Below are 67858 nucleotides of genomic sequence, written 5' to 3'. Positions count from 1 at the left end.
AAATTGAAGATGTTGCCCCCATCACAGTCCTCTTCGTGTGCTAGTAAAAACTGTCCTCAAAACAGAAGGACCTTTCAGTCGGAGCAATACGGGTAAAATCCTACCAAAAAAAAATCAGTTGGCACCAGACTATCAATGGGACATTTGTTATGTATTGACTGCACTATAGTGATAGCCTCCTCCTGAGGGATTTTAGAAGAAAAGGACTCAGAGACACAAACATCTGTAAAAAAAAAATAAAATAAAAAATTGTCAAATTTTGATGAAGGCTCAAGGTAAAGAGGAAGCACTGTGGGTTAATCTGGAAAGGGGGAGTGGAGCATCTATTTATATTGGTGTAATACACAGGCCTCCATCACAGACAGAGGAGACGGATAGAGATTTAATGGAGGATATTCTCAGGATTGCTGTGAAAGGGGAGCTGCGGTTGCTAGGGGTTTTAATCTTCCAGATGTTGATTGGGACATCCCAACTGCAGTATCTTCTAGAAGCAGGGAGATCCCGGATTCTCTGCAAGGAGAACTGTTCTGTCAACTGGTAACGGAACCCATACAGGAGGGGGCGATACTGGGCCTGGTGCTTACCAGTGGGGACAGTATTTCAGATGGTGTAGTGGATGATCATCTGGGAACCAGTGACTACCAGATGGTGTGGTTCAGTATAAGGTGAGAGTCCTAGAATCCAGGAAAACGACCTTTCTCAAAAGGTGGGAGTACCTCAAGGAGTTGTTAGCTGGATGAGATAATCTAGGGGAAATACAAGTTTCAGAGAATGAATCTGATCTCTTTGCTGTTCATACCTCTGACTGTGTATGTAAAACTGCCCCTTCAAAACCTACCCATCCCATAAAACTCACCCCAGGTTACTAGTACCCCCTCTTACAGTTGTATAAATAGTAAACTTGCATGTTAGCCTCTACAAAGGCTCTCTCTCTCTCGCCAAAAGCTTGAACCAGCATTTGCGAAAAACCCTTTTCGGTCGGTAACACACAGCTAACAGTCACAATGCACAGAAAAAAGGTGTAGTTATTTCCGGCGTTAAAACCCGCATGCTGTTCGTTACTCTATCACATTTGACGTTAGGAGCTGCTCATTACCATTAACTCCACTCAAGCTTTTCCCACTTGCATAGCAAATGTGAAATTTGCATAGTAACACATGTTGCACTATTTAATGCATGTGTTGAGGCCCTAATGCAAAATGATAAATGACCCTCATAGATTGTAAACCCTTTGGGGGACAGGGGAAATACCTACAGTACCTGAATGTAATCCACTTTGACATGTCAAAAAAACAGAATATAAATAAAATAAAAATTGTCTGTCTACAGCTTTGGAGCAGGATACATTTCATCTGGGCTTCCGATATTTTTTTTAAATTGTCCCATGCCTCATGCACATCTTGAACAATCTGGTTGATCTCTTTAGTTTCTTTCTGACCACCTTCCTTATTCTTTCATAGTCCCTCTTGAAATTCAGGCAAACAGCTGCAATTTTGTCCCAGGCATTGTATTCCAGCACATGAACCAGAATATCCGTCTGCAGCATGGCAGAAGTAGTAGCAGTGATGATAGCTTTGGCGATATGTATCCCAGCCATCCACATGGGTAAATTTTGCACATATCTTGACAGGAATGGACCTCATTCATAAGTCAGGGTATACTGAGTGTGAGCTCAGTCTTTCAAATTGACTCCTAGTGACCATCTTAATACTTGCATTATGCCAAAGAGAGCTTATTTCTGGAGTTTATAGGATGTGATATGTATGCACCTGAAAGCTCTTTTTAATCATGGCAGAGGCACTCAATATAATTGGAACACTTTCTGTATCTTTCTGCCACATTTTCTTGGTCTCTAATTGCATCATATGGTACTTAAGGATCTCTTTCTCTTCATATGGTCCACAACCTTCATTTTTGTACTGAAAAGGCGAGTCTTTTTTTTTTTTTTCAGCTGGTGAACAGCAGAGATAACATCACTTGTTCGGGGAAAGAACTTTTGATTTTATTTTTATCTGAAAGAGAATGGCTTCTTTGTGTCTTTCTTTAAATGTGAAAGACACAGCTGCAGTATGGATGCGGTCTTGTTTTTGGATCATGCACGTTGACTGCCTAGCCTTTAAGTCAAGCGTAGCACCGTTTATCTTTTGCAGAAAATATCCGAGTTGAATTCCTTAGAAAATTATTTCCTGCTGGTGAGTACCCTGCAATGACTCGCAATAGTGCATAGCTGCTATAATTTATGTTTGAGTACAGGTAAATCCACACTAAACTGGACTTAGCCTACAATTGTGGAGATTGGGTCATCTCTCTTCTGTGGATCCTGTGGAAGAGTATTACCGAAAGAAGATATGATGACAATGTTAAGACCTTCATGTGACATGCTATTTCCTGGAGCATGTAGTATTTTTTTTGGTGCCTTCTTACAGTGTTTCAGTTATTTTTGTGGTTGAAAGGGGTTTAGGAACCCATGACTTGGAAGAAAAGGAGGACTGGATGAGAGTTTCTGGTGTGAATGTAGGTATGTCAGAATTTTGGGTCCGAGCTGATTATTTATCCGCTTTCATTGTGTATTCGAGATCTGAGCGCCTAAGCTGGGGAATGCTTGGGATTATCCATGCTGTGGAGTTTCCGCAGTGTAGGTTTTGGATAGATCATGGCTGTTATCAGGACTGTCTCTTAATGTAGGAGGTATCCACTCCCCCCATGAAAAGCAAGAAGCTGCTGTCTCCGTGAAATAGAGAGAAGGCTCAAATTGAATTTCTGCAAGAAACTCACCTTAATGACCTGGAACACTTAAAACTCAACTGTGAATGGGTTGGTCGATGTTTCTTTCCATCTTTTTCCAGCAGGCAACGTGGAGTAGCTATACTGCCTCACAAAAACATACCGTTTATACTGGACCAAAAAGTTGGAGGTTCAGAAGGTTGATTTATTTTAATTAGTGGGACTGTCTAGTCAAAGACATTTGTCTTTTGTAATATATATATACATACTCCTAATATGTACAATCATAGGGCCAGATTTTAAAACTTATGCACGGACATAGATTTGTGCGCGCAACCCGGCGCGAACAAATCTATGCCCGATTTTATAACATGCGTGCGCAGCCGATTTCGGAGCCGATTTCGGAGCAGCCTCTGAGGGAACTTTTATTTTCAGTCCCCCCCCACCTTCCCCTATCTAACCCCCCCCCCAACCTTATTTTATTTCTTACGGTTGCCTGAGGCAGGCGTATCTTGTGCGCGCCGGCCGGCCACAATGAAGGAGGCCTCGGGACCGCCCCCTTCCCGCCCCTTTTTCGAAGCCCCGGCACATATGCGCGTCCCGGGGCTTGTGTGCGCCGTCGAGCCTATGCAAAATAGGCTCAGCGCACGCAGGGGCAGATTTTCTCGTACGCGTGCATGTTACGCGCACAGCCTTTGAAAATCTGCCCCATAGTTTCTATGCAAAAAGAGTCACTGAAATGAAACAATTTTCCTCCCATCAGTACGTTTTGGGGGGTGATTTTAACTCAGTAGTAGTTGCACAATGGGATAGTAAATCATCCCACAACTTACGAAGGCATCGCCTTTCTTTTGGATGAGCTTCCACTAGTGGATGCATGGAGAATGCTGCTTACCATGGAATGGGATTGTTCTCTTTTTTTTTCTCATTCTACTCCAGAATTATTTATCTTTTTGTATCTGTCTATTTTATATTCTCAAATTCCCACAGCAGCTAATGGAAACATCATAATCTCTGATCGTGCCCCTGTATCACTTGTGCTTAAAACTAATATCCCTCACTCTCAAGCTTTTCAGCAGCGTTTGCGTCCATCCCTCGATCAGGACAAAGAATTCCCTGTTTATTTGAAACAGAAATGGTGGGATTATGAGCAACTTACTCTGACTACAGATATTACAGCAGACATCTTCTGGGGGGACTGGAAAGGCTGTCATGCGGGGGTCATAGAATTGCTTATGTCACACATAAAAACAAAACGAGAGACAAGGAAATATTGTGCCTAAATGAGCGACTCAAGATACTAAAGGCAAATCACATCAAGAGTCAAAGCAGTGAAGTCTTGCTTCCTAAGAAAGAGGTAAGAACATGTCTTAATTACTTTTTCAGAGAGAAAATCAAAATTTATTTAATTTTAAGAGTCAACTATTTAGATACGGCAGTAAAGCAAGTAAATTGTTGGCGTTTATGGTTAAAAGTATTAAATCCAAAGGTTATATATAAAAATGCAGAATAAACAAGGTCAATCCCTCCATGGCACACCTGAGATTTCCAATATCTTGGTTGAATTCTATAAGCAATTATATTCGGCGTATCCCCCTCCATTGCCTACGTCATCCTCAGACTAATTACAGGGCCTGGCTCAGCCAATTCCTATAACAGAAACAAATTGTTATTGCGCAACTACAACTGGCTAAGGGTCCTGGACTGGATGGCCTAGGATCTGAGTATTATAACATTTTGAAGGCAGCAGTTACCAAATCTTTATTGCAAACATTTAATTTTTGTTCCTCCACTTGCCAACTACCATCATATGCTAACCAGGCACTAATCAATGTATTTCCTAAGATGGGCAAGAATATGGAACTGCCAGAGTCTTACAGGCCTATTTCTCTAATCAACATAGAAGTTAAGATTCTGCCTTCTATAATTGCAAGACGTCTTAAATTTGTGATACATGGGGCCGGATTTTAAGAGTTACGTGCAGGACTTTTAAAATCTGGCCCTTACTTTTTTTTTTTTTTTGGAGACATTTATTGCAGACAAATCTGAGCCCAACAGAGTTAATAACATCTAACAGTAAGGCCAATAGGAATTAAATTGCAATTCTCTCTCCTCTTATCTAGATATATTTGGTTTTATTATGTTATTGTGGGATCCCCCAATTATATTATTTTGTCTTGAACAACATAATTTTGTTTATGGGTAATAATTATTGTATTTTGAAGATATGTATGTTGTATTACAAGATTTCTTATCTTATTTGGAATTATGGTGAAATATATAAAAAAATTTTCAATAAAGTATAAATTTAAAAAAAAAAAAAAAAATCTGGCCCTTGCTGATCAAACAGGACTTGTAAGTGGACTTCATGGAGTAACACATTTTAGAAAGTTAATAGCGGCATTAGGATCAAACAAAAAAGAGAACAAAGGTAGCGTAGTCAGCTTAGATGCTGAAAAAGCCTTTGCCAGGGTGCAGTGGGATTACCGATTCTGGGTTTTAAAAGATTTTGGAATTCTGGAATCTTTATTGCTCTGGGTGTCCCTGTTGTACTCAAGACCTCAGGCCAGGCTGTTAGTTAATGGTATGGTTTCAGAGCTGTTTGATTTGCCTGATGGTATGTGTCAAGGATGCCCTCTATCACCACTCATATATTTTATCGGCAATAGAACCATTGTTTTTAAAAATCAAAGCGGATCCCAGCTTCCAAGGCTTAACATTAGAGATCAGGCATCTATTGTTTGTGTTTATCCTTAACATTAGAGAGCTGAAGCAAAAAACTGTGTCTCTTCATTGCTGACAAATCCAATGGAGTCTCTGCCAACCTTTTACAGTTGGTTGAAGAATTTGGAACCTTTGCGGGTTTAAAAGTAAATCTCTCTAAATCTGAGGCTATGCCAATCTTGTTAAGCACCAAATACTCCCGGCCTGATAATTCTCCTCTTAAGTGGGCAGCATCTCACATTTAGTATCTGTGGGTTCTTCTACCACAAGATGTATCTATGTTGTATGGATGGAATATCTCAAATACTATTGTGGAAATCCAAGAAAAATTACATGCCTTGGCAGATGTGCAATATTCCAGATGTCTTTATTGCCCATATGCTCCCTTACTGGCTTTCTACCAAGGATGTTGGAAAACTCTGTTCTTTAGTCACTTCCTTTATATGGAGGGTAAGCCCTCAAAAATAAGTTATGCCAAATTAATTCATATCAAGAAACATGGAGGATTGAACATGCCTGACTTTAGTTTATATAATATGGCGTGCCAGATGAGGTTTGGGTGGGAATGGTATTTGGGCCAGTTTAAATTTGACATGCCCAGTCCAGCTGTGGAACTGATCTCTCCATGCACACCTATAGGTATCCTGCATATCAAACATTCTGCATTACCTAGTCATTTAAAAAAACAAACAAACCAATTTTAATGCAGCCGGTACTAAGGGGGTGTTCTACAATTTTCTCTTTTGAATAATTGCGGACACAATATCAGATCCCACATAAGCATTTTTATGCTTATCTGCAAGCCAGAGATTATGTAAATAAGGTGTTGGATAGGAACCCTGCACTGTTTATTCTGAAGATTTCTTTTCTCTCTATATTCCAAACCTTGAAGAGCCAGCATAACAATCTCTTACAGGCACAAACAGCGCACTTAAGCAGTCTGTAGTTATATGCTCCCCACTGTCATCATTGTGGTCTCCAAAATATAGGAAGATGCATTACTCCAAATGATATGGCGTCTTGTTTGAGACAGCTTATCACACTACTATAGACTCAGCCCTTCAAGAAATGCAGCTCTAAATTCTTCACCACTGTTAATTGGTTGTGTTACTATGATGACTATCGTGCTCTGACGGTAGATGGATAAAGCGAATGGCTGGATGTGAATTTAGTGGAGCTTAAACAGATGTATGAATGATGAATGACTGTGCAAATGCTCGATACGCACAAATGGTCACACCGGGCCTGGAATCCATCTTTCACTCTGCACTCAGACACATAAATACAGGCTGAGGTCTGAAAATATAAGTTAAACGACGCCATACGTGAAGTGACAAGTGAGCAAGCAAACAGAATTCTCTGAGGTGCATAGTATGGTTTTCCTTGTACAATCTTATTGCTTAGGGTATAAAAGTAAACCAGACCACCTAAAATAATGACCACGAAGATCTGACAAGATGCTACCAATCAAGCTCCCCTTTAGATATGCATAATTTTTGTTCTGTTTGCAGATGACCAACATTTGACCTAACACAGTATTTTCTCCAGCCAGTGACTGGATCTGTTTTCCAATGCTCTATAATAGATTGGCTGTTTCTTTTAGTCAGGGTTAATTTTGGACTTGTTTGTATGAGGCCCCTACTTAACTCCTACTATGCACAATTACTTTCTCTAACCCCCTGACTGGGAAATAGTCTATATACCAAGTTTGCAGAGATTTGTCCACAGCACTAGTTGGTTCCTATTTTGTATATTTTCTCCCAGCCCCTTAACTGGGCAAATAGTCTATAAATGTAGATGTGAGAGTGGGGAAAAACAAGGAAACCGCTCTGTCCCCCAGAAAGGAATACACTTCAAAGCACAATCAAGCAAGCCCCTCCTCAGCAAGTTAAGGCAGACCGCAGTTTTTATCCAGGGTCAAGTCCTGGTCTGCTCTCAGCAGGTTTTACTTCAACAGCAACTCCCTCAAGACTGAGATTTATTTTCCCCTTGCCTTCCTATTTATCTATTCTTACAACAGTTCCTCTAAACAAGTCTTAACAGTGACCCGATCATTCCCATAGGGCTTAGACGAGACCAAGCAGACCCTGGTGTTACGTCCTGCCCTTCTTAGGGAAAGGAGAACCAGATCAGCCAATCTCCTGAAAAACAGACGCAGTCACCCCAAAGTGCCATGGCTGAGTTGGAACGAATCCATCTCCGGTCCCCATATTGCTCTTGCATCGTGTATGCAATGGGGGCCTCAAAATATGTAAACTGAGCATAACTAAAGCCTGCTTCCTTCACAGAAACCACATGACTACTCATGGCAGAGAGCTGGGGAAAGCAGACCTGCCTGCATCACCCACACACAATTTTGAGCTTGCTCGGGGAGGTCAGGTTGGAAGAGATGGGACCCGGGTTTCTCTGCCATTATTTCCTAGGTTAGTAAGGTGTGCTTGACCGAGGGAAGATGGCTGCCAGCCATCGAGCAGTACAGTTTCAGTTCCCGTATTTCCATTCTCATGCCTTTTCCTCCAATCTATTTGTTTCTCTCATTTGCAATGCCCAGCTTTTTTTACATCCTTGTTTTTTGTAACTGATTTTCTACATGGTCTCCCTTGTTACAAGTAAACCGGTATGATGTCCCTGACAAATGTCGGTAAAGAAAACCAATAAATACATACATACATACATACACACTAAGGGCTTGACTCAGAGTAGGCATGGGGTGTGGGGAGTTGGGAGGTACAGTGGGATAAAACATAGTATCCTATTTAGCAAAAGCCCTGCTGAGAGTAACCTAGCCTATCTAGGATTTACTGAATAAGGACCAGAAAGGGTGGTTTGCATTGTGTGCTGTGGTTGTTTGTTGTTTGGTTTTTTTTTTTGTTGTTGTTTTTTTATTTTAAATTTTTGAGCGGTTTTAACAAAGCACAAAGAGAAACAATACAGGCAGGAATGAAAAAGTACAGACAGATGCAGAGATGTGACATCCTGGCGAACAGCCCTTGCCATGCTTTCAGCTTGGAGAAAGAACCCTTTCCATAAAATCCTTGAAGGATTGCGTGGCACAAGCAATCATTAAACAGCACCCCCCACCCACCCACCCCAGGAAAACCTTCTGGCAGATCGGAAGGGCTCGGGTTTTCAGTGGGCAGAGCCGCGGAGGGGAAACCAGACTTTTCCCAAGGCCAGAATGCCACAGCGACGCAGAAACCATCCTTCCAACAAGGGGGAGCGCGAAACGGGGAGGTCTGGCTCTTCCCACCGGCAGCAGGAGAAGGAGGTGGGGAAACCAGTTTGGCCCCAAGAGGATAAAAACAATTCAATGTTCCCTAAACCGGGGTCAAGCACCAGAGGCCAGAGGGCACTTTCTTCACCATCCCCCTGATTTAGCGCATAGAGAGAGTTGGGTGGCAGTCAAAAGAAGGCACTTGGGGGGTGATATTTCAATTCGGTTGTGAATAAAACGAATCCCCGTCTTATCCCAGCATTTCTCCCATGGGGGCAGATCTGCTGCATCTGGGCCTCTTTCAGGGCATTGCTGATGGTTAAATCCCTTTGATGAGATCACAATGTAAAAGGCTTACGAGGGGGGCAGGGCAGATGGAAGCAGCACTGAGGAATCCTCTTTTTTTTTTTTTTTTTACTTTTATATTATATTTCAACGTTGTGGTCCACTTTTTTTTCCCTGGGTGGATACCGCCGGCCACTTCTTTCCAAAATCTCCACCTTCTCTGTATTAATCATGGCACCAAAATAATTAGTGAGCCCCGTGCTGTCTCCTCTGTGCACCGCGTGACCCTCTGCGCTGTATAAAAGGAGAGACACCTGCCTCCTCCCTGGGACAGTCTCCAGCGGCTGACGGTTCCCCACACTCCTCTTTAGGATTTAAACAAACACAAATGATAGATGCACCCGTGGTAAGCAGCCCTGAATGCAGGGACGTACGGCTGTTTACCACAGAAGGCAAGAGGCTAATTGGACTCTGACGAGGGTGAGAAGCAGAAGTCAGACCCTTGCCCTTGGCACCAAGGCTGGCAGGTCTCACTCTGGCAGGTACTGCTTGGTTTCCCCAGGGAAGGGGTACTCTGGCGCTTTGTTGAAATGTCCGGTGAGGAAGATTGCAAGGGTCCCGATGGTGAACAGCAAGATGGCGGCACAAAAACAGACCTTATCCACCACTTTCCCGATCAGCTTCCAGTTCAGCATTTCCTGGATTGGGGGGGGGAGGGAGGATAAAACAGAACCTGTAACTTCTGTATCCCACACCCACAGCTTTACCTATACACTTCACTCCTGCCGCACCACTTGCTATGCCAGGACTGATCACGCGCACGCGCACACACGGCCCCCTCTGCCAATGCATTTCATTCCTGCTCTGCAGCACCCCCTGCTATTCCAGTACTGAGCTACATCTCCACCCACCCACCCCCACACACACAGCTCTGCCAATACACCTCATTCCTGCCTTGAAGCACTCCCAAAAACAGTGATTGCCAGCCCTCAGTGAAAGAGAAATTGCTGTGCCTCCATCTTCTCACTGGCTATGCTCTCATCTCCCGGGCATGGACCTCCCCACTCCCCACTTTATGTCATTGAAATGGGGTGGGTGTCAAGAGCCAGTGCCTCATGCCGGAGGGGCACAATGAGTACTGACCAGACTCTCAATCCCAAAACCTTTACAGAACGCCCATATTTTCATTCCTGTAATCCTGGCCCAAGGCAGGTGTGATTACTACCGGTAGTTACTGCTCATCAGAGAATTAGAGAACCAAGGTCTTCCTCATGGTTCCTATTTACCCATAAACAGAGTCTCTGTACGTTCTTTTAATGTACAGGCTGCTAAGAAAAAGATGGATGTGATATACGACTTAACTGCAAAAGAAAAACCAGATTTTTTTTCTGTCTAACTGAAATGTGGTATTATTTATATCAAATATTATTGAACCAATTGTGCACACCTGATTATACTGTGGTCTCCCAGCCCAGAAAAGCAGGATGAGGGGTTGGTCTTGCAATTATTAAAAAAAAAAAAAAAAAATTCCGATATTTTAGCATCTGCTTAACTTATTGCTCACCCACCTTTCTAGAATCCAATTTATCACCTTTCTCGGAACAGCTTATTTCATCTAAGGCCAATTTAAATAACATGGTGCATCTAGGGGATTGTAATCTTCACCCTGATATATCTCCTTCTTCAATGAAGTGTAGCCTTTTTTGGATTCTATGGCATCCCTTGGCTGGGTACAACCTTTGTATGAACCTATCTAGAAATTAGGCTATACATTAAATCTAGGATTTATTAATGCTTCCATCAAGCCAGGATTTCAGCATAACATTACTATATGCCCTATACCCGGTCTGACCAACAGTTGCTCAGCAGCGCATGGTTCAGAGGGAAGTCTCTTCAAAAGATACTAATGAAAAAGGAGAGAGAAAGGGCATCCCTACCGAGAGGTTTCAATAAAAGCAAAAGTAGACCATGTGCCTATAAGCAAAGAACCAGCTGAGTTAAAAATTACAAATTATTCCTGTCACCTGATAATTAGTTTATTAATACAAATAAAAAGCATTCTTTGAAATAACTGTATGTCAATGCCAGACGTCTAAGTAAGATGGGAGAGTTAGAGTGTATAGTAGTAGACATAATTGATATCTCAGAGACCTAGTGGAAGGAAGATAACCAATGGGTTAGTGCTATATCAGGGTACACATTATATTGCAGGGATAGATCAACTTAGTGGGGGAATGGCATTTTATGTTCTGGATGGAATAGAGTCCAACATGATAAAGTTCTTGAAGGAGACTAAATGCACAGTAGAAGTTTTATGAGTAGAAATCCCATGTGTGTTGGGGAACAGTATAGTGATAGGGGTGTACTACCATCCACCTGACTGAAATGATCAGATAGACAATGAAATGCTAAGAGAAATTAGGAAAGCTAACAAATTTGGCAGCACAGTAATAATTGAAATCTTCTATTACCCCAGAATTGACTGGGTAAATGTAACATCAGGATATGCTAGAGCGATAAAGTTCCTGGATGGAATAAATGACTGTTTCATGGAGCAATTGGTTCAGGAACCAATGAGTGTGGGAACCATTCTGGATCTAATTCTTAGTGGAATGCAGTATATGGTGTTAGAGCCACTTGGCAATAGTGATCATAACATGATCAAATTTGACTTAATGACTGTAAGGGGGACAATAAGTACATCTTCAGCTCTAGTATTAAACTTTCAAAAAGAAGACCTTGATAAAATGAGGAAAATAGAAAACAGGCTTTTTTTCTGTCTTGTTGTATAATGATCATTTTATTATAAAGGTCCTTTATGTAAACCACTTAGGGTAACTCTGTTAAGTGGGATATAAATAAAGAAACCATAGAAAAAAAACTGAAAGGTACAGCTACAAAGATTAAGAGTATACAACAGGCATGGACATTGTTTTAAAATACAATCTTAGACATGAAGTCCAGATATATTCCACATGTAGAGACCCCAGGTCTCCACTAGATGGCACTAGATTTCTGCTGTAGGCATTTTCCAACTTAGTGGGAGAAACCAGCCCTTTACAGCATCTCCCTTTGATGCTGGCTGTGAATCCTATTTCCTTAGTCCACTCGAGGGGGGGGCTAGTGGTTTAGTACGTGTGGTCAGTTTGAGTTAACCTGTGAAGAGTGATTTTTTTTTTTTTTTTATTGCTCTACTGAGTTAAGACCTATCACCTTGACTTGGTGTTTTCTGTTATAGAAGAGATTTCTAACAGTGCACAGCCTGCCTGTGAGGATCTGCCTTCCTTGGATTTACCCAAGGGAAGTCTTGTCTCACAAATCTGCTAGTTGGGTTTAAAAAAGGCTTGGAGAAGTTCCTGAAGAAGAAGTCCATAAACTGCTATTAATCAAGTTGACTTAGGGAATAGCCACTGCTTATTACTGGCATTAGTAGCATGGGATTTATTTAATGTTTGGGTACTTGCCATGTACTTGTAACCTGTTTCAACCGGTTTTCACCCATAAATTCCTGGATTTTTCCAAAAGTGATAATCCGTTAGGGTGAAAATCAGTCAAATTTAGGATGATTAATAAGAATCTTTGTCTTGAACGTCAGTATAGTAAAAAGATGTAAATAAATAAATGAATAAAGAGCAGGTTCCGAGCTGCAGATGTTCCAGTGTTTCAAGCCCACCAGCAACTGCTGGAAGCCAGAGTGGATTAAAGCCCCTGCAAGCCCTGCTCTCCACCAGCAAAAGTGCTCACTCTGCGGTCTCGCAGAGTGAGCACTTTTGCTCACTCTGCGAGCGCCTTCCCTCTACTGGAAAGCGAGCGCCTTCCCTCTACTGTCCAATTCTCCACCTTAGGCTAATGCATAATAGAGACTGTGTAATCCAACAAGAATTCTTAGCTCTGCCCAGCGGGGTCTTCTTGAGATTCTATCGTTGTGTGCACACACACGTTCTGGAGCTCCCTCCCAGAACAGATGAGGCTTCAAGACTGCTTCGAAACAGTCAAAGCTTTGCTAAAGATGTTTATCTTTAACCTTACTTATTTTTAGCAGATGAGGGTTTCTTTATTTGCAAGGCCTGTGCTATTTTGTTTTTCACAAGCAGCCTTAATATGGCCAAGTTAAGGACCTCGAGTTGTTTGACAGCGATTCTGTTCATCTTAAATTTTGTTTATTTTAATTGTGTATGTCAACTTTGTATATCATCTAGGCTTATTGAGGTGGTTCAGAAATTGTAATAAAATAAAGAGCTACCCCATCCACATTGTTCTGCTCCTTGGTGCTCTCCGCGATGAAGTTGCAGGCATCCACACATTCCTTGATATCAGGGGCGCACAGCGCCAGGTTCTTATAAAGGGTAGTGGTGATATCCAAATCAATGCCATCCACTAGTGAGAAAAAGGGACAGGTGAAAGGTTAAAACAAAAGGGCATGACCCTCAGCTGCTGTGCTGGGTAGGGCTGACAGGTCGGGACTTGGCCGAGGGAGTACGGGTTCCTATTATACTCACACACACACATAGAAGCTGTCTTTTTTTTTTTTTTTTAATCTGATTTTTATATTCCACCTTTTGGCACTTCAACATGGATTACATTCAGGTACTGTAGGTATTTCCCTATCCCCAGGGATCTTATAATCTAAGTTTGTACCCGAGGCAAGGGAGAATAAAGTGACTTGCCTATGGTCACAAGGGGTGGCGGTGGGATTTGAACCCTGATCTCCCTGGCTTCTAGCCCGCTGCACTAACCGCTGGGCAGCTCGTCCACTCCCACGGGTGTCACGTAGTCTGCCCATTTGTACCTGCCTACAGAGTTGTCACAGTGTTTTGGCTCCTTATATTCTCTGCTGGAAGTCTTTCCTGCTGTCCACCATCCAACCCAGGTTTTCGGAGGTTTGGGGTACTGCTCTGGGAGTGGTCTGCAATAATTGGGCATGTGGGTAAGAGGCGGGCAGAGACATCCGCCCATTGTTATGGAAAGAAAGCAAAGGCAGCGGCTTATGCAGGCCAGAAGAAGGGCAAAGACTGGGGCCAGGAGGAGGAAGTGGTGGGGACTGGATCAGCCGGTACAGAGCAGAGAAAGCAGCAGCCACTAAATTTTCTGGAGCATCCAGTCACAGATTAGCGTCTGCGATGCTTTAGGCAAGAGGCTGGAAGGGTTCAGTCTAGGAATGGAGGAGGGTGTAGCGGAGAGTCCTGCAGTCTGATCTGGGGAGGGGAGGGAAGGGAAAAGAGTGTGAGGGTGAAATCTGGAGGGTGGTGGAGAGAGTGGGAGTGTGTTTGTGTGTAAATCTATGGGGCTAGCACCCACCCTCCCTGCTAATCCACACTAACCTCAGGGTGAACAGACTTCAGAAGTTCCCAGCTATGATTCTCTCACATTCAAATAATGATCCCGTGCCCCATAACTCTTCAGGCTATGGCCAATGCTTCCTTCTGGTACTTGAAGGTATTACTCATCCTAAAACACTCAGCAAGAGGTGGACAACAGGAGCAGAAACCCAGAACACACTGGAATATGGAGGGCACTGAATGAAGCAGGACTGGAGTAGCCCTTTCTAGAAGTGCAGCTGCTGCAGGGCAGTAGGAAGGGGAACAGCTCACCACAGCTGGGGGTCTAGATGATACCAGAACATCTCACCATAGTTATCCAAGAAAGTTCTCTTTAGCCCATGACGGCCCTTCTGCTGCTCAAACATGAGTTCACTCCGGGGTTTCTTTAGGATGTATTCCTCAGCTTTCAGCATAATTCCAAACGAGCTCCTCCTTCTCGGCCGGGGGTTGTCCCAGGGGTCATCGGAGGGCTCCAGGTGCATCCCTAGGTACGGAGGGAGGACCTCAAGGAACACCTGAGGCAGAGAGAAGACCACGCAAGGGACTATCACAAACGCATGATGCCTCCTTGCTCACAAACACTGGCTGCATTGTAGAATATCTACAATTCAAGACCGGGCTCTAGTGGCCTTCCCCTCATTCCTCTTACGTGTTTTATCTTCCGGGACATGGTGTGGGAGCTAGGTGTCCTCAGCGAGACGTTCAAGACTACCACGCAGTTCAGGACGACCAGAGTGGACACTGTCATGACAAAGATCAGATACCTGAAAGCCAAAGGCAAAGAGAGTCAGCACCAGTCCCATCTACCACTGCCTGCGGCTACCTGCAGGAAAAGCTTCTTCTGCATTTATGGAGTGTGATGTGCGGCTTTAGGTCATAGGGGGTACTGCTGGTTTCAACCCTAGTGCAACAGTAAACCACAGGATGTTTATCTTGGATGGACCTCGGAACTTTTTGCCTTAGTTTTCTCCACCAGGGCGATGACAGAAATCACACACTTTATTCTGTTAAAAAAAAAAATAGCACAGGTTTGTAAAATGGTCTTCTACATCTCACAGGGTTTGACCGATTCGAATGGCAGGTCTGATGGGGGATCTTTCTCCTGCCAACACCAGTCACACGTACCCAGGTGGATTACAAAATGTGTCTGTGCCACAATCTAACATAATTCTGTACCAACTGCTGGCACATAAGGACCTCTTGTCCCACCCAGTCTGACCCCTCAACCAAGCCTATTAGGTCACTTACAGACCCAGCGCAATCTCCAGATATTCCCCCTCCTCCCTTTTGCTTTTACCACCACCCAAGCATGCTTGAATCTTATCGCTGTTTTGGTTTCCATCAGCTCTGCTGGGAGTTTGTTCCAGGTGCCTGCCATCCTCTCAGGAAAGAAGGATGCCCTCTCATTGCCTTTGAGATTCCGCCCTTCAGCTTCATATGATGACCTTTCAGTCTATGAAAAATGCTTCCTTCTGGTACTTTATTGAAACCTGCTAGATATGCAAAGATTTCTACCATATCCAGTGTCTCCAGACTTCTGGGATGCATCAGCCATGGAAGATGGGGCATAGCTAGCCTGTTGCTGCATGATTAAAAGCTGCCACATAATCAACAAACCCAAAGCTCCCCCACCTCCTAATTCAATCAACTACAGAAAGCTACAGGGTGCTTGCCTTAAGCCTCAGCTCAGCTCACACTCTCTCTATTTGCTTCATGCTCCAGCCCCTGCAAGCAACCTGCAGGGAACAGGAGAGGAAGCAGTTGAGCACAGCAAAGAAAAGAGGCACTCAGCTCCTAAGCCAGCTCCTTCCCTCCTGTCCCCCCCCCCCCCCCCTTCCCCCATTCTCCTCCTGTCCTGAAGGGGAACAGGAGCAATGGGATGAAGTTGGAATGGACAGAGAAAGATGGTTCGTAAAACCAAAGAGGATTCTGATTTAATTCCTGTAGGGAGTGATGTCTCTTTAGAAAAATGTCATATTTATACAAAGGTTCTTGCACCTGCATCTGTGATCAACCCTATGCCATTGACAGAGACCTGGGTGTGGTTTAGAAATCTTTAACTGCTGACGTCCCACGACTGGCAGAAAGGGCATTCAATTCAGCTCCTGGAATCCTGGATGATGGGCACTGGTGCTGAAAAGCTTCAAACTTGTAATAATTCAACTCCTTTTTGTGTCTTATCATCATGAATCCAATATATGTGCACATATCTTTTCGTGTAATTAACAGCATAATAACTACAGATACCAAGGACATTTTCAGCATACATACTTGCAAAGACAAAGATTTTCTCAAAAAAAAAATAGTTCAAAACAAATGTGACATTTCACAGTTTTGCATTTGCATATGGTTTAAATATGGTTCAGGGCCAGCTTTTGGGGTGTGCGACGTGTGCTGCTGCCCCCTCTCCCTCCCATATGATAGCTGCAAGCAGGAGACTCAGGAACACCGTGCAGAAAGAAGGAAGCTTCTGTCTATGGTGGCAGGTAAAGGATCGCACAGTATACACGCATGTGCCACGGTATCCAGCCAGGGAGTTTGAGGCGTGTTAGATGTGGAATTGGAGAAGCAGTACAGCACTGTGATTGTGGTGTAAGATACTAAGTTAAGCGTATAAATCCAGGAAATTACAATAGTTGATAGGATATTCGCTCAATATAAATAAACAGTCCAGTTGAGTATAATAGCTAAATAACATTGCTGGGGCAAAGTACCTCATAAATAGGGTAGTATCGTTAAGGAGCTATTCACAAAGTCCTTAATCAGGATTGTGACCTTGGTTAGGCCCAAAGGCTGCTTCAAAAAACCACCTTGTCATTAGCTTCCTGAAGGTTATAAGATATGGGGCAAGTCTGGCATAGAGCGTTAGGGAGTGCCACAGCATTGGTACTGAATCTGTTATGGTTTTCTTCCTGGTCCTGGGGAGGATTATGATTTCTGGGGATGTCTGAGTTTGTGATTGTCGTCCTCGGGCAGACGTCCAGAGAGTGAGAGTCTTCCAGAGGTAGGCTGGGGCCCGGCCTTTCAGTGTTTTATAGGCCAGGATGAAGACTTTGAATTTCATGTGGTAGAGTATCAAGAGCTAGTGGAGGGTTTTTAGTACAGGGTTCTCGGCCTTGGCACGGCCTGGGAGTAGAGTGAGAGGGGCCATGAATGGAGGAGAGGCCGGAGCCTCCGTTACTCCACCCCGCCCCTGCCTTCATCATAGATATAATTGTGTGTATGTGAGCATATATTGAAAGGTCCTAAGGAGTTCAAAAAAGCTTTGAAAACATTCCTGTTTATTGCAGCCTTTCCAGCAACAACCTAACTTGAATCTGTTCATCATAACTCTTACTGTGGCTTTCGCAGTCTTAATAGGCAGCCTTGATTTGTCTTTGTTGGTCTGTATTTTTATGTATATTTTATGTATAAAACCACAGCACACACACACATATGCACATAACTATGTCTTACCATCCACAGCACACAAATGGCCTTCCCACTGCACTTACTTGCCAATGAGCGGCACGCTAAGAGAGGTCTCCGGTACTTTCTGTGCAATGAGGAAGAGGAAGACGGTCTGTCCCAGGAGCACAGAGATGGCGAGGGTACACTTCTGACCCCCCGCTGCACGAAAAAGAGAAAAGGCAGAACCAAAGCGATGCAGAAATATCCTTAAAATATCCCCTGTTAGCCAGCAGGGATACCAAATTTATTATTTTTTTTAAAGAAAAACCCCTCCCTTTTCCCAGCTGCTAACCTTTCCCTCTACAACCAATATTATGTTCCCTCAAACACAAGATCCTCATCTCCCAGAGCCGCAGGACATAGACATCCTCCAGAGCCCCCGCCGCCATACACAGAAAATGAAGCAGTGAGACAAGGGCAGCAGCTAGAGCCAGATGGACGCATAAAGGAGAAGCATAACCAAGAGAGAAAAGGAAGTGATCAAGGTCATCGGCGAGACCTCTCCTAGATTACTGTGTCCAGCCTACGTCTAAGAAAGCTGCTATAGCAAAACAGCACCAACTGCCAGGACTCAAAACAGCAACAACCCTACCTAGGAAAAAGGCAGCACCGGAAATATTAAACCAGGCCAGAAACATAGAATAGGCCATACTGCAAGAGATCCTTACACGGGAAGTATACACGAGCGGCAGAATCTCTCACCTCGGTCGCACACGTAGAACACAGACACCCCCCCCCGAACCAAATACAGAACAAGGGAAAACAGATAAAAACTGAACTGGGAACCCCCAAGAAGCCAGATTCTGCCTGCAGTGCAACACTGAGAAATACAAAGATTAAGAGCTGAGTCATTCCACTCACTAACGTGAAAACAAAATGATTTTTCTGGTCCTTTTATTTTTCTAATTGCGTTGGTCCTAGTCTCGCTTTCTGCTTTCCTCTTCTTGATCTTCCTTTAACTCCTTTTTCAGGGTGTCCTGTCCAAATTCTCTCTCTTTTCTCTCCCTGTCTCCTTCACTTCCTCTCCCTACATCTATCTCTGAAATTGATCTTTCACTTTTCACAATTCATCTCATTTTCCTCCATTTCTCTTCTCTAGATTTTTCCTCTATCCATTCATAGATTTCACCCCTCTTCCCCCTCGTTCTCCCTTCCATTTCCTCCATTCATCCCTCCATCTCTCCCTTACTGGGTTGCTTCACCCACCAACCTCCCCTCTCTTCTCCCCCCCACATCAAGCTCTGCCCAGCATCTCTCTCCTCTCCCCCCCCCATAGCATTTCCCCCTCTCTCTTTTCTAACCCCCACCCACCCCCATGCATCTAACGTGCAAAGTGCCTGGGGCCTGGAGGCTCCAGGAGCGGCCACAGTGCACCATGCAGCTTACACGCGGTAAAATCAGCTTTGCCTTTGAAGGAAACCAGCGGCCCAGGAGGAGTCAGCGCATGGTTCTCTTTCAGGCCCTGCTTCCCACCAACAGGGGGGGTGAGACCACCATGGAGATGGAAGAGGAGCCGAAGCGCAAACTCCACCCCTGTTCCTGGACTCCTCGCGTGCCCCATTCTGGCAGCAGCTAAAGCTGTTTGCGTTAGCTTCAGGTGCTGATGCTGTTCGGCGGGCTCTGAGCAGGCCCGACGTCTGGAGGATGGGGAGACCCGGCTGGTCTGGAGGCCAGCAGTCAGCAGAAAACCAGCACTTACATTCTGGTCTGCCGGCTGTTGGCCTCTTTTTAAATAAAAGCATCCAGGCCAGCTAAATAGCAGATGGTAAATAAGCCTATTAACCAGCAACCGTATCCTGGATTTATCACAACCATATACCCCCAAATAACCATGTACACCATGAATACCCACTGACAACCATCAACTACATCCTCAATATCCTCTGACCATCCTTTGGAGGAGTTACTACTGCTTTGCTGATAATGCAATGCAGTCATTTTAATGGGGCATATCTTATGATTGCATTTTGTGTATTTTTGTGAGTTGTCTTGGATGCTTACCGGGGGGGGGGGGGGGGGGGGGAATAGAAAAATTAGTAAATACACTATAAAACTAACCAACTACACTAGAGGTGGCAAACTCCACTCCTTGAGTGCCACAAACAGTGCAGCTTTCAGGCTAGCCAAATCATGCATGTTTACCCACTTCTTGGATGTAATCAAACCTCATGAATATTTACTGTGCAAACCCTGGAAACCAATCCTGTTTGTGGCCCCGGAGGACACTATCCGTCATACCAACAAAGAATCCTGTAGGGTAACATCATTTCCTTCAGGAAGACCTCCCTTAAAAGGATTCTTTGTGAGAGTATGCCATTAATAAATATTATTGAGCGCAGCAACAATTTGTTTGTTAACTCTGTGTTTTATGAAAAGGAGTCCATATTTGCCAACTAACTGTGCAACCACAGAAGCCTTCAGGCCGCCACCACCAAAACCAAGCTTCTAGCTGACGTGCGCACCAAATCATACAGAGCATCTGCCACATAAGCCACCCCTGCCTCCAGGCAGGCTGACTGCCATGCACTGCCCTCTCCAGTCGCCGCTTGTTCCTGGGCCTTCCGCACCCAACACAGACCCAAGTTCCCTGCATCAAGCTGGCACAAACAGCAGCCCGTAGACCCAACGCAGACACCTCAAGCATTCGCTTCAGCTGGATTTCCAACTTGCAGTCCTGCACCTCCTTCAGAGTGGCGGCACCAGCCACCAGAATTGTTGTCTTTTTGGTCACTGCTGATACCGCCGCGCCTATTTTGGGAACCCTCGGAAGGTACAAAGTCTCTTCCCTCAGGAGTTAAAGCTCAGCCATAGCCCTACCCACCTTCAGACCCATCTCCGGGAAGTCCCCCCTCCCCGTTCCCCAACTTCTGGATCTTCTTAGGCAATGGGAAGGCACTTGGAGAACCCCACAGTCTGTCCAGAACCGGATTCACTCCCTCATTATCCGATTCCTCCCGAGTCACCTTAATCCCCAATTCCTCCAAGACCTGGGGAATAAGGGATCTCAGCTCCTCCCTCTTAAACAAACAGACCACCCAAGGATTGTCCTCCTCCGAAATTGGAAACTCATCCGGATCAGGATCATCCTTAGCACCATTAGCGTTGGCATTGGGGGGTTGCAGCCGTATCCATATTTGGATCCGCTCCTTGCTGATCCAGAAGGCCCTCCTGCGGCCCATCAGAATCTTCCCCATCTCAGGGATCCTTTTCTGAATCCACCCAACACAGTCCCAGGCAGTGCAGGATATCTCCGGACCCTCCATACAACCCCCACCTTAGACTTCTTACCCATGGGGGTGAGGCTTTCTTTCCTCGGACTCTTCCCCCTGCTCTCTTTTGTATGAGGAGCACAAATTCTGGGGGGGACACCTCCAGGTCATCCATGCCCTGCCCCCACAGGGTGAAATTGGAATCCCCTCCTCCATCAGGAGACTCCTGTGCCACAGGAGAGATGGGTGGGGGAAATCTCTGTCTCCTGTGGCCGCGAGCCCCTGCCCACTGGAGACCTTTTTTTTCCCCCTCCTGCCACCATGGCAGAAGAGCCCTCCTCTCCTGCTGTGCACTCAACGCAGAGGGAATGGGCATTCAGATGCACCAACCAGAGCCTATAGATGCGGCACGCCACCATCCAAGGCTTTGGCGCCATTTTCATGCCCCCCAAACGCAGCCAGCCGCAGCGCAGTGCCCGACCTAATTAGGCCGCCCACGCGGTACAGTGCCTTGCTGTCCCCCCCCCCCCCCACGCCAAAATCAATGGCGTGCTGGCAGCGCACAGAGCCACAGCTGAAGCACCATTCCTGCCGGCGCATGAACAGTCGCACTGGCCACAGCCGCCCTCACCAATGGGCGACGTGCGGGAAGAATTCAAGCCGCACCCGCAGCCCCAGAAAATCCTGCCTCTGCGCCAGCCTCCGCAAACCCCCGGAACCCTGGGTCGCCGAGTAAACAAAGCTACACAGCCCTCCCACCTCACTGCAAAGACCGGCAGCTCCTGCTGTCCAATGTCCTTCCACCACTGAGCCTCAGACCGGCCTTCCTGCCCCTCACTCTGTTTCCTTTTTTGGTTTTGTTTAAAAACAAACTTAAATAACAGAACAGGGATACTTCCCTGAGCAGGCCTGGTGGATGAAGCGAGGGGGAGGAGGCCACAGAGCAAAACAGGAAGGCCGAGGGAGCCATCCGGTGTGCTGGGGATGAAGCCCAGACAGGGGTTTCCAAACCCCCCCCCCCCCCCCCCCCCCCAATCACCCGGCTCCACCTGAGGGATGGTCCACAAAGGAGCCTAACACCTCAGGGAGCTTTCAGCTTCTTCTCCATAGCCCTAAACGAACTATCTTCTTCTCTTTTTTATTTTTTTGCCTAGACTGCAGGTTTGCACCTCTACCATGTGCTGGAGTCAGAGAAATACTGAGGGACTGCAGGTGGCACTCTTCTTATGTAGCAGTGCCTCAAAGTTTTGTTCTCTGTCTCCATCTGCTGGTAGGGAGGCAAAACCCCACTTGTCTGGACTGATCTGGGTATGAACAGAAATGTTCTTTTGTGGAAGACCAGCATACCTACTGCCTTTTAACCCCAAACACCATTGAACATTACCGCCAGATAACCAAAGATGATAACCCCCTATGCTTCTTGCCTTCAACTACCCAAAGACCCCAAAATACACATCAATCTCACCTCCCAAGCAGGACCACCAAGAGCTGTTTTAAGACCTTTCTGGGCCCCAAAAAATATTAAAAAAAATATATTAAATTACTCTGTGTCTTCCAAACCTCTTATCATCACCAGGCCTTAGAGATCTAACCTGGTTATCCTCCTACAGATATTCTGCCCCTAAACATCCAGGACCTGCCCATTTCTCCCCAGCCCTCTGGACACTGTCATGTCCTACCTGGAACCCCCTCATCCCTGGCTTGAATGTGCGGGTTTCTTAAAGAATCAGTTCCCAGAAACACTCCGGAGCTCCCCGTACAGATACTGAGGCAGCCTAGAAACACAGATTTTTTTGTTTCTCTGTTTGAGAAATAAGTGAACCAGCTAACCTTGTGCCGGCAGGAAGAAGACTAGCACCAGCAGGGACGACATGAGGACACAGGGCACGATGATGTTAATGATGTAGAAGAGAGGTTTTCTCTGGATCACCAGGTTGAAGAGGATTTCCTGATACTCCAAGTCTTCTGGAGAAAACTTCCTGTTGATGACCTTCTTGGCTGGCCGATGCTTGAGTGCCCACTCTCCATTCTCTGGAGGGGGGGAGGGGGGAGAGGGGGAAAAAGAAACCAAACAAGAAGAGACAGCTCCTCTGTGATGACAGCAAACTCTACAGGGAAATCACTCATCACCCACCTGTAAAAGCCACCGGGTCAATGTCCACCCACTCGATGAGATGTTCATCGTCAAGGCTTGCCAGCTGCAGATCAATTTCATTGGCGCTGTACGTCTGAGACCTGGAGAGGAAGAGGAGGAGAAGCCCTTACCTGAAGAAGAATCATCAAAACACAAGAGGTCAGGCTTTCAGAGGGAGGGCTTAATATCAGGGAAGCTCAATCGCAGAAGAGTTCACTGCTGTGTTCTGGGAAGCCTCTTTAAATTTACGTTTTCTTATCTTTCAGTCTCCTGCGGTGAATTTCTCTTTATGGTACCAGATTGATCTTCTTAAGCTCTTCTCCCTGCCCCTGCCATCCTTGGAGCAGCCATGTTTGGGGAAAATAGTCACTGATGATCGATGTAGCCTGTGATGTCTAAGGCGACTAGCTGGCTCGGATCGTCAGAGATAGGCTGAACCAGTTCTAGTTTAGAGCTCTCTCCCACCACTGCACGCAGCAACATGACGTGCCTGATTTTCATAGTCTAATTAGTACTAAAGCATCAGCAGGCACTGATGGCAAAATCAGAACTTGCTCAGCTTGTGCCCAATGAGCTGAAGCCACCTGCAGAATCTGCCTTATGGTGGCATCCTAACGGATCCCTCCCCACAGGTATTAGCTAGCCATTCCCACTCTCCCTCCTACCCCTCTCCCCCCCCCCCCCCCCCCCCACCTCCCACCATACCTGAAGACCAGAGAACAGTTCTGCCAATCGAAGGGGAAGTAGGTGACCTCAATGCTGCAGGTGCTGCGGAAGATAGCTGGGGGTAGCCAGTACATTGACCCACTGTTATCCACCAGAACATTGGCATAATAAGCCACGTCAAACTTCCCATCTATGCTGGAGGGAGGGAGAAGAAAAATAAAGCAGAGGAAAGGCAAGATGTCACAATCCTGCCTGCTATTCAGCCCCCCACCCCCGCCAGCAAAGGTCATCAGTGAATCTCGCTCACAGCCACTCTAGCCGCCTCCTTGCTGATCATATGATGCGGCAAATCCAGACCTATTTAGCCCAGCCTCTCCACTAAATCACTCTCTCTGGGCATTGGCCCTCCTCGATTTGCTACTTTTTGCCCTGTGGCCTCCTCAACCTTCCTGCCTTGCTTTGTGGTCTCCTTGGCCTTCCTGTCCTGCCTTGCGGCCTCCTTGGCCTTCTATGTTCACCTATCCTAGCTTTGTGGCATGAGTGGGCCTTCGTCTTTCTATGCTTGTCCTAGTCCTAGTCTAATCCTGTCCTGTCTAGTCCTTGTCCTGCTCAGTCATCCCTATCTCAAGTCCCAGGCCTTGCCTCCTGTTCAAGCCCTTGTCTCCAGTCCCTGGCTGTATCCAGCTCCTGCCCGTCTTATCTCCAACCCAAGCCTTGTCCTTGGTTCCAGACCAGGTCTCCAGTCCAAGCCATGCTTTTGATGCTAATTCCTTGTCTCCAACCTTGCCTGTATCCAGCTCCTGCCTGCCGGCTTGTGTGTCCAGCCCTTCCTGTCTTCAGTCCCCAGCACTGCCTCCACTTCCCACTCTGCCACCATGCTAGTCCCTATAAGGAAAGTCCTGCCCCAGAACCTGTGGGCTCAATCCAAGGGGGAGGAGGTTGGCCAGGCCGAAGACTGTCTCCAGTTCTGTCCTGCAATCCTGTACCGCTCCTGTAGGGGGTAATCTGTTATCCCAGTCTGCAAGACTGTGACAACAAGGAGGCAGAGAGGGGAAGAGATAGGAGAGAAGGAAGGAAATACTAGGAGAGGACAGATAAACTTGCATTGGATAGTCTGCTACAGACTTTCCTGCTTTCCCCAGTGTCCCCATCTCACTAATGTAAGATTAAGGATAGAGGATTGAGAATTCAAAAAGAGCCCATGCTGTTCACTGATGATAAACCATTCATGCAGACAAGGATGGCATAACTCAACAAATGTTCACTAGACCTGATGTTATTGATAGTGGGTCAGGTGAAGAAATTTTCAAGTGAATTGACTAGTCAGGTAGATGATCAGTTTGAACGTATTAAGGGCGAACTTGAATTAACTCAATTTGAAGAAAAGCTAAATGAACACCAATCAGCATTAGAAACATTCAAGAATTCCATCAAAGAAGCCAAAATTAACAAATTCAAACGAGACCAAAATGATTATCGTTTAGATAGGGTTTATAACTGGTGGGGTAATAAAAATTCACAAGGTCCCCAAAAGAAAGTGAAATTTAATTTCTCATCAGATGATCAGTCTAGTAGTTCGGATGACATGGAAAATTTTGAACCTCCCCAGAAAGAGTTGGAAAATCGAGTATTTTTATCCAAGCAAGGAACCAACACGACTCAATAGCAGGGGCGACGCAGAAACATCAAACCAGAGGAGCTGACCCACTCCAGCAGGAACACGAGAGCAAGAAACAAACGAGGTCAGCAGTGGTAAATTTATCATCGATGACACTTTCTCTGGAACAGATTGAATTGTTGGATCTCGGGTTATCCTTTGTACCCACGTCGGTCTATTCTCCTTTTGAAGCCAGGATTTCTCTGCATCGGTTCATCCTTAAATTAAATTTGATATTATTTTTTTCAAAGGAAGGAGGGGAGCAGGAAGATCTGTCCATTGTTTGACCTAAATCGAAATGGAATCCGCCAGTTCCCATAGACCGGCACATCAAAATGTTTGAAAAAATGGTTTTGAAAGATTTAACAGAGTATGAATCAATAACCCGTGGTTGGAGGGACAATTTATCTTCCCCATTGAGATCGGCTTTAATGTCTCTGCAGAGGAATACTCAACTCATCATAAAGCCTGCCGATAAGGGGGGAGCGGTGGTCCTGCAAGACAGTTCATTATATAAGAAAGCCATGTTAGCTCATTTGAACGATGTAAAGTTCTATCATAAATTGACTGAGGATCCAACTTCGGCTTTGATGATTACTTTAAAATCTATTGTTAATGGAGCTCTGGGATTGACATCAAAAGAGAGAAATTTCTTGTTGATTGAACATCCGCGGATTCCAATAATCTATTCATTGCCCAAAATTCACAAAGACATTATACATCCACCCATATGGCCCATTGTGTCACTTAATGCATCTGTTTTAGAAGCACCTACAATTGTGGTGGATAAAATTCTTCAACCACATGTTCAGAATATGGATTCATATGTCAAGGACACTATTCATTTTTTTGCAACACCTTCAACAATTGAATCTAGATCCACAGTGTCAATATTGGTTAGTTTCTATGGATGTGTCATCTTTGTACACTAATATACCCCAAAATCAGTCATTCAATGTAATTCAACGATGTTTACATGATCGTATAGGGGTTCAACGCATACCCAACAGAGTTATTCTACAGTTATTGGAAACAGTGTTGTTTAACAACTATTTTATGTTTGAATCAGATATATATTTGCAAGTACAAAGGACCCCGGCACCTGGAACCGGTGGATCGAAGGAGAGAGAATTGTGGTCCTGGGATATCAGGTTCCTGTATTCAGAACACCCACCAGAAAGGGATGCATCCCAAGATCATCCAAAAGGTGGGAAAGAAGGGAGACATGTTGCTCACACTGAAGATCTTAAACTGTCGGATGTAGGTTGAAATATCCCTGCAGCAGAATCCTTAAGAAATAGAAAGATCGCGGATGCCCTTCAAGGGTTCTGCTTAAACAAATGGCCAATGCCATAGATCGTACGAGGGGAGATGCAGTACTGGACCTGGTACTCACATAGGGAGGCAGTAGCTCTAATATCTGGGCTGGTGCCCTCCTGAGCAGAGGGAAACTGATACGGTTCTCCAAAGAGGTGGCTGACATGACAAGTTATCATCCGCGAGTTGCTCCAGAAACAAGCAGCCCAGTGCCAGCAGCATCAAATCCAGGCTGCCAGCGTAGAGAGAATTCGGCCTAGGCCAGCCAACTTCCCTTTGGGTTGAGACCTCCTTATGCTGGTGGCCAGCAAGGCATGAAAAGCGGGGCAGCACCCAGCAGGGACAAGAAGCGAGGAGCCTGGAGCCAGGGTGCGGAGCAAGGACAAACCACAAGTCCAGGAACCCAGGAAGGAGAAGAAGCAGGAGCACCAACAGTAGAATCTGAAGATGAAGGCATCTTCTGAATGCAGAGTACGAGGACTGGAAAATAGGACCAAGCTCTAACAGCTGACTGGTGAGAATGCTTCAGTATAAATACAAACTGAAAAAAGTGATAAAAATCAGTCATATAAAATGAAAACAAAAAAAATGATTAATACAGATTACAAAATTTTTACAAAAAAACTTCATGTTCCATTTCTCTCACACTTCTTATGCAACCGTACTGTACCCACTCATTAAAAAATGAAAAGCTTTTGAAAAGGCTCTGACACAGCCGGTTTTACCAAGGAGATGTGAAATGAGGATGGTATCCTAAGAGTGCTGGGAAGCTGAAGGTGCATGGTTACTGGATTCATTTTTTCAATAATGGCATCTGGCTCTATGTACTCATGGCCAAGCTCAGCACATGGACAGGCCAAAACATAATTCTACAGTCCTTGTGCAGGGAAAACCCTGGAAATCAATTTATCTGGACAGCAACAATTGGGACCCCCCTACAGCGAGGGCTGTCTGTGTTCTGCACATAGTGCATTAGATTCCAGTTGTGTTATGTAAATGCACACGTGTTCTGCACATAGTGCATTAGAATCCAGTTGTGTTATGTAAATGCACACGTGTTCTGCACATAGTGCATTAGAATCCAGTTGTGTTATGTAAATGCACACGTGTTCTGCACATAGTGCATTAGAATCCAGTTGTGTTATGTAAATGCACACGTGTTCTGCACATAGTGCATTAGAATCCAGTTGTGTTATGTAAATGCACACGTGTTCTGCACATAGTGAAATGAGGATGGTATCCTAAGAGTGCTGGGAAGCTGAAGGTGCATGGTTACTGGATTCATTTTTTCAATAATGGCATCTGGCTCTATGTACTCATGGCCAAGCTCAGCACATGGACAGGCCAAAACATAATTCTACAGTCCTTGTGCAGGGAAAACCCTGGAAATCAATTTATCTGGACAGCAACAATTGGGACCCCCCTACAGCGAGGGCTGTCTGTGTTCTGCACATAGTGCATTAGATTCCAGTTGTGTTATGTAAATGCACACGTGTTCTGCACATAGTGCATTAGAATCCAGTTGTGTTATGTAAATGCACACGTGTTCTGCACATAGTGCATTAGAATCCAGTTGTGTTATGTAAATGCACGCGTGTTCTGCACATAGTGCATTAGATTCCAGTTGTGTTATGTAAATGCACACGTGTTCTGCACCTAGTGCATTAGAATCCAGTTGTGTTATGTAAATGCACGCGTGTTCTGCACATAGTGCATTAGAATCCAGTTGTGTTATGTAAATGCACACGTGTTCTGCACATAGTGCATTAGATTCCAGTTGTGTTATGTAAATGCACACGTGTTCTGCACATAGTGCATTAGAATCCAGTTGTGTTATGTAAATGCACACGCACTGATTTTGTTTGCATTTCTTGCCACAGTAACACATTGTGGGGTGAATTTTAAAAGCACTGCTCACACTAAAAGGCCCATAGACACAAGCATTTGGGCCCCGAGCAGGCAACACATTTTAAAAGTGGGAAATTACGTGTGTATATACTCAGGTGCAAATTTTATGGGGGATTTATGGGATGGACCCAAGAGTTATGCGCGTAAATCCACATTTTAAATCTGGCGGTCACAGTGTGCGGTGGCTTGTTAGCTGCATATATTTACTGCTGCTTCAGATGAGGTACAAGTTTGCAAAAATCACTTTTTAGGCCGAACCCAACGGGTAGAGGGGTCCGGGTCAACTTGGGTGGGGGGGGGGGGGGGGGGGGAAGTAGATGCTGAAGAACCAGATGGGTCTGGATGATCTTGAGATAGTCCACCCAGTCTAATTGGTAAAACTCTGAGTGTCCTTCATGCAAGCAAATTTTAAAATCTGCTTTCCTGCATGCATTAAAGTCGACAAAGTGCCAAGGAAGATACGCAAAGTACATTTGCTTGAGTAACGGCTTAAAATTAGGAGCACCCGCATGTACGCGGGGGCATATTTTAAATCATACGCATGCAACTGCGTGCATGATTTAAAATGTCAGCGTATATCCCATGCACTTGTTTTAAAGTTACCATCTCTGTATTTATTTCATTTTATGGGGTTATTTTTATTTTCTGCTCCTGCCTCTCCTCCTCACCGCTGGAAGAACCTTTAGTCTTGTGGGTGTGCTACAAAATACATAGAAAGTGCTGCCCGCCCTGTATGCCTAATGCTGCAAACTGAACTTGGTGAGCAGAAAGAACTATCACGTCACGAAAAGCCAGAAAGTGGAACTAGAGACACAAGCGTCTCCCAAACATCAACAGAGTGCTCCAATCCACTACCCGGCAGGGACGTGTACGGACCCCCTCTCTAGGTTTCACTCCAACAAAGGGAATATCCCGGGCCAAAGCATCTTCCAGTCCCTACCGGGCTCCAGCTCCGCACCGCTGTAAGGAGGCTTCAGGGATCAGCACAGCAGTCATTTCCTTTCTATATTTTAGTAATTCATATAATGGAGGAGACAAGAGACAAGAGAAGAGGCAGCAGCTTCTAAGGTCTGCAAGAAGCCACCACTGAGGTGAGCAGGAGAAAATGAGAAGGTGGGCTATGGAAGTGTCTTGCCCCTGATTTTCAGGCCTGATGTTACTCACTTGTTCTCAAGCACAATGTCTGGAAGCCAGACCTTTGAGAAAGGGACCCGGATGACGGAAATGTTATCATATGCCGAAGCGTTCCAGGTCAGGCGATAATCTGTCCAGGTCTGAGAGAGACAAAAGGAAAAGAAACACTGATAGAGGTCTATAAAATCACAAAAGGACTTGAACAGGTAGATGTGAATTTGTTATTTACTCTTTCAGATAATAGAAGGACTAGGGGGCACTCCGTGAAGTTAGCAAGTAGCACATTTAAAACAAATCTGAGAAAATTCCTTCACTCAATGAACAATTAAGCTCTGAAATTCAATGCCAGAGGACATGCTTAAAGCAGTTAGGGTAGCTGGGTGTAAAAAAGCTTTGGAAAGTTCCTGGAGGAGAAGTCCATAAATTTCTATTAATCAAGTTGATTTAGGGAATAGCCACGCACGTACAATTTAAAATCCCCCTGCCGCATGTTATGTTTGAACTTAATCTTAAGAGGCTGCTGGAGAAAATGTCCCACGCATATTTCCGCTAGGGCTTTAACAACTTTTACGTGCGTATGCAGGCGGATTTTAAAATGTGCTTGTGTAAGGGGAAAAAACAGTTTTTCCAATTAGGCCACCAGTTTGTCCGGTTGACATTGAGGTCTTCAAGACCCCTCTGGTTCTTCATCCTGCAAGCCCCCCACTTGACCCTGAGCCTTCACGCTGTGCTGAAAGCCCTAAAACTCGAGATCTCTAGACCTGCTCCTCATCAGGACCTGCAGCAAAGTTACGCTGATAACACACGGACGCGCGCCAAGGTCAGATTTTTTTAAAATTCGAAATTATGCAGTGAGTCTTAGCCCCGCCCTGGAATGCCCACGTCCCGTCCCTTTTCCACCCCCTTATTCTTGATGCACGCATGGGTGCATACATGCGTACTTCGCGGATTCTGAAAAATTCTAGCGAATGTAGCCTTTTTGCACGAGCAACACTTTTTAAAATCTACCTCTTAATGTCAGATTAGGGCTCCAGACACACACATTTCTCCCTCAGTAATTAATGCAAGAGCTTTTATTTAGAGGAATACGGCAAGTACAGTTTCCTTTCACCTTAGGATGTATATAGAGGTTAGTCCATTTGGATTCAGATTTTTTACCCAGACACAAACTAGTTTGAAGGCCACAGGCCAACCTCCGAGTGAACTCCTGTTTACTATTTTGCACTGTGAAATGTTTACGAACAGGCAAGAGTGTTTATTTAGTTATTCCACTTAGTCTATGATGAGAAAAGTAGCAATTAACTTATATTAAAGCCTGAGAGAAAGAATGAAGGCCACACAGCTGTGTCTGAAATTTGATAAGAACTCAGAGGGAGGGAACACGGCTGCTATCACAAGCCTTTGTAGTATATAAGGAGAGACAGCGAGAAAGAGAGGGGAGAGAGCGAGCCCTGGACATGATGGCACGGCTGATCCTTTGGAAATGTAAGCTTTTTAAGTCTATTTAGCAATTGTTATTATCTACCATTACTTCTATATGATCTGATTTTATTTGTTCTATCCTCCTGTTGCTCAAATAACCTTACTTTCTTACTTGGAACTTTGACGTACTGGATCCAAGTTTGTGTGTGGCTCTCTGTGTAGGGGATAAGCTCCTGGGTTCAAGCCCCCAGGTATAATCCCATGCATACTGTGTGCATGGTCTGAACCCGTAACACTCCAGTTAAGAATCTACTACTCATGGGTGGTAACTTTTAAACATGCATTCGTCGGCCCGCACAGAGGGACACGGCCATTTTATAACATATGCACATATAAGCACACGTTATAAAATAGCCTGAGCACATGCCCGGGTGACAATTTTAAATGGGCACATGCCTGTGCATGCAAATGCTGCCTCTTCCACATAAGTAGGAGATTTTAAAACATTCGTGCAATGATGATATTTCCAGTTTTCCCAGTTTGTTCTCATGCTCACTCAGGTAAGTGATAGGACTTCCAACCCCACCCCCCAGTTTATTAGCCTCCCTTCTCCCCTGTTAGCCCTGACCATTAAAACCCTGCCAATCTATCTATTTATCTTTATTTTATTAGTTCTCCATAGCAGAAGTAAAGTTACGCGGCAGGGGACCCCAGTGCGCACCTGCACGTGTAAGTATTTACGTGCCAATTTGAAGTTAAAATCCAGGAACGCCCATGCCCCGCCCAGTCTACACCCACTCCCCGCCCCTTTTTTGATCTTTACATTTCTGCACGCAGTGGGGAATACGCCTGTACTTGGGTGGCTTTTAAAATCCGCTCGGCACGCACCAGCTCAACCTATTTGTATATCTGCCGGTTAGGGCATGTGCTGGCCCCTCTTTTAAATTTCACCCGACTGTGTTTCAGTCCAGGTCCCAACCATACCGAGTTGCTTCGTCACTATTCCAGTTCAAATCAGAGCACGAGCGGAGGCACTGGAGCTTCACTTCAGTGCATCCCTCAGCCATCAAGTTGCCAGCAACACCATCTTAACCCCCCTAAGAACCAATCCAGATCCTCAAGGGTGGGACAGTGTCCCAGTCTAACAGTGGTCTGAGGTGCCCTCAGTTTAAGCCTATCTGCGGCTCCATATGCCGGCACCACTCTCCTACTGGGCAGAATCCAGTTCAAAGCCTACCAATACCTTTTGCCCTGACATTGAAGTCCACAAACGTCTCTTATCAGATTTTGCTCCATTTAAAGTTTTGGAATCATTCTTTGGGGAACTTGTGGCTGTTTTGTTGTAGCCCCTCTTCTGGGGTTGACTAGGAAGATAGGGGGGGTCACTCAGTCCTGGAGCTACGTCGTGACAAAATTTCACCCGACCACAGCATGGATTCTTTGAATGAGGAGGGGGGGGGGAGGGAGAGTGCCCCTCCAGGGCCCCAGGATGCTGTGCGACGGTCTCTCTCAGGCGCAAATTCACAGGCGAATTTTACAATCAGCGCGCGGGCGCACATATACGCACACATGCCATCTTGCTTAAAAGGACATGGCCTTTTCATAACATGCGTGTGCAAATGCTGCCTCTAGTGCGTAGGTGGGAGAATTTTATAAGGGAGCGTCCCGACGCAATTGGCCATTTTCCCAGATCATTCCCAGTTTGCTCAGGCAAGGAATAGGACTTCCTAACCCACCCCCCCCCAATCCCTTTTATCCTGTTAACCCCGACCCTTAAAAACCCCACTCACCTCTTTACTTTTTTTGTTTTTGGACTCACACGCCATCCATGGCAGAAGTAAAGTTATGCGGCAGGGGAGTCCGGCATGCGCTTGGGTGCGTTAAGTATTTACATGCTGGTTTCATTGAGAAATCCAGGAACGCCCATGCCCCGCCCACATCCCGCCCCCTTTTTTTTTTTTGAGGAATGTGTTTTGTTGCACGTAGCAGGAGAGGCGCGCGTACTAGGTTGGCTTTTAAAATAAACTTGGCACGTGCCGGCCTGAGATACTCGCAAATCTCCTGGTTTTGGTGCACGCAGCTCCTTTAAAATTCGCCCGCAGTGCTTCATTTTTTTGTGAGTTTATGTGCCAACACAAATCGACTGGCTTCTTGGATTGAGTATCCACAAGAAACATTTGCTGTATGAACTGCTCGATGGTAATCAGTTGTCACCAAACACACTTTCTCCTAATTACATCCACAGTCGGTAATAAATCCAACTCCATCTTGATCTGTGTATTTCTCTCTTGACATTGAGTCCTAGACCAATCTCCCTTCCAGGGAATAGAAAGTAAGGCACTTAAAGCAGAATGGAGTTTCCTAACTTAAATGGTCCACTGCTTGTCTCCAAAACTCCAATCCTCTCAGTCCTTATTCTCCCTGGGTAGAGATTCCTGCCAGAGGTCTATCTCTACTGGAGTAAATCCTCAAACTTTCCAATTATCTTCACCACGGTTCACTAGATCTTTCAAGTTGAAAGCCCCAAAACTCACACAGCAGGGGAAAAAACCCCACAAAATCCTTTCCTTTCCCCATGACTGAACAGAATGGGTGGGCAAAAAAAAACTTCCTTCCGAAACAAAACTTCAAAAGCCTCAAAATGCAGAGATGCCATACTCAAGCACTAGGTGTGAAAAAACTGCTTTCAGATCCTCTCCTCTCAGTGTTCCCACCGAGAGGAGAGGATCACCTTGCTGGTGGCTGAAAGGAATCAGTAAGTTTTTGCTTGGGACATTGTCTTTTTTAAAAGCATTGGGGCAAAGTTAACTATTTGGGAATATTATTTAGTGTATTTGTGTGTTTGTGCTTTTAATAGTCAGAAAGGCAGTGAATAAACAAGTTAGACTGTTTGTATTTTTAAATAGTCAGTCAATAAGATAGCTAGTAAGCAGTAGGTAGTGTGTTTATTTTTAAAAGTCTGCAGAACTGAGTGTTCTACAGACTTTTAAAGAACTGAGTGTTTGTATTTAAAAAAAACCCAAACACAACCCCCCCCCCCCCCCCCCCCCAATAAAAAAAAAGTAGCCAGAAGCTAGAAATAAGCTAGGAGCAGTGTATACCTAAGTAAAAAGGTTGAAAAGTTCAGGTCAGTTACTCACCTTGGAAAGGTGTTGAGGTAGTGTGATTGGGTTGAATAGGTACCAACATTTGTTAATCAAGAGAGCAGTGAGTCACTCTGGTTGACTAACTGAAGTTAGACTGTTTGTATTTCCCAATCCACCCACCCCTAGCTCATCCTTTAATTTATAGGCAGGTGCCACTTTCACAAAAAAAAAACCCCCACCATCAACAAAAACTTTATTGAGAATTCGATCAGATCCCGGTAGGCCACTACCAGACACATAGTGAATTCACTAATACATTTAAAGGACGTTAGACACATTCCTACTCCCATAGCAACCTAAAACTTAACTAGGAACTGATCAAAATTGAGATGAAGGCAGCAGTCCAGCAGCAAGAGGGGGGCTTCCCAGTCTTTTGCATCGAGTGTCACATGTATGATTTTTTACCCACCGGTGAGAAGTTGTACATGTGCATGCGATGCAAAGAGCTCCTGGCTCTCAGAGAACAAGTCCGATCTCTGGAGGCTAGTGGCAGACCTGGAGGAGCTGAGGCAGACAGAGAGGTATATAGATGAGACCTTCAGGGACATAGTAGTCAAGTCCCAACTTCAGACTGGCAGCCCTGGTGCTGCCTTGGAGGAAGAAGGTCTCATGATGGGAGAGCACCAACCAGGTGCAGCAGGAAAGGATCCTGTAGCAAGGACCTGCTCTCCAGGTGATGCATTTTCCTTTCACACTGAGGATATCTCCCCAAGGCCTACTGCCCAGGAGGGAAGGGTTAGGTCGGCCGTCATAGTTGGTGATTCGATTATTAGGAATGTAGATAGCTGGGTGGCTGGTGGGTGTGAGGATCGCCTGGTAACATGCCTACCTGGTGCGAAGGTGGCGGACCTCACGGGTCACTTAGATAGGATTTTAGACAGTGCTGGGGAGGAGCCGGCTGTCGTGGTACACGTGGGCACCAACGACATAGGGAAATGTGGGAGGGAGGTTCCGGAAGCCAAATTTAGGCTCTTAGGTAGAAAGCTTAAATCCAGAACCTCCAGGGTAGCATTCTCTGAAATGCTCCCTGTTACACGCGCAGGTCCCCAGAGGTGGGCAGAGCTCCGGAGTCTCAATGCGTGGATGAGACGATGGTGCAAGGAAGAGGGATTCAGTTTTGTTAGGAACTGGGGAACCTTTTGGGGAAGGGGGAGTCTCTTCTGAAGGGATGGGCTCCACCTTAACCAGGGTGGAACCAGACTGCTGGCGCTAACCTTTAAAAAGGAGATAGAGCAGCTTTGAAATTAGAACAAAGGGGAAAGCTGACAGTCGCTCAGCAGCACATGGTTCAGAGAGAGGTATCTTCAAAGGATACTAATGATGCATTAGAATTAGGGCATCCTGACAGTGAGGTTCCAATAATAAAAAAAGTAGTCCAAGTGCCTGTAACTAAAAACTCACCTGAGCTAAAAAATTCTAACTTATCCCTATCAATTAAAAAGCAGAATGAAAATACAAACAAAAAACAAACTTTGAAATGTTTGTATGCTAATGCCAGAAGTCTAAGAAGTAAGATGGGAGAATTAGAATGTATAGCAGTAAATGATGACATAGACTTAATTGGCATCTCAGAGACATGGTGGAAAGAGGATAACCAAAGGGACAGTGCTATACCGGGGTACAAATTATATCGCAATGACAGAGAGGAGCACCCGGGAGGTGGTGTGGCACTTTATATCCGGGATGGTATAGAGTCCAAAAGGATAAACATCCTGCATGAGACTAAATACAAAATTGAATTTTTATGGGTAGAAATCCCTTGTGTGTCGGGGAAGACTATAGTGATAGGAGTATACTACCGTCCACCTGGTCAAGATGGTGAGACGGACAGTGAAATGCTAAGAGAAATTAGGGAAGCTAACCAAATTGGTAGTGCGGTAATAATGGGAGACTTCAATTACCAATCTATAAACAAAAAGAGTCAATACAGTAACCCAATCGGTAAACTGTAGAAAACAAGGGCAACTGAATTAAATTTAAATTATAGCCTAAGTGACAGTGTCATCAAGCCAGACATGATTTTAACCCAAAACCCAACCGGTCTTCATTCACCATCACTGTAAAAATTATATTTATTAGTTGAAAAAATATATTTTTTTGTTTTTTGTATTTTTTGCTGTGAAACATAGCTGTTTATATTTTGCACTGAGAGACTGCTATTTAACTCTTCTTCATATTGTCATTGGAGTTGAATGTCTACTAAAGACTGATTTTGAAAGTTTTCTGACAGACTTTTTAATTTCACAGCAAAAAATACAAAAAAATATATTTTCTCAACTAATAAATATAATTTTTACAGTGATGGTGAATGATTAGAAGACCGGTTGGGTTTTGGGTTAAAATCACAATGTTTGGCTTGATGACACCGTCACTTAGGCTATAATTTAAATTTAATTCAGTTGCCCTTGTTTTCTACAGACTTCAATTACCCCAATATTGACTGGGTAAATGTATCATCGGGACATGCTAGAGATATAACGTTCCTGGATGGAATAAATGATAGCTTTATGGAGCAAATGGATCAGGAACCGATGAGAGAGGGAGCAATTTTAGACCTAATTCTCAGTGGAGCACAGGACTTGGTGAGAGAGGTAACGGTGGTGGGGCCGCTTGGCAATAGTGATCATAATATGATCAAATTTGATTTAATGACTGGAAGAGGAACAGTGTGCAAATCCAAGGCTCTCGTGCTAAACTTTCAAAAGGGAAACTTTGATAAAATGAGAAAAATTGTTAGAAAAAAACTGAAAGGAGCAGCTACAAAAGTAAAAAATGTCCAAGAAACGTGGTCATTGTTAAAAAATACCATTCTAGAAGCACAGTCCAGATGTATTCCACACATTAAGAAAGGTGAAAAGAAGGCAAAACGATTACCGGCATGGTTAAAAGGGGAGGTGAAAGAAGCTATTTTAGCCAAAAGATCTTCATTAAAAAATTGGAAGAAGGATCCAACAGAAGAAAATAGGATAAAGCATAAACGTTGGCAAGTTAAATGTAAGACATTGATAAGACAGGCTAAGAGAGAATTTGAAAAGAAGTTGGCTGTAGAGGCAAAAACTCACAGTAAAACCTTTTTTAAATATATCCGATGCAGAAAGCCTGTGAGGGAGTCAGTTGGACCGTTAGATGATCGAGGGGTTAAAGGGGCACTTAGAGAAGATAAGGCCATCGCGGAAAGATTAAATGATTTCTTTGCTTCGGTGTTTACTGAAGAGGATGTTGGGGAGGTACCCATACTGGAGAAGGTTTTCATGATGGATTGAATCAAATCACGGTGAACCTAGAACATGTGGTAGACCTGTTTGACAAACTGAAGAGTAGTAAATCACCTGGACTGGATGGTATACACCCCAGAGTTCTGAAGGAAATAAAAAATGAAATTTCAGACCTATTAGTAAAAATTTGTAACCTATCATTAAAATCATCCATTGTACCTGAAGACTGGAGGATAGAAAATGTAACCCCAATATTTAAAAAGGGCTCCAGGGGCGATCTGGGAAACTACAGACCGGTTAGTCTGACTTCAGTGCCAGGAAAAATAGTGGAAAGTGTTCTAAACATCAAAATCACAGAACATATAGAAAGACATGGTTTAATGGAAAAAAGTCAGCATGGCTTTACCCAAGGCAAGTCTTGCCTCACAAATCTGCTTCACTTTTTTGAAGGAGTTAATAAACATGTGGATAAAGGTGACCCGGTAGATGTAGTATACTTGGATTTTCAGAAGGCGTTTGACAAAGTTCCTCATGAGAGGCTTCTAGGAAAAGTAAAAAGTCATGGGATAGGTGGCGATATCCTTTCATGGATTACAAACTGGCTAAAAGACAGGAAACAGAGAGTAGGATTAAATGGACAATTTTCTCAGTGGAAGGGAGTGGTAGTGGAGTGCCTCAGGGATCTGTATTGGGACCCTTACTTTTCAATATATTTATAAATGATCTGGAAAAAAATACGAGTGAAATAATCAAATTTGCAGATGACACAAAATTGTTCAGAGTAGTTAAATCACAAGCAGATTGTGATAAATTGCAGGAAGACCTTGTGAGACTGGAAAATTGGGCATCAAAATGGCAGATGAAATTTAATGTGGATAAGTGCAAGGTGATGAATATAGGGAAAAATAACCCATGCTATAGTTACACAATGTTGGGTTCCATATTAGGTGCTACAACCCAAGAAAGAGATCTAGGTGTCATAGTGGATAACACATTGAAATCGTCGGTTCAGTGTGCTGCGGCAGTCAAAAAAGCAAACAGAATGTTGGGAATTATTAGAAAGGGAATGGTGAATAAAACGGAAAATGTCATAATGCCTCTGTATCGCTCCATGGTGAGACCGCACCTTGAATACTGTGTACAATTCTGGTCGCCGCATCTTAAAAAAGATATAATTGCGATGGAGAAGGTACAGAGAAGGGCTACCAAAATGATAAGGGGAATGAAACAACTTCCCTATGAGGAAAGACTAAAGAGGTTAGGACTTTTCAGCTTGGAGAAGAGACGACTGAGGGGGGATATGATAGAGGTGTTTAAAATCATGAGAGGTCTAGAACGGGTAGATGTGAATCGGTTATTTACTCTTTCGGATAATAGAAAGACTAGGGGGCACTCCATGAAGTTAGCATGTGGCACATTTAAAACTAATCGGAGAAAGTTCTTTTTTACTCAACGCACAATTAAACTCTGGAATTTGTTGCCAGAGGATGTGGTTAGTGCATTTAGTATAGCTGTGTTTAAAAAAGGATTGGATAAGTTCTTGGAGGAGAAGTCCATTACCTGCTATTAAGTTCACTTAGAGAACAGCCACTGCCATTAGCAATGGTAACATGGAATAGACTTAGTTTTTGGGTACTTGCCAGGTTCTTAAGGCCTGGATTGGCCACTGTTGGAAACAGGATGCTGGGCTTGATGGACCCTTGGTCTGACCCAGTATGGCATGTTCTTATGTTCTTTCCCGTCACAAGGGTGCATCCTACACTAAAAGCAGGACTAGGGAACCAGCAAAATGATCCTCTCACTTCAATTTCCAAACAAATATCCTACACAATGATCCCAGTTGTCGCCTGCTCTGGAACAGGCAGAAGTACAGAACTGCAGCAGCCTCCAACGGGGGTGCTATGGCAAAATGGTATGAAGCACTCCTACTTCACTCACAGGTCCAAAACTAGGGCCAATTACTAGTGGAGGTTCCCATAGGGTCTCTACATTCTCTCCCCACTATGAACAAATGATGGGGAGGAAACACATACACACTTTTTTTTTTTTTTTTACAGTATCACCATAGACCACATTAACCTTGCCACATGTGGAATGAACAGAATTGTAGATGGATGCCATTTTTTTTAAAGTAGTACGCATGCCATCTATCGTTAGGCCACTGGGAGGACCTTATACTCCAATGGTGTCTGGGTCCACCACAAAGCAAAAGATAATTACCTTCTATCTTCCAAATTAAGCAAACATAACAGTACATACGAAGTAGATTTACACACATACACATATACAGTAAATCAATTATGTCAGGAACACTTCATTTTCTCCATCGTTCACCTAGGTGGAAAGAGTAAACAGAAAATATCTAAAAAATACAGGAGTCCTAGTTTTCATGAGCCACCCCCAGAGTACTTTACAAGTATCCTTCTTGGGCAATGGATAAAAACAAAATGAACCCTGCCCAAAAACACAAGAAATGAGCACATGGCAGTAACTGTTATGATTGGCGCACCATGGGCTGCCCCACAGATTGCCGCTCCTACCTTTCCCCAGTCCCAGTCGGTTTGCAACGCAGCCGGACTCTACCGAAGATGCCGCCAACTTCCTGCTGCATTAGGCAAGCACACATATCCCTTCTCAGAATTCAAAGGGACCGTGGCAGGAAATTCCCTGTGGTCCCTTCTGATGACATTTGCTACAAAGGTCTATAAAAGACCTCTCCTGATATGATTCTGGCACTTTGGCAACAGGTCAACCTGCTTCCAGTAGTGCGAGTTGCCAGCGTCTTTGGTCCTGCATCTCCAGATCCAGCTTGTCTCTGTCCCAGGTCTTGTCTTCAGCTTATGTCCTGTTTTTTCAGTTCTGGTAGTCTTCGTCTTCAGCCACTGTAGTTCTAGACTTCTCGTCTGGCCTTCTGATGGCCTCTTCAATGTGCTTCACCTGTTTGTTCCGCTCTTTGCCTGCCTGTTCTCTGCAGACGGATATTGGACATTGACCTCGGCTGGTCTCTTGGACCTACTTGACTGCCGCCTGCCTTCGACAATAGCCTGCCACTGGATACGCCTTGCCTTCTCCTGTTCCAATCCTGCTACATCCACAGATCTCGTTACAAGCAGAGCCCCCCCTCCTATGACCTGCCGATCCTATTACCCAAAGGCTCAACCTGAGGGGAACGTGGGAACGTGCCCACCCGCAGGAAGCATCAACTCCGCCTCGGCCCAAGGATCCATGTTACAACAGTAACATAAAGGACAGGAATGCCCCAGGCAGCCCCTACGTCCATGTCTCAGATGCTGAAAAGCACAACTAGTTCAGTACATCACAACTCCCGCTGAGAAATGCTTGGACGGTAATTCTCGCACACTGGAATGGTTTCAGAGCTCCTTTAGGGAAAGGACACTGCTCTGCTACCCCAAAATGCCATTTTGCAATGTCTGTAATAACAAAAACAGTTGCGGCACAAAGAGGAGTCAGGAACAAAGATTTCATTGCCCTTCTCAAGGACCACTGTATAGAAAACAAAGGTATGGATCAACAGTGATCCAATTTGAAACAAAAGAAAAATTAATACATTGTGTATGTAAAAATAAAACCTAGGAAAACCTTTTTTTTTTTTTAGAATTTTTAAACTTAAGATTTTTTATAGAAGGTTTTTATTTTCAAACATGCTGTACAGCACGAAAACACATTTTTCTCCTCTACAGGAAAAACAAATGCATTTTCTTAGTAATACTAATAGTCTTTGATATCTTCCCAGCCTCTTGCTAGGCCAGGTCATCTTGTTAATAGATGAACATCTAGATGAGGAATTCATCCACCCCCCACCCCCCGGAGAACTAGAAACAGTGAAATAACATGTGCTCTGAATAACGCCCTCCTCACACACACACACACACACACACACACACACACACACACTTTAATCAAAAACAAAAGCAGAGTCATAGTGGTCTGAATGATCCTTGTTTTAGGAAGGTCACACTCGGGGCCCAGGACTAAGTCTCATCCAATCACAGTGTGGATTCTCCAAATGAAATTGGGGGGAGGGTACACCTCCATGTCCCAGGGCATTGCACAACAGTCTCTTTAGGGCGCTAACTCAGTGCTTAAGTTCTTGTGGGTGTTCCATAAGAAAAGCGCTTACTGTTTGACTTCTTCACCGGTAATCAGTTGGCACCACCCTTTCTTCTGTATAAAATACAGCTCCAACTTGATCCCTATGTGTCCTTCAGTATTCAGTCCCAGGGTGATGGAAAGTAAGGGGCCCAGGGCAGAATGGGACTTCTCTTCCAAGAAATACCTGTGATCCACTGCTTGCCTCCAAGTCCTTCTCCTCCTATAAGAGGTCTCCAGTCTCTTCTCTCCCCGTCAGAGGAAATACTTGAACTTCCCAACTTTCCTCATGGATGGTGCACTCGATCTTTCAAGCTGAAAGTCCCAAAACTCATGGAAACCCCCCACACACACAAAATCCTCTCCTTTCCTCACTACCGGACAGAAAGAAGGGGCATAAAAAAAACGTCATCCTGAAACAGAAAACTTAGCAAAATCTCCAAAAGTCTGGAAACACAGAGATGCCACACTCCAACCAATGGGTGCGAATCGAAAAAAAGTGGTTTTCTCTCTTCCTAGCCCAGGGGTGCATCCTACCCTGAGCAGGTCTAGGAGAACCAAGCAAGACGTTTCTTTCCACACCTGCTTGCAAACAAATATCCCACCCTGATCCCAGGCGTCGCCTATCGTGAGCAGGCAGGAGCCCTTCCCTGTGGTAGCCTCCTAAGGGATGCCGTGGAGATCCCACATGGAGAATCTCTTTCATGTTTTAAATGCCCCAATGAAAATCAAAATCAGATGGACTCAGTTTTAGAGTTAGGGGCCGATAATTAGTGCCCTTTGTCTCTAGCTGTAGAGAGACTGCTATCGTCTCAGGTTTCATCCCGTTAAGATATGAAGGAGAACTTGTTATAGTGGTTTTAACATTGTGATTTTCTTGTTTTTGGCTTCTCAGAATAATTTTCTCAGGCGATATCAGGCTGGATTAAGTTTGTTTTTTCCCCCTTGCTGTTCTAATCCTTAATCATCCGAGCCACCTGCCTTTGCTTCCTGCTCTGCGACTTTTAATAGCCTCTAGGGCCGAGTCTGGGTATCAGGTCTCTTGCCTCAGCTTCCTATTTTGATCCCGTCATCATATTTCAGGACATATCCTCACTCCCAAAGCTCTGCGCCCCCCCTTGCATGTGCATCCGATTCCTGCCCCAGGACCCCAATGCCTCAGTATCCAGTGTGAGAAAAAAGTGTCTCCAGACAGCCGCAGATTATGGGGTGGAGTGGCCCATCCGTCTCATCCCTTCCCCAAACACAATCATGTTCAGTCTCCTACAGGAACACTCAGTCCTCCTGCAGAGTCTTTGGTGGGAAAGCTTCTCCTTCACTCACACACCATTCCCAATATCAGAGTCCTGTGCAGGGCGGGCACACACACACCTCGGAGGCAGGGAGCTTCTCTCTCACTATCTGAGCATTATGCACACCTCAGAGGCAGGGGGTTTCGCTCTCCCACGCTTATTTATTTCACATTTCTTATATTCTGTTTATATCAGAGTAACCATTCTATGTGTATTACCTGTTAAAAGATAAACGTACTCAAACATTGAAGTCAAAACGTGATTACTAAAATAGGAGCAAGCATACTGTAAATGACAAACAAAAGAACACATCATCAAATCATAAAAGTCATGATTTTGAAAAAGCAATCATTAAAATAAGTCAGGAGAAGGCCGACCGGAGTAGATGCAGCTCTTTCCCCAACGGCATGTAGAAGGTTTCCTACTTACAATCTCGAGCCATACGTTAGTTGTCAGAGTCTCCTCCTTTTCATTCTGTGAAGGGGCAGAAACAGTCAGGGGCTATAATGCCTGGCCATGAGAGTCCCTAGGTGCTATTACCCCATCCGTCAGCGACAGCCCGTTATGTGCTAGCAGTCTGACAGCAAGGGTCCTTAGGTGCTACCAACAGTTTCTAAGTGCCATGTACTGTAATGCCTGGCAGAGACAGTCCTTAGGTGCTATAATATCCCAACAGAAACAGTCCTTTAGCACGCATGACAGGCCTTTTTTACTATGACATCCAGCAGTGATGGTCCTTATGTGCTAGCTACAACCCCTGGCAGAGAGAGTTCTTACCAGGGAGATGAGGTTGGTGAGGATGAGCTTCAGCTGCACGCTGATGATGTCACTCACGCTCTGCGCAGGCCGCGTGTCCTTGTCGTAGCCGGAGAACAGGTCCTGGAAAAGCCTCCGTTCGTGTGAGGCAGAGATGGCTGCAGGACAGAGAGGAATGTCAGGGGTTCCTGGGACCAGCAGAAGCAGAGGCACAGCTGGAGGAGGTGTAGGAGGGTCAAGGACCCCCCCCCCCCCCCCCGAGGCTATGCCGCAGCTCACAGGTTTTGGGGCGATGAAATCCCCTCCCCTGCACTGTTATGTTATACTTGTCCCCAGTTTGGAAATCTTTCAGCAGACGGAGGCCCTTTGGGAGGCAGCTGCTGATAGATTTGCAGTGAAACTACATACCGTGACTTCAGTTTAACGTGGCCCCCTTCTAGCTCTCCCCCACCCCTAGGGCTGCCCAGAAGACACCTGCCAATGCTAGAGAGGACCTCCCTCCCCAACTCACCATGGAGAGAAGCACAGACCAGGGAGAGGAGCAGAAAACCCTTCATAGTGGCCGAGGGTGCCGAGAGTCGATGGCGGAGACCCGCTCCAGGAACCTGGGCTATCCATCCGGGGAGGAAGGCGGGGACTCAGGGTGTCAGTTCCAAAAACTATGGAGCGGAAGGGACACCCAATCCCTCTCCCTGGCCCCCTGCTCTCCCTTTCACTTTTCCCTTCCTCCACCCTTCTCTCCACAGCTGTTCTCAAGGGGTGGGGTTGGTTTTTTCCTCCAGTTTTGGCTCGTCTTACAAGGACAGAGAAAGAGGGAGAGAACAAGAAAGGAAGAAAGCACCCCCATCATTCTTCCCATCCCCCCCCCCCCCCCCCAAGCTCTGCTAATGCACCTCACGTCTGCCCTGATCACAAAGCAATGAAAAAGATACTTACATTATATACACAGGCGCACTCTCATCCATAACCTGTGTGAAACAATAAAACAACTGTGACACTTTAATTAGGGCCTCTGATTCTAGGGGGTTATAAACTGTAAAATTAGGTGTTTATTTTCTAGCCAATGAGGTGCTTTTGGAGGGTCTCAATCTGTGCTGTCACACTTCAGCTATAATTAGAGGAGAAACCCGACATATATTTAAGCTGTAACACTAAGACTGACAGATTTCACCAGGGTCTACACAGACCTCTCTCTCATTACCTTAGCTTCTCTCCTTTTCTCTCAGTTTTGAGATACACAGACGTCATAGATGTCCACAGATAAGGAACAGTCTGCCTGGTTGTTCCCACCTGCACTGATCTAGCTAATGATATCACCCAACAGAAAGCCATACAAGTTTGTCCACCTGCAGTACATTGCTCCTTGTGGTGACTTGGGCGGTCGTGAAAAGCAAAGCGGAAACTAATGCAGCTGACCTTGCAGTTCTGGTAGCACCCAAACATTAAACATAGCAGGTCTTTGTATATACTCGGTTCCCGCCTGCTCCCCGGGGCCTCTCTAACCCTTCTGGGCCCTTAGAGTAGGATGAAGGGAGCCACCCTTCAACCACAATCCCTTCTTGGCCAGATAGCAGCAGCTGGTTCCTTAAGTTCTATATTTCATTTGCTCATTTTAAGGTGGTTTGAGGGAGTTTCCTGTACCCTCCCCCCTCAGCTCATCCATATTCCCACTTGTACCAGGGACACATTTCTGGACAGGAAATCTGCACTGATGTTTTCCTTTCCTTTCCTGCCCATGCCATATTTTATAGATGAAGAGCTGTAGAGGCAGGAATCATCTCATCACCCTCGCATTGGACTCCTTATTTCTATATATCCCAAGGAGTGGTTGGTGGTCTGTTATGAGCATGAACTGCTATCCCAGTAGTTAGTACCAAAAGGCTGACTTCACTACCAAGGCCTCCTTCTCAACTGTTGAGTAACGCCTCTGCTCATGGCATCAGCTTCTGGCTAATGTATGCCACAGGACGTTCTTGGCCATCCTTCGCTTAGACCAAGACTGCTCTCAAGCCTACTTCCGTACCGTTGGATTGAAGGTTTTTCTGATTTTGATAAGAGGCTGGGGACCTATGATTGAAGGGGCTCCTTGGGTGCTAAAAATGAGGGTTGCTTAAGCCTGCTGGATACTGAAATGGTGGGGATCTGATTGCTGTGTCAAGGACCCGCCCTGCCCCACTCCACCCTCTGGCCCTCATTGTGCTCGATAACTTGTAATGTGGACCCCACCCAAAGAAGTTTGCCCACCCCTGGGTCTAGACTCTGTAACCAGGTGTGGCCCACTCTGGGCTTCAAGAGCCACAAACAGGCCTGGTTTTCAAGACATCCACAATGGATGCGCATGAAAACGATTTGCATTCAGAGAAAATACATGCAAATCTATCTCATGCATATTCATTTTGGATGTCTTGAAAACCAAACCTGTTTGTGACTCTTGAGAATGGGAGCTGGCCTCCTTTGCTCTTTACCATTCTGGGTAAAGGAATATACAAGTTCTCCATACTTAAATCAACTTCCAGAGCCTGATAGTTTAACCCTAATTATATAAGCACAACAATGACACTCCAAATCTCTTTGGTACATTTTTCCCTAGGATACTCTCAAAATGACTTAAAATTTGACAGGAAACTGCACATAAAGCCTGAGGATTTGGCATATGTGAGGAAGTAAGGCAGATAATGGATCCTGCTGTATCACTCTGACGTCTGGATAGAGAGGAGGAGGCAGAATGGATAATCCCCACCAACCCCAACAATTATCTCTAGCTCTCATCTGGACACAGTGCCTTCCAGACACAGCTAATCCTATAGCCGGGGACACCAGACAGGTAAGCTGTCCCCGTCCATTGATGGGACTGCGTGCGAGGAAGGCTTGCATTGCTGCTGCCTGTGCTGTACCTGTCCTGTGGTGGTGCTGTGCGTGAGTGTGAGAGAGGTTTCCACAATGCTGCCATCCATGTTGTACCTGGTCCATGGTGGAACATTGCGTTTGTGTACGTCTGAGTGTGAAGCACGAACTGCTGCTTTTTATGCCTTATGTTCTGTGTTGGGGCAGCGTGTGTGTGTGTGTGTGTGTGTGTGTGTGTGTGAATCTTGCACTGCTGCTGCCTGTGCTGTATCTCTTCTGTGATGTGTGTGTGTGAGGAATCTCTCTTATTTATGTTAAAGAAAAATACAAAATAGATAAAAACAAATATTACTTTTCATTCAATTATTTATCTAAATTAGATGGAATCATATATATATATATATTTATTTGTTTGTTTGTTTTTATATACCGCTGCTCAATCTGGTATATCACAACGGTTTACAGTGTAACGCAGTTCCAATAAGAATTAAGCTTCTTACTTTACATTATAACCTCATATCATTTGTAACATTTTACATTATAACTTCGACTCATGTGTAACAATGTAAATTGGGAGGAAATATGGGTAACAATGAAACAGGGTCAACAGTAATTTAACAGTGTAACATTTATAGAGTAACATAGAGTATAATAATTTAACTGTATAATGCAGAACAAAGTAGAGAGGACCATATACATAACTAGAACAGAAAAAGAAAAGCTACCATCTCTAAAAAGATACTTTGGAAATGCTATTTAAGAATTTGAACAGGGACAGTGAATTCTATATAAAGTTTTGCTTAGAAGCTATTAAGCTGTAATTGGTCTCACTTCTAATATGCGATTCACACTTAATTTTTTGTTTTATGTAACTATATAGCTTTTAGGATGCTGATTTAATGCCTGTGCAGAGGGTTTCCTCCATAAAGCCAAGTTCCTTGAGGGACATGAGTAGGCAATACAATTATGTAGGGGGATACTTAAGTTTGCACAACAGCCCTTGTACTGGCAAGGTTGGTCAGTCTGCCACACTGGATTAAAGACGACCGACCTCCTATACGTACTGTATATGGTACACTCATATGCTTGAATGGAAGCAGATAGAAAAGTTAGATGCTAAATTTTCACATAAATCCTTCTTTCAAAGATTATACGATAGCCTTGTAGAAATTTGCTCTAGGCCTGCCCAAATAGATCTTGCATTTGTAGAAATATTGGGTGTGATATGACTCGTCAAGGTGTGTCGTGTGTAGGTGTGAATGGTTGTACGGCCTTTGTTAAAATAGTTGCTTCGGCAACAAGTTAAAGAAAAAGAGGAAAAACGTAGTAGATGCATATTTGTTATTTTGTCTTATTGTACTTTCGTGTGAGATGTATTGTTCTGTTATACATTTAAATATAATTAAAAACCAAAATAAAAAAATTTTCATAACCCAGCAATTCCTTTCCATAACGTTTTCCCCATTGTTTAAATTTCTTTGTTGTAAATTGACTTAATGTCTCCTACTATTTGCATTGCTACATTATATTCTGACCATTCATGTTATTTAAGAAACATGAAACATCTCACATTCCATAAACAATAAACTGTAACAAAATTTATTAAGCAAAGGGTTTTATTTATTTATTTATAAATGTATATATCATTTATCAACGTTTCTAAATGATTTACAAGGTACATTCATAAATTGATAAACTTAAATTGAACAGGTCATATAATACCCGGCATAAGTCTAATGTTTTGTTACAGGAACTCTTAGGAGATATGATACATCCCCCCTGTACTCTGACTGAAAATGGGGATACTGTCAGGAAATATGCCATAGTTTCTGTAAGCCCAGCACATCTCGGCCTCAGGCTCCATCATCAGCATTTCTGTACTATATATTCTGTCTCACATAAAGTTTCCCATGGAAAGCTAACCAGGTGACATCTCTGGCCAGGGCCGGTGGAAGAGTATTTGCTGCCCTAGGCAAACCTTCAGTCATGCACACCTCTCCCCCAGCTTACCTATTGGTGGCAGCTCCAGCACAGCGCTCCCTCCTGCTGGTGGCGATGGCTCCAGCACAGCGCTCCCTCCTGCTGGTGGCGATGGCTCCAGCACAGCGCTCCCTTCCTTGGCAGGATTGGCACAGCATCCCTCTGGGCTACGCACTGACTGGATTTTGCTGCCCCTGAAATTTTGCCGCTCTAGCGGGCCGATACAGTAAAAACGCGTGGGAGCGGGCAAGCGCCCACTCTCCTGTGCGCGCGATTCAGTATTTTAATTTATTAAAATTAGGCCCGGCGGTAAAAAGAGGCGCTAGGGACAGTACCACGTCCCTAGCGCCTCTTTTTTGATGGAAGCGGCGGCTGTCAGTGGGTTTGACAGCCGACGCTCAATTTTGCCGGCGTCGGTTCTTGAGCCCGCTGACAGCCACGGGCCCATTTAAAATTTTTTTTTAAAATTTTTTACTTTTTTAAACTTTTGGGACCTCTGACTTAATATCGCCATGACATTAAGTCGGAGGGTGCACAGAAAAACAGTTTTTACTGCTTTTCTGTGCACTTTCCCAGTGCCCAGAGAAATTAGCGCCTACCTTTGGGTAGGCGCTAATTTCTGAAAGCAAAATGTGCGGCTTGGCTGCACATTTTGCTTTCTGAATCGCGTGGGAATACCTAATAGCGCCCGCAACATGCATTTGCATGTTGCGGGCACTATTAGGTTTGGGGGGGGGGGGGGTTGGACGCGCGTTTTCGACGCGCTATTACCCCTTACTGAATAAGGGGTAAAGCTAGCGCATCCAAAACGCGCGTCCTAATGCCGGGTCCGTCGGAGTGCACTGTACTGTATCGGCCTGTAGGTGACCACCTAGTTTGCCTAATGGAAACATCCATCTTTGGCTTTAGATGATATTTGGGGAGGGGGGGGGGGGGTGTCCTGGAAATGCCTCAACACTTCCTCCTAATCACTTCCTACATATTTTTTTGTTCATAATCGAATACAGTTCTTTCCTTGAAACTTTTGATTTGTTTTTGATGAGACCACTTTCCTGATTATTGTAGCAGATTGCAGGATATAGGATGGCAAAAATGATATTCCTTTCCCTGTTCTTCCACTGTTGCCCCCATCCATCCATTTGGACAATATTGGGACTAGCCATTTCTTAAAAGTACTCGTATTGAGCTATCGTGGGGAACAACATTGGAAAAATTAGAAGGTCAGAAGAATAATTCTGGATCTATCACCCCCAGACTTCATTTTTTCCTAGGTAAGGAACATTTCTCCTTAATAAATGTAATCAATTCCTCCAGAGGAACTGAAAATACAAATCTCTAATTTCTCTTCCCAATTAAGGGGTAGATTGTCAAACCTACCCCTGCCTCTCCCTGTGTGCGCCGAGCCTATCTTGCATAGGCTCGGTGGCGCACGCAAGCCCCAGGACGCGGGTAAGTCCCGGGGCTTGAAAAAATGGGCGTTCCGGGGCGGGGCCGTGGGCGGGGGCATTCCAGTGGCGGGACCGAGGCCTCCAGAACAGCCACCAGGCCAGGGGATGGAGAGCCGGCGCGCACAAGTTATGCCTGCCCGGAGGCAGGTGTAACTTCTTCAATAAAGGTCAGGGGGGGGTGTAGTTAGGGCTGGGGGGCGGGTTAGATAGGTGAAGGGAGGGGAAGGTGTGGGAGGGTGGAAGGAAAGTTCCCTCCGAGGCCGCCCCGATTTTGGAGCGGCCTTGGAGGGAATGGAGGCAGGCTGCTCAGCTCAGCGCACACAGGTTGCACAATTGTGCACCCCCCCTGCGTGCGCTGACTCTGGATTTGATAACATGCTCGCGGCTGCACTCACATGTTATAAAATCGGGCATAGATCTGTTGCGCCGGGTTGCGCAAACAAATCTATGCCCGCGTGCATGTTATAAAATCTGGCCCAGAGCAGATTAAAATCTAAGGTATTAAAGTTTACACCTACAATTTTTATTTCATCCTCTGCATTTTTTTTATTTCAGGTGGAAGACTGAATTTCCCAGTCCAAAATGTTTTGCATTTCCCATAGTTCAACATCGAATTAGAAAGTTTAGGCGTATCTAACCTACAGTATCTGGATGTAATCCACTTTGAAGTGCCTGAAAAGTGAAAAATAAACCAAATAAATAAAGTAAATAAATCAAGCTTATAGATTTACTAAAGACACTAGAGCATGATTCTTCAAAGGCTGAACAGACAAAGCATCTGCGAATGCAACACATTTAAGTCCACCCTAATGAATGTTTTTCATGGTTGGACTGCCCAGGGAAATCCTGATGGATCAGGGAACCCTGATCATGTCCAAGGTAATGAAACAATTCTGCATCTTTTTCAAAGTAAAAACTCTGCATACCTCGATGTATCATGCGCAGACCGATGGCCTCATCGAGTGCTTTGATCAGACACTCAAACAAATGTTGAGAAAATTTGGGTATGAAGATGGCAAGAACTGAGTCACATTGCTACCCTATGTGCTGTGCACATCCTATGAAGTGCCACAGAGCTTGACAAGTGTTTCTCCTTTTGAGTTACTGTATGGGAGGAGCCTGAGAAGAATCTTGGTCATAGCTCGTGAGACTTGGGAAGATGAAGGGAACCCCAGGCAGAACCTTGTTGATTACATTTTCTGAGTGCAGGATCTCCTAAAAAAAAAAGTCTGGAGTTGCGGTCTGCTTAGCGCCTAGAGAAAACTCAGGCTAGCCAAGCCCAATGTTACAATTGTCCCACGGTCCAAAGAGTATTCCAACCGAGGAATCACGTCCTTTTCCTACTCCCATCTTCAGAAAGTAAGTTGTTAGCCTGTTGGCAAGGACCCAATGGGCTAACAACTTCATAGCTTTGGAGGAAACAGGCACTTTGGATTATAAAATAGCCCAGCCTAATAAATGAAAGAAAACTCAAATCTACCACATAAACCTTCTAAAGTGGGTTGCATAGAAGGCAGAATGGTGCAAGAAGGAGAGTTGGGTTCAGATGTCAGACCTGAAGTGAACCAAACCCAGATTCTTTTTGGAAAGCAGCTGTCCACCACACTGACAGCTAACAGAACAAAACAAGGAGATGTTCTCAGACTTACTAGGTTGCACCCCAGGTGGTGAGCATAACATCATTATGCCTCCTAGAATTATACTACAGCAACAACCCTATCAGATACCAAGGCCATCAAGACTGAAGTGAAGGAGATGCTCCAACTTGGGGTTATAGAGGCATCTAACAGTGATTGGTCCTCAATCATAGTGTTGGTGCCAAAGCCAGATGGGAGCATAAGATTCTGCACTGACTTTAAGAAAGTCAACAAAGTCTCAAAACTCGACACGTACCCAATGCCACAGGTGATGAAATGATTAAGCATCTGGGATCAGCCCAGTACATCTCTACCCTGGACCTTACAAAAGCCAGGTACCTCTCATGCCAACGGGGAAGGAAGAGACTGCATTTTCAACACCAGGGGGACTTTTCCAGTTAATGCACTCTTGTTTGGACTCTATAGTACTCCCACAACATTTCAACGCTTGGTTGACTGTCTCCTCTACCCACATTAAGTGATTACAGCCACTTGCTTGGATGACATTGTGGTGTATAGCCCAGATTGGAAGACAGATCTAAGCCAATTCCAGTCTATGTTAACCAGTCTGAGGAAAGGAGGACTGATGGCCAACCCTAAGAAATGCTTGTTTGGAGAACAAGTCATCCAGTATTTTGGCTACACTTTGGGGAAGGGCAAGGTCCATCCCCAGTCCCGGATGATCTAGGTGGTAACCCAGGTGCCAGTCCCACAAATGAAAGCAAAAGTGAAAATATTCCTAGGCATTTTGGAGGTACTACAGAAGATTTATTCCCAATTACTTGGAGAAGGCAGAGCCTCTCACAAGACAGTTGTTGAAGAAAGCACCAGAGAAGGTCCAGTAGTCAGTTGAAGCAGCAAAGGCCTTCTGGGTTCTAAAAGAGGCATTATGCACCAAACCAATTCTGATAAGTCCGGACTTCCCTGAACCCTTTATGGTGCAGACCGATGCCTCAGAAATAGGCTTGGGAGCAGTCTTAGTACAAGAGAAGGGTGGACAAGAACATCCAGTGGCATACATTTGCTGGAAGCTGATAGCTTGGAAGAGGCATTATTCAACAGTCGAGAAAGAGGCTTTGGCAGTCAAATGGACCTTAGAGTTCTTGCATTACTACCTGCTGGGACGGCACACTCATAATGTACCACCAACCGTTCCTATGGATAAATAGAAATAAGAGCAAGGGTGATGAGATGGTTCCTGACCCTATAGCCCTTCAACTATAAAATGCCAATGTTGATTTCCTGTCTAGTGAGGTGTCCCTAGTCTAGGGAGGTGCTCACCCAAATAAGGGTGAGCTGAGGGGGAGAAAGTATACTGTGAACCCCCTCAAACCACCTTAAAGGACCAGCCACAACTATCTAGCCCAGTCCTCCTTAAGGATCAGCCCCACAAGGTATTCTGGATTAAAAGAGGTTCCTCTCACCATACTATGAGGAGTCAGGACCCAGAAGGGTTAGATAAGTTCCAGTGAACCCACACCATGAGAAGAGCAGCTATGTTTATGCTACCTGAACTTTAAAGTGAGCTGCATCATTGTCTGTTTTTTTGCTTTGCATTTTTGCTCTCACTGTAAATAAATTGCACAAAAAAAGCCTGTGCCAACAAAAACAGTTATTGTTATACCTTTTGACATGGTTTCATTCCCTATTTTTCTTTTGGGGAAGTCTATAGCTAGGTATTCTCCACTTGTGAAGACTGTCATGCTGCTTGTCCTTGGAGAAAGCAGAGTTGCCTACCTGTAACAGGTGTTCTCCGAGGACAGCAGAATGTCAGTCTTCATGATATCCACTTGCCTTCCCTTAGACTTGGTTTCTCCAAGTTTGAGCTAAAAAAATAGACTCAAAGGCCTCTGATGGATGGGTGGTATTATGCCAGATTGCATATACCTATTAGGGTAGAAAGTTCTAGAAACTTCAACATAAAAGTTCCAGGCCAGCTTTCATCAGAATGATGTCACCCATTTGTGAGGGCTGACATCCTGCTGTCCATGGAGCACACCTGTTACAGATAAGCAACTCTGCTTTCTTCTACTGGGGTTTGCATATACAATGAGATTCTGGCATAGTTATGGTGGACCATGAGTGTAAAGATTCATAATTATCTCAGGTTTTTCTTTTCCTTGCAGGTCATGAAGTCCCTCCTCAGAAAATGGCTCCATTACTTCTTGCTTGCATTAGCATTGCCTAGGATTGTCCATCTGCAAGACCTATGCACCAGTGAGAATAACCTGGTGAAAGGCATTCTGCAGACCACCTGCAGCCACCAGGGCCTGAAATCTGTCCCTTCTAACTCCATCCCCAAAATCACAGGCATCCTGCTTCTAAACTTCAACCATTTCCAGACCATTTCCACTGCCTTATTTCAGGATTTTCCTGAGCTGGTAGACCTGGATCTTTCAAACAATTATCTGACTAGTCTGGACGCCATGCAAACACTACCCCTGCAGGAGTTGATCTTATCCAACAACTCATTCACAGAGCTCCCCAAGCTGAGTAATCTCAAGAAACTGACCAAACTGCTGCTGGCCTATAATGCCATTTCTACACTGCCAGATGAGGCTTTCCATGGCTTGGGCCACTTGAAGGAACTGGATCTGAAGAAGAACAGAATCACTGACATCTCTGACCAGGTTTTTAAAGAGCTGCCCAATCTGGAGACTCTTGACCTGTCTTACAACTGCCTCCAGAGTGTCCCCCAACACCTGATCAGCAGCCTGGAGAAACTGGAGAAGTTCTACGTATCTGGGAACCATCTGACAAAGCTTCCTGATAAGTTCTTTGAGGGTCTGGATAATCTGGCTTATGTTTATCTTTATGACAATCCATGGCACTGCACCTGTGCACTGGAATACCTCAAAACCTGGGTTGTGGAAACTAGCTATGTAATTTATATCATCAATGGTAGTCTGACACTTAACATGCCTGAAAGTGTGGTGTGCATCTCACCTTCAAAGATGAAGAATGTCCCTGTTCAAGATTTTTCAACTGATTACTGTAGACCATTGTTCAATGGGGATAGCTTCCATCTCATAGAAGAGCTTCCCCCAAAATTTATTTCAGTCACAGCGACAGTGACCCAAACAACCAGCCATTCCATAACAACTGCTAAGACACATTCAACTAGTTATCCCATAACAACCATAGAGACCCATCCAACCAGCCATCCCAAACCAACCATAGAGACCTATCCAACCAGCCATCCCACAACAACCATAGAGACCTATCCAACTAGCCATCCCACAACAACCATAGAGACCCATCCAACCAGCCATCCCACAACAACCATAGAGACCCATCCAACCAGCCATCCCACAACAACCATAGAGACCCATCCAACTAGCCATCCCACAACAACCATAGAGACCCATCCAACCAGCCATCCCATAACAACCATAGAGACCCATCCAACCACCCATCCCATAACAACCATAGAGAGTCATCCAACCAGCCATCATGCTACAACCATAGAGAGCCATCCAACCAGCCATCCTGCGACAACCCTAGAGTCTCATCTAACCAGCCATCTCGTAACACCAGAGAAAGTGAAAAAAACAACCAGTCATGTTCTAACATCTTTAAGGACCCAGTCAACTATCAATTCCATCACAACCACAGAGAAATTAATAAGTCAAAAGATGGACTCTTTATGGAAGACCTCTCAAGAGCCTGCATTTTCCATCCATATCATTTCTGGATCAGCCACCATGAAAATGCTCTCTGAAACCACACTAGCCAGAGAGATAAAAGGCAACATTAGCATTCTCGCAACCCGCAGCCTGCAGCATGGGACCTTTAAAGACATTGTGGTCAAACACTGCTGCCTGCTGCATTTCATCCTGTCGCTGCTCTCGCTGCTGACCCTGCTGCTGGAGATGCTGACACTGTTGAGCTGGCTGGGTTGGGCTTACTGGAAGTACTACAGGCCCACCAAGAGACTGCTTCGCAGGCAGCCTAACATTTGGTTGGTTCGCTACAGCTTGCTGAGGAACAAGGAGCTGCCAGTGAAAGCCCCAGGCCAGGTCTTCCATAACACCAGGCCTTTGTTCTCAAGCTTCAAGGGGCCCTCAGGGGCCCAGTCCAATATCAAAAGTCAGTTCACTTACAGCTTGGACATGGGGGCTGAGATATTGGGAACCAGAGTACGGAAATATTCTTCCAATACTGTCTAAATTAAGAAGCACGTACCGCCACCTTCTCCTACCCCCCAGCCCTGAATAAATGCAGCCTTGTCTCACTCTTCACGTTGTTGTGACAGAAAATTGCATCAGTATTTATCATATTATAATCCTGAAAAAGTGGGGGTATAAACCCGACAACTCAAAATGGCATCATTCAATATGCCAAATATATTCATGGCAAAAATCAATCATTTACCAAATTGGTTGTTTCAGTTTCTCATGGCTTTTTTTTTTTTTTTAAATTAAATATGCACATAAAATCATAAAATCTTAAATTCTCACTGAAGCACAAAATAACAGTAAACATATACTTAGCTCCTTTTAAAAATATGGCTCAAAGGCAAAATCAAGCTGGCCACTCAGGCTGCCAAGAAACGGAAAGCAGGGGAGCTGTCAACGCTAATCCCCACGTGGAATAGTGACCGATGCTATTTTGAGTGGTTTGGTCATTTGTCATTTTCAAGATTATAATATAGTGTTTGTGAGAGGTTTGCATTTTGGTTTGCTGAATAGTAGCCAACTCCAGATACCCATGGACAAGCTCAGTTGATTCTGATTTCAGCCCCATCTGTCGGGCATGTAGTTCCCGATTTTCTTTAAAAAGTCAAAATTGTAAGTCCAGAGATGGATTAGTGATAAAAGCAGGCTCTCTGATGACCCAGAGCCAGCTGCCTGCTTCAGACAACAGAGAGAGGCTGAGAGTGCTTTGGAGGTCACTGTTAGAACCTCACCCTGGATTCCTCTCGTGTCAGTAATCAGTTATGGACTGTAGATAATTTTATACTTCAATCTGCACAGCTGCTGGCTGTCACATCCAGGTCCACCCTCCCCAATTCTTTCGCCACTGTTTCCATCCAAAGCATTCCACTTAGCGCAAAGGGACGCAAGCTTCTAGGCCAGAATACCCTCTACCTGTTATTGCTGGAACAGACACAACGGAATAAATCCCAGCTTTTTATGGCAACTAAGGGTGAAGAGAGTGCAGTACAGGCCAATCAGGGCGCCGTGAAAAAACCTAGACACTGTGGGCCAGATTTTAAAATCTTCACCCGATTTTATAACATGCGCCTGCAGCCGCATGCATGTAATAAAATCCAGGCTCGGCGCACGCAAGGGGGTGCACAATTGTGCAACTTGCGCGCGCCGAGCCGCACAGCCTCCCTCCGTTCCCTCTGAGGCCGCTGCGAAATCGGAGCGGCCTCGGAGGGAACTTTCCTTCTGCACCCCCCCCCCCACCTTCCCTTCTCTTCCCCTACCTAACCCGGCCCCCAGCACTACCTAAACCCCCCCCCTTACCTTTAATTTGTAAGTTGCGCCTGCCTCTGGGCAGGCGTAGGTTGTGCGCACCGGCGACGGCCGGCCCGCGATCCCGGGCACAGTGGCTAATGGCCGCTGTGCCTGGAGGCTCCGGCCCCACCCACTTCCCACCCCCCTTTTCAAGCCCCGGGACATAGGCGCGTCCCGGGGCTCGGCGCGCGCAGGAGGCTTTTAAAGGGGATACGCGCATATATTACACGCGTATCCCTTTTAAAATCCGCCCCTGTGTGTCTCATCCTGAACTGTCTTGGAGTTGTGGGAATGGTAGGGGCAGGCTGGGAGTTGTAAGAAGGTTGGGAATTGTATTGGGAGCAAGTTTTGAGGGTACACTGTGGACGGAATGCGAGTTATAGGGGTGAAGGAAGCAAGTTGGCAATTGTGGGGGATGGAAAAAGCGGGCTGGAATTTGTAAAGCTGGAGGGAGTAGGGTGAGAGTTGTAGAGACGATTCCTAGGAAGAAGCTGGAAGTTGTAGGATTAATGGCAGTTCTAAAGATGCTGGGAGTAAACTGGTAGTGAGGATGAAAGATGTAGAAATGGTGGGTTCAGACAGAGTTATAGGGCTTACTTGAGCAGGCTAGAAGTAGGCTGAAAGTTGTAGTGATGGCAAGAGAAGGCTGGGAGCAGGTTGGAATTTGTAAGGATGATGGGAGTTGTGGCGGTGGTGAGAGCAGGCTGGGTTAGTGAGGCTAGATGCTGTAGAAACTGAAGCAGCAGGCTGCAATTTGCAGGGATTGTGGTATCAGACTTGGAGTTGCACTGGGGACTGCCGGGGCATGCTCTTCCAGTGGCACTTTCTGTGGGACCTGCCTCCTTAAAGGTGCAGGGGGCCCATGGAATCACCACCAATCCAACCTATGGATGCAACAGGACACCACTGCGCAGGAAAGTGCTGCCAAAATGCAGGAGGAGGTGCCTCTTATCATGCCCCATCTCTCATCCTTCTCCCCCTCCTCCTCATACTGGTTTCTCCATCTTTCTTCCCCTTCCTGTATCCCATGCCTATGCCTTAAATCCAGCCCCGCTAGCCTCAGTTTAACTAGTGGCAGTTTGCATCTTTTGTGATTGATTAAAGCCTTTGTTTGCTCGATGGGTAAAGTAAAAAAGTACAGAATTTGGAGGAGACCAAAGACCTCTCTGCACACGACTAGTCCAAGCGCTTTTCCTAGTTTATCCAAAAACTTTGAATAAGAAGGGTTTTACTGAGGAGAAACATTTCTGGAGATTCAGGAAATGGGTCAGAAGGAATTCCTGTGGATCTCTTCTCAGAGCCAAGGGGTGTGGGAACCCTAATCCAGCACCCCAATGATGTAGATGGTGACTCGCGGGGGGGGGGGGGGGGGGGGGGGTGGTCCCTTGGTCACCTCGGAGGGGAATATTCCTAGTGTTCAATCTCAGCTGAAAGAACAACTTTGTCACATGGGTTTTAATGGCGGATGTATCCAAACATGCGATACCAGGACTCTTTCTTGAAGAATGCTGGCAATACTGGAGAGGAGAGGATAGACAGCACCTTCTTTCTTCTTAGGTAAAGACATTTTTCACTAGTTTCGCTATTTGGTCGAGTGGCTGAGGCGACCTCTGACCTGGAGTGGGCAGTGGAACATCTACTGAGACTAGAATAGGCTCTTGTGCTTTAATTGGAGGCCTGTTGGTAGCAAGAGGCACCAAAGAACATATAAGATCCGGTCTCTAAACACAAAACCTTCTACCAGCAACCTGAACCTTGTTGGTGTAAGGACTCTAGTAACTGGATGGGGCAGCGGTATCATATCTCCCTCCACTCCTGAATGGCCAGCATAAAGTTGCCCCCAGTAATTCAATGTTAGGGAAGGCACTACCAAGGCTGAAGACATTGAGTGCATGTGAATTTGTGCATCAACGGCATCGTGGACGTCAGTGGCACCGGAGGCTTATGTTTCATTGGCACTGGATGCTTTAAGGACTGCATGGTCAACCGCTCAAGTGTTTGGTTGCAACTGCAATTGTAACCATTGCCTGCTCAGACTCCGGTCCCTGGCAACAATAACAAAATTTGAGTCCATATATAATGGTCAATACCTTGCCGCTAATACAGTTTTTCCCCACATAGCCTAGGATATATTTTGCACTTTCCGGCAACGATGCTGCCCAGTAGTTTTAAACTAAATAAATAATAATAATAAAATAAAGTCCCGCCATCATGTGCCTCTCATCTCCTCTTGGAGGTATTTGTGTTCATTGTCGAAACTGAAAAGCTCTGTATTGCAATTGCTGCCTCTAAGGCCGATGCAATATAAGTACACTAAAAATGGGCACGCCTATTGAGCACCCGTTTTCCTAACGTGCGCCTATCCATCTCTCTGGGGTGTGCAATGAAATATGCTAATGAGCTGCCATCTTAAAAAGGATGATCTAGAGGAAATTGTGCGACCGTAGGGCGCCCTTGGCATCGGGTGCCTAGGAGACGTGGCCTGTGTGCAGGTTAGGAAAACGGACGCTCAGCACGAGCGCCCATTTTATCCGGCGGCAGCTAATTGGCCGGCCCAACATACACACACAATATGCATGGCCTGGAGCATGTATATTGTGCATGTGTATTGTGCGTCCAGAATTTTTTTTTTCAGGCAAACCTCTTCAGTTTTGCAATGATACTAAGTAAGAGGAACCACAGAAAGCAGCACCATGCATTTTTTGTTTTTAAGTTGAGCCCTTGATGCGCAGCAAGACTTTACACCTGCTCCGAGACAGACGTAAAATTTTCCATGCTAAAGTGTGTCGGGCGATTTTTTTTTTAATTGGGGGCTAATAGTATGGCATTTACATATAATGAGCATTATTGGTTACGCGCTTGTTTAGACGGGCGTGCTGGATGCGCTAATCCCATTACTCCATCGGGCGTTATTCTAGCACATCCAACCGCACGTCAAGCTGTGTGCTAGGCCGAGCACACTATATTGCATCATCTCCTATAATGGGTAACAAACACTTTATACCAGGGACCCAACATCAAACATTTGTAATCCGGGCAATAATCTGTGTGATAGCATATTTCTTAAATGAGGAGGGGCACACCAAATCTTTTGGGGAATTGACAATGGAATTTGAGTTAGACCAAAATCGTTATTTCACCTACTCATTCAGTCACTTAAAGTGGAGGATTGGTCACATGAAAACAGGGCCTGGTTATCTGACATGTTTTATATGGAAGACCCAACTTGGCACACGATATCTTCCTTCTATCGGGCCTTACTGGGTAGGAAATCAAGTATAGAAAGTTTTTAAGGGGTTGGAAAGCTGAGCTTGACCTAGATTTATCTGAAACTCAATGCGCACAAATGTTTTAAGAGAATACACACTCTTTCCTGTGGCTTGGAGGCACAATGTAAGTTTCTAATGTGCTATTATGTTTTCTAAAAGTGGGCTTATGTTATGCGATGGACATTGCTCCGACTAATTATGCCTTAAATACAAACTATCCCCCAGAACCCTAGCACATTAATTCTGGGGATGTCCAGTTATAAGCACATTTTGGAATTCTGTTGTATATTAAATTTACCAAGTCACACAAATATGTTTCAGAATTTATCCAGTGTTGCTGTAGGGCACAAATTTGTCAGACTGTGGATGCATAAAGTTTTCACATTAGCAAAAAAAGGTAATATTACAATGTTGGTTAGGAGAACATGCCCCGTGATTAACACAATAGAGAAATCAAATACTTCAGATGTGTATCTGTGAAAAAAGTTTGTGGAAGAGGTAGATTTGTACAGAAAAAGGAAAGTTTTGCCTGTATATTTGGAACTCCCATCTGCAGACCTTGAAATATAGAGCAAGGAGTTTAGTTTTGAAATGATTATGAATGTCAGGGTACGAAAATGCTATTGTAATTGGAAGAAGCTATGTTAAGGGAAAACCAGCTTGATTAGGGAGGGCTGGAATGTTATTGTATCATAGGCATGGGTCACTGGGAAGAGTCAACCAGTGGCCCAGATCTTGATTACTTGCTCTGGACTGTGTACAATGCTGAAAATTCAATAAAAGAAATGTAAACATAAGACTTACAGTATAAATAATTTAGGTGCTATCTTAATTAGCCGACTCCTTCTGAACAAAGAGAAGAGTAAATTTAGCTAACAGTCTTAAGCTCTTCTAACAAACGTTAATAGGAGGAATAGTATTCACCCCGGTCAATTAGTTCTGATTGGAGGGAAAACAAAAGCCTAAATATTTAAATCATCCCCAAGTCCATTTAAGAGGAAAATATTCAATTTAAGATTGCTGTAACATCTCCCTTCTACCCCCCACCACCATCATCTAATGCTTCTAATCCCTCTAAATTCAGTGTGAATCCTGAGAATTTATATGACCTAAGGGTGTTCAATAATCTGGGGAGAGCAACACAAGGATTAGATAGCAGCATCAAAGGCTGATTCTTGATCAGGTTTTCTGCTCACCAGCACTTACAAGCCTTGTGGGGTGGGAAGAAGTCCCTGGCCATCATGCAACAGTGACACCTAGTGGTCAAACAATGGGGGCAATATGAAAAAGGTGAAAATTTCCCGGAGTAGTTGTGAATGAAGGCTCTTGGCATCAGATCCCAGCCCTGGTTTCAACTGAGTTGGAAGCCAAAAGTAGCAGCAGGACACTTCAGGCCAGATTATGACGAGGAGAAAAGGGGAACTGGATTTAGAGCACAACACACAAGGGCCCAGACTTTTATGGTCCGGGGAACAGATAAGCATGGGGGTAACTTGCTGGTGCAGCTGTTATTGCCCTTAACTAATAAGCCTTGATACAACTCCAACATTTGCTCTCTGCTTCAATGGGAAGGGGAAAAGGGGAATTTGGATTTAGACAGTAACCAACTTTTCCGGTCTGGGGAACGGATGTGCAGACATAAGGAAAAAAAAAAAAAAAGCACAGGACAGCTTCTATGACCAAGTCCATAAGCAGCTTAAGAAAGCACACGAAATGCCACTGCAGCTACCACGCAGCATGCATAAAAAAAAAAGCCTCAGAGTGAAGCCTAGCCTACAGAGGCTGCTCGACCCACCAGGCTACCCCCGTCCCTCGACCTCCCACAGAGTGGGACGAACATCAGAACAGTGCGCCGAAAACGGAGACCCTGAAAAAAAGAAGGCCACACTGCACTACAAAAGCCCCCTTTTGCGTCTCCTCAAGAGAAGGACGTTGCTGGATACAAATTTTGAAACAGCACTTGCTTTAAGTCAGAAGTAGACCTTTTTTTGTGGACAATTTTTGTATTCATAAGATTGATACTATGTTTCATTCTCAGGGATAGACTTTGGGTTGTGAATAAGGGTAGGATATTTTGTTTCGATGTTACAGAAGCTTTGATACTTTGTTTCAGTTTTGCATAGACCAGCTTTTTAATTGATTAGGATGTGTGTGTGTGTGAATGCCTGGGTAAATGCATATGATTTTTAGGAGGCTGAGATCTCAAAGGCAAAGGCTGAAGCTTGGGGGTGGTGCAGGCAGTGAGGAAGAGCTTGGCAAGGCTGGAGATTAAGCTGGCTGAGGTTCCCTGGTAGAGAGGCAGCCGCACCACAGGCTGTCCGAAGGCCAGTGAGGAGATGGCTTTGAAAGCTCTGAACAGAGCTCACTGGAGGCCTCTGCTGGTGAGACTGTGAAATGGGCAAAACCAGAATTGGGGTAAAACCACAACTGACCAATCCGACCCCGATTTATTTTCCAGGACTTATCATCCACCTTATTACCAGCAAACTGTTCAAGGCGAATCACAATCTTAAAAGTACATCACAGGGCATCTCACTTTTTTTATTTAGGATTTTTTTGACAATCAGCTTCTGATTGGACTAAGCATATTTCTGAGACTCTTAAACATGGATTCTGTTAGATACATTGTATACTATTTTCATGTCTTGTACAAGTATGTTTTGTGTTTGTCTATGCACACTGCTAGAAATTAGAGTGCTTGGGTTTTACCCCCAAATGCAGGCAACTGGCTAAACCACGGTCATGTTGGATATTTGTTCTCTAACTATTTTATTACCTATATTTAAATCATCTCCAACTTAAGAAATGATTTAATAAGCTTGCATATGCATTTGTTCATTTTTACCTTTACATTTTTTTCTTCTGAGCTTTGGCCACAGCTCCCATCACTGTTTTTGATTTAACTATAGGTACCTACAAACTGGGTGGTAGGAGGGGCAGAGACAGGACAGGGAAAAGAAAAGCAAAAGGTGCTTATTACTGATTTTCAGATCTACGTCACTAACTTCGGTGCCAAAATCTAGCCAACTTACAGGCCAAAAATTGAGGAAATATTTCTTTACAGAGAAGTTAGGGAAACATTCAGCTGAACATTTAAATGGCTAAATTTAGGGTCCTAAAATTGAAGAGCTGAGCATTTTCTGACCCCACTGTGTCTAAAAAGAATGGCCTATCTAGTCTGCCCATTCTCCTCATTAATTTAGCATTACAATTCCCATCATGGCCTTAGAGATGCCCTGTGTTTATCCCATGCTTTCAGATACCATTTTTGGCTCTGTCACCTCCACTGAGAGGCCGTTTCATGCATCCCCCACCCTCTCTGTAAAGAAATATTTCCTAAGATTATTCCTGGATCTTTCCCCTTTAAACCTCATCCCATGACTCCTTGTTCTAAAGCCTCCATTCTGTTGAAAGAGGCTCACCCTCCTGTGCATGGAAACCTTTGAGATATTTGAATGTCTCTATCATACCTCCCCTATCTCGCCTTTCCTCTAGGATATACATGTTTAGACCTTGAAGTCTATCCCATAGGCTTTAGAATGAAGACCACTGCCCATTTCAGTAGCCCCCTCAGGACCGACTCCATCCTGTTTATATCCTTATGAAGGTGCGGTCTCCAGAATTGTACGCAGTACTCCCAGTGAGGTCTCACCAGGGACCTATACAGGGGCAACATCACCTCCCTTTTCCTGCTGACCAGTCCTCTCCCTATGCAGCCAAGCAACTTTCTGGCTTTTACTCCCACTTTATCCAGCTGTTTGGCCACCTTAAGATCATCAGATACAATCATCCCAAGATCCCGCTCTTCCTTTTTGTTTAGAATTTCACTTCCAATACTGTAACTTTCACTTTTTTTTTTTTTTTGCATTACTCTACATTTTTTTTAGCATTAAATCTTAGCTGCCAGCCCTTAGACCATTCCTCGAGTTTCACTAGATACCTCCTCATGTTTTCCACACCTTCCTGGCTGTCCCGTTACAGATTTTGGTAGAATTGGCAGAAACAAACCTTTCCTGATAATCCTTCTGTTATGTCGCTCACGAAAATGTTGAAAAGATCCAGTCCAAGGACCAATCCCTGAGCTGCACCGCTAGTAACACCTCCCCTCCTCAGAGAAAACTTCATTTACCACTACCCTTTCTCGCCTTCCACTCAGCCAGTTTCTAACCCAGTCAGTCACTCCAGGATCAATAACCAAGGGCACGCAATTTATTTATAAATCTTATTTTTGGAAGCATGCGAAAAGCCTTGCTGAAATCCAGGTACCCTATGTCTAGCACTCTCCCTTGATCCAACTCCCTGGTCACTCAAAAAAATTAATCAGATTCATCTGGCAAGATTTACTTTTGGTAAAACCATGCTGCCTTGGATCTTGCAATCTAATGGATTCCAAAAAGTGCACTATTTTGTTTTAGCAGCAATTCCATTAATTTGCTCACACAGAGGTTGGACTAACTGGCCTGTAGTTCTCAGCTTCCTCCTTACTTCCACTTTAATGAATAGGAATCACATCTGCCCGTCTCCAGTCCTCCGGATCTACTCCCAATTCTAAAGAAGCATTGAAAAGGTCACCAGCGGAGCTGCCAGGACATCTCTAAATACTCTTGGATGTATCCCATCCGGCCCCATCACCTTATCCACTTTAGATTTAGTTAACCTATTTTTCTGAAAATCAATTGAGGTTTACCTCACTTCCAATCTTATATGTTCATTTTATGTAGTTCTGTTCCAAGCCCTTCCACAGTGAACATCAAACAAATATTTAAGCAATTTTTTCTTTTTCCTCCTCAGCCTCCATATATTCCTCCCCTTCACCTTTGAGCCCCACAATGCCACTTTTACACTTCCTTCTAAGTAACCCTAGAATGAGTAATTCATTCAGCTACTAAAGCATGTGTATACATGAATACTTCATTATTTATAGCACATAAAATACGTATCTATAAATTGCATTTAATACATCTAAATATATACTGAATTAGACTACACAAATTAGTAAAATTATAAATATTTGAGCATATACTGTACATGCTACTTTAATCACTGCATCCTTAGTGCTGATAGGATTCTGTAGATTTGTTTCTCTTAAGCTGAGAAATTCAAGGCATCTTCTCTATAAATCACTTATATAAATAGTGTGAAAGATTCTTACACAACCACGAGTGCACCCTCCTGCTGGATTTTTCCACTCCAGGAGTTATGCAGACCCAGCGGGAATGTAAGGCACCCAGGAAGGTGGCCAAAATGTGAAATGCCTTTAGAGCTGTGCCCATGCCTGATCCGCAGGAGGGGGAGGAAGCAGAGCCATCCAGAGAGTACTACACCTGTCTGTGCCAAGCCACCAAGAGGAAAGGGAGTACAGAAGCCAGGAAGGCGAGTGGAGTAGCAGCCTAATGGTTACAGCAGTAGCCTGGGTTCAAATCCCACCACTGCTCCTTGTGACCTGGCACAAGTTGCTTTATTCTCCACTGCTTCAGGCACAAACTTAGATTGGAAGTCCGGGGGGGAGGGGGGGTGAATAGGAAAATACCTCCAGTACCTGATTGCAATCTGCTTTGAAGTGCTGAATACACAGTGAATCAAATAAATCCCACAGGAGGGTGAGGCCCATGCCCCAGGAAAGAAGGGAGCACCATCCCCTGGAGGGTGCCACTCATGCCCGGCTCCACAAAGGAACCCCCCCCATCCACCTTCACCCCAGCGCGAAGGTTCTTCAGCCACAGAGAAAACATAGTTGGTGATTTTCGATCTCCACGGGTTAGACTCAAGGAAGGTTTGCAGCTTATTAATGGTTGGAAGCACCTCAAATGTCAAGGGACAGTAATTTCTTAGCTAAATAGAACATTTAGTTCTTTTTCTGTTCTGGAAAAATATATAAAAGGTTAAAGATAGTTACCGAATGTTTTTTTGGGGTTTTTTTTAGTTCAACTCAACTTTGTCATTTACACCTCAACTTCAAACAATTCTTAGACCTGTGTTGGCATTTAAATCCTATCCTAGACCATAACGACTTTCACGGCATAGTGCAAGCCTCTCTCGCTTCACAGCCATGGATTATTGTAATTCTTTATGTGTTGGACTCCCATCATCCTCTGTAGGGTCTTTACAGATTCTACAGAGCTCAGCCACCCTTCTTATAAAGGGATGCCATCCCTAGGATCAGTGTCCTCTGTTATGCCATGTATACTGGCTTCCAGTAAAATGAGCAGCGTTTAAAGTGTTAAAATGCAATGGGCCTTCCTATCTCACTAATGTACTTACGTTATAATTCTGCTCATAATTACGATCTCAAGGTAAAGCTTTGCTGGCAGTTCCACCAGTTAAAGGAGCCCAGCTACGTGGGACACGTAACCGTGCATTTCCTGTAAAAGAGTCCCTTCATATGGAATGTTCTTCCGCACACCCAGAGGACGATAGATGACATTGTAATTTTCCATAAACATTTGAAGGCTTTTTTATTTCAGTAACAGCCCCTAAAAACCTGTTTTAGTAGTTGCATAGTTATAAGTCTGTAAGTTTTATTTGGAGTTCTTTTGCATGTTTTATTTCATATTGTATGTTATTCACTTTATGATGTTTTAGTATCAATTTGTTTCTTGGTGATTTCAGATTGTAATCCGCTTAGCACAATTTTCACTCTAGGCAGAATATAAATACCTAATATTTCAAAAAAATACAGCAAGGTGGTAACAAATAGGCAATGATGCATTTTCGAGACCGATGCAAAATGTTTGGGTGATCAAGAGAGCCACAGGCATCCTGGAAGAGACACCCTTTTAAATGCTCATTGGCTTTTTAAGTATAACAACTCTGCCCTAGTACTTTGCTGATTCTGTTTTAACTTTCTTTAAAAGGGAATGAACACAAGTTCTCCTTTTCTACAGTTGGACAGATGTAAGAGGTGCATTATCAACCACGCTGACGGGGCTGGGGGGGGTTTTTTTGTTTTGGCTTTTTTTTTTTTTATAAAAATGCCTGGTGCAAAGGAGATTTGTAAATACAATACTGAGCTGTGCTTCAATGTTTCCATCAAGGATTTTACTTTTTTTTTTTTTTTTTTTAATGCGGTCTCTTCAGATGCCCTCATCGCAGTGGCCAGTGAATAGTTGCATCACTTTTGCAGAACAGATGCATGGATTCAAACCTCAAGATGATGTGGTATAAAGATAGCTCTATGCACAATCATGGGGATGAACAATGGCACTTCATCGCCTACATCACACACACACAACACAACAGGATCAGCAATGATCTGACACTTCTAAAAGTGTATTCGTGGCTGGTGCAATCCTCTGGCTGGGGTTTGTTTCTAAACTCCGGGTCAGCTAGCGATGCAGAGAGAGCATTCACAGCGCCTGGGGAGTGGGGGCAGAGCTAGTCAATCGTTGCACGATGGTGACACCTAGTGGCCAGAGTCAGGGGTCCAGAAGAAATTCTGGTCAAAAAGACGGTTGCTGAAATGATCAACGTGAGTATGGGGGATAGAGAATAAATGTCCCTGCATAATTGCAAATAAAGGCTCCTGCTGCCA

General features: G+C 44.7%; 3 protein-coding genes across 4 annotated transcripts in view; 2 read left to right on the top strand and 1 right to left on the bottom strand.

Annotated features, from left to right (window-relative positions):
* The window catches only part of LOC115078114 (eukaryotic translation initiation factor 4E type 2-like), a 17633-nt gene extending 17391 nt beyond the window's left edge, over positions 1-242 (top strand). The window contains exon 7 of the mRNA XM_029580767.1: positions 1-242. This exon is cut by the window's left edge and continues 4120 nt beyond it. The gene's annotated coding sequence lies outside the window, so the exon portion shown is untranslated.
* An 8780-nt stretch (positions 243-9022) lies between these two features.
* On the bottom strand, positions 9023-44349 carry CHRNE (cholinergic receptor nicotinic epsilon subunit). Of its 2 annotated transcripts, XM_029580462.1 has the most exons (12): positions 44196-44349; positions 43706-43842; positions 43358-43402; positions 29774-29883; positions 23767-23922; positions 23062-23162; positions 22758-22958; positions 17763-17877; positions 14918-15032; positions 14576-14783; positions 13191-13324; positions 9023-9645 (listed from the first exon to the last, which is right to left on the bottom strand). In XM_029580462.1, exons 1-12 carry the CDS (start codon positions 44239-44241, stop codon positions 9478-9480), a joined length of 1536 nt encoding a protein of 511 aa, XP_029436322.1. In that variant the 5' UTR covers positions 44242-44349; the 3' UTR covers positions 9023-9477. The 2 variants fall into 2 exon arrangements, with proteins under 2 accessions (XP_029436322.1, XP_029436323.1); XM_029580463.1 differs by lacking the exon at positions 43358-43402.
* Positions 44350-46440: 2091 nt separating this feature from the next.
* On the top strand, positions 46441-55834 carry GP1BA (glycoprotein Ib platelet subunit alpha). Its single transcript, XM_029581208.1, has 2 exons — positions 46441-46508; positions 53720-55834. The coding sequence occupies exon 2, from the start codon at positions 53723-53725 to the stop codon at positions 55760-55762; it is 2040 nt and encodes a 679-aa protein (XP_029437068.1). The 5' UTR covers positions 46441-46508; positions 53720-53722; the 3' UTR covers positions 55763-55834.
* The last annotated feature ends 12024 nt before the right edge of the window (positions 55835-67858 follow it).

The sequence above is a fragment of the Rhinatrema bivittatum genome, chromosome 16 (genome assembly GCF_901001135.1).
Source record: "Rhinatrema bivittatum chromosome 16, aRhiBiv1.1, whole genome shotgun sequence".
NCBI classification, from domain to species: Eukaryota; Metazoa; Chordata; class Amphibia; order Gymnophiona; family Rhinatrematidae; genus Rhinatrema; species Rhinatrema bivittatum.
The sequence above is the reverse complement of the archived record's forward strand: the minus strand, read 5'-3'. Positions and strand labels throughout refer to the sequence as shown.

Excerpts from the sequence above, each read along its gene's own strand:
- GP1BA (XM_029581208.1), top strand. The coding sequence starts at position 53,723 with ATGAAGTCCCTCCTCAGAAAATGGCTCCATTACTTCTTGCTTGCATTA.
- CHRNE (XM_029580462.1), bottom strand. The coding sequence starts at position 44,241 with ATGAAGGGTTTTCTGCTCCTCTCCCTGGTCTGTGCTTCTCTCCATG. Across the intron at positions 17,878-22,757 it reads CTTCTTCCTGCCGGCACAAG|CGGGGGGTCAGAAGTGTACC; the intron begins GTTAGCTGGTTC and ends TTTTTCGTGCAG. Across the intron at positions 9,646-13,190 it reads AGCAGAACAATGTGGATGGG|GAAATGCTGAACTGGAAGCT; the intron begins GTAGCTCTTTAT and ends CCCCCAATCCAG.